At 33.7% G+C, this 72089-nt stretch overlaps 1 protein-coding gene across 1 annotated transcript; it reads right to left on the bottom strand.

The window, feature by feature from the left end:
- Nucleotides 1-19668: 19668 nt before the first annotated feature.
- LOC125111312 (uncharacterized) lies at nt 19669-55150 on the bottom strand. Its single transcript, XM_047753240.1, has 2 exons — nt 55099-55150; nt 19669-20826 (listed from the first exon to the last, which is right to left on the bottom strand). Exons 1-2 carry the CDS (start codon nt 55148-55150, stop codon nt 20402-20404), a joined length of 477 nt encoding a protein of 158 aa, XP_047609196.1. The 3' UTR covers nt 19669-20401.
- Between the last annotated feature and the right edge of the window lie 16939 nt (nt 55151-72089).

Below are 72089 nucleotides of genomic sequence, written 5' to 3'. Positions count from 1 at the left end.
AAGAATATAGGCAAAACAATCTCTTAAATAAATTGTACAAATGCTTTATCAGGTCAGTCTCCCAAGACAATAGAAATAAAAACAAACAACAAAACAAATGGGATTTAACCAAACTTAAAAGCTTTGCATGGTAAAGGAAACCATAAAAAAAAAAAAAAGAAAAGACAACCTACAGAACAGGAGAAGATATTTTTAAATAATGCAACCAGCAGTGACTTAATCTCCAAAATACAAAGAACTCAAATGGCAGAAGACCTAAACAGACATTCTCCAAGACATATAGATGACCTGGACATATGAAAATAGGGTCAACATCACTAATTCCTAGAGAATTACAAATCAAAACTACAGTGAGGTACCACTTCACATTAGTCAGAATAGTCATCATTAAAAAGCCTCCTGTTGTAGCTCAGCGGAAACATATCTGACTAGCATCCATGAGGACACAAATTCAATCCCTGTCCTTTCTCAGTGGGTTAAGGATCTTGCATTGCTGTGAGCTGTGGTGTGGCCTGGCAGCTACAGTTTTGATTCGACCCCTAGCCTGAGAACCTCCATATTGCTGTGGGTGTGACCCTAAGATAAAAAAGACAAAATAAATAAATAAATAAATAAATAAAAACAAATAAAAAACAAGCTAACAAAAAAGCCATACAAGCCAATCAAAACAATGGGCAGGACTAAATAGTCATTTCTCCAAAGATGACAGCCAAAATACATGCAATACATTATATGTATGTATGTACATGTAAATACAAAATAGGTGAAAGTACACTCAACATCACTAATTACTATAGAAATGCAAATCAAAACTTCACTGAGGTATCACCTCACATTAGTAATAATGGCCATCATCAAAAAGCCAACAAACAATAAAGGCTAGAGAGGGTGCTGAGAAAGGGGAACCCTCCTACCCTGTTGCTGGGAACGTAAATTGATTCAACAATCATGGAGGACAGTATGGAGGTTTCTTAAATAACTAAATACAGAACTACCATATGATCCTGAAATTCCACTCCTGAGCATATATCTGGAGAAAACCATAATTTGAAATGATGCACACACTCTCATGTTCATTGCTGTGCTATTTACAATAGCCAGGACATAGAAGTTATCTAAATGTTCATTGACAGAGGAATGGATAAAGAAAATGTGGTACATACATACAATGAAATATTACTCAGCCATAATAGCAATGAAATAAAGCCATTTGCAGCAACATAGATGGACCTAGAGATTATCATACTAAGTGAAGTAAATCCGACAAAGAAAAACAAATATCATATGAGATCAATAATATGTACAATCTAAAGAAAATGATACAAGTGAACTTATTCATGGATAGAAATGAACTTACAGCTTCAAAAACAAGCTTGTGGTTACTAAGAGGAAAGTGTGGGGCAAGGGATAAATTAGGAATTTGGGATTGACATATACACATTATTATATAAAATAGATAATCAACAAGGACCATTGTGTAGCACAGGGAACTCTTCTCAATATTCCATAATAACTAGAAAGGGGAAAAATATGAGAAAATGAATATATGTTAATGTATAATGGAATCACTTTGCTGTATACCTGAAACTAACACAACACTGTAAATCATTATACTAAAATATAAAATAAAATTTAAATTGAAAAATAAAATGGGATATATCCTTCTGAGAGTAGATGCTTATAAATAAAAATATATATATATTAAAAATATATATTTAATCTTAACTGGGGATTGTCCAGTTTTTCTTTTCTTATTGGTTTATGCTCTAATTCCATGGTGGCATAGAGCAAATATTGTATCATTCCTGTTGTTCTAAATTTGTTAAAATATATTTTGGACAAAAACATGGCCTGTTTTGTTGAATATTCCTAATGAGCTTCAAAATAATGTGTATTCTTCTGGGTGGATGAAGTAGTCTATAGATAATTATATCCATTTCATTGGTAGAGGTTTTGAATACAACTTTATAAATATATTCCTGTTAGTCTGAAATATATATTATGTAATTGACACATATATTTTCGTAACAAAATCCATATCCATTTAATGTGTGTGCTATATGCACATACCTATACATTTTTGTGTGTGAATCTATATATACACACATAGTTTTCTTGATTTATTACATTGGCTTGGACCTGAAGAACAATCTTGACTAGAAGCAACTCTGGCAGTCATCACTGTCTCATTCCTATTTTATAGCAAATATTATCAATATTTTAATGTTAAGTATGTTGTTAACCTGATACCCTCTGTATATATTATCACATTCAGAAGTTGCTTCTATCCAAAAGAGTTTTTATTCTTTTGTAAATACATTTTGTATATTATCACATTTTCGGAGTAACAGTTTTGTTTTATAGCTAAAGAATCATCTTTAATCTGTTGATCAAATAAAACTTCCCAAAAGTTAATTGATTAAGGACAAACTTACTTTGGTACATATGAATCTAAAGCCAGCCAATCAATGCCAGGCTCAAAATTTTGAAGGCAAACCATTCAGCAGTGGACCTGTTCGTATGAACAACCTTCTGAATCTAGTCAATCAATAACAGTCTTATAAAACAACAATTTTCCCTAGGCTAACATCAATTTCCTCCTGCCACTGTACCACCAGCATTAAAACAATTGTTCGACCAAAATATTCATCAAAAAATTAGGTCTGCTCTATTTTAAAAGATCATGCTTAACAATTACAGCTTTCCTTTACTTAAAATAATCATTTTATTGTTTCAAATGTGTGGTTAATCTCTATCTATAGCTATGTCCACTTAAATAATCAAAAGATTATTTTTCTTTATTGCTTTTCACATGCTAATTTTCTATTCCTTTGTAATCACTGTAACCAAATGTTATGCATTTTTTGATGTTTCTTTTACCCTTAGCCATTCCACAGTCTACTCTTTACTTTGAAACCAGAGTATCCTTTCTTTTCACATTGCCTTGCCTCACTGTATTTCTTTCCCTCTCTATCAATAAATAACATCAAAGGTAAACTCAGCCATTAGAATGTAATTCAGAGATGGAGTTCCATAATTACTCAAAGGCAGTAATAAATATATAACTTAATGCTTATGTACTGTATAACATAAATACAAATTTATGTTCACACATCTGAAACAATTGGGAAGAATTAACCTATTGTTTCAAAGAAATTACTCCAACAATTTCCCAAACTGAAACATTATAAAGTATTATATGAATCGATATTATATATATAGTGTAATTATATATATACATATATGTGTGTGTGTGTGTGTATATATATATATATATATGAAAGGTAGAAAATCATTACAAATTATAAAATCATCAGGAACCTGAGGGATTTTTTTTTTTTGCAAAATGTTTAGCAATGCTACATGCCATGTATATTATTTTCAGTGTTGGCACTAATTTTACATTTTTATGAGGACATTTTGAATATTAACTGCTGAGGTTATAAATAGTGCTTTACAAAGTATTTTTATCAAACACTCATTCTTGTTAGGCTGAAATATATCTTACTTCATTGACATGTACTTGGTTTTCTTCTGACAAAGATAATCAACATTGAATGTGTGTACTACTCTAAAACTTTACTTTTTATCATTTTTCATTATGCTTTATCAAATTTGGGGATAAAAGGTATCTGGTTTTGAAGAAATTTATATTACTATGCTCCTTTTGGAGGATATGAAAGTAAGCATGTAGAATGATTATATCAACTCAGCAAACACAATTACCTGGTAGACCATGGCATTATGTACAGAAAAACATCTAATATTTACCATGTGTACTAAAGTGAAGGTATAATTAACATGCCTGATAACTAGATATTAAAGGACAATGGAGCCAAAGAAAAATAAATAATATGGTTGCCAAGGACAATTGATAGTATCACTTCATTACAAATTATGAAAATGTGGTTTTTTTATGTACATGAGAAAAATTCTTACATTAGAATATGATCAAATAAATATGCGGTTAGTTTCATTTAAAAGGAAGGCAGAATAATTTCATACAATATGTCTGCTTAGAGTTGCACAGTTTTTCAAAAAGGTGTCTAGAAAAACTTGATTAAATTATACATGATATATTTTAATACTTCCTAGGTTTGTGTAAACCATTATCTGCATAAAATGTCTTTTATAAAAAAAATTTAAAAACCCTGTTATATAGTATGATCTGTTATTGAATCTCCATCTACCACTTCTCTCAACTTTGGGGCCATGTCAGTCACTCTCATGATTGACTGTCATGAGCATTTCTTCTCACAGGGTGGTTATAACTTATAGTGGGGATACTACTAAAAGCTCTAATTTACTAGTGCTGTTTGAGTGCCCATAGTTATTTACTTGATAAATATGGAAGAGTAGAGATAACCCCTCTCATCCAGAGTGGCAATAATGTAAAATTAATCTTTAAAATTAATTATCATGTGACTTGTGTCAGATCATTATAGCACATCTCCCTCAGCTTCGGACCATCAGAGAAGAGCTTCATCTTCATGGATCCTATATTTAAGGCTAAAACATTAGAAGTTAAAGTATAGTTCTAAAATTTGGGATCCCTACTAAAAATATGTTACATTTAAATCTTGTGTTTTTAAGTCTTTAATTTAGCATATATAAGATTTAACATGATTAGATTGGCATTAACCTTTTTCTATTGTCTCTAAGCATTACTTGGATACATTGCCTACAGCTCAAGATTTGGATTTCCAAGATTTATAAATAATGGATTTACAACAACATGATCTATACAATATGGGACATTCAGTAAAGAAATAGAAGTCACATACACATTCTATATTGGGTGAAATAGTGTTCCTCAAAGTAATGTGACATCTACATATTTCAAAGTAGAGATATGTTGCCATTGTGAATGCCAAGACACAGAAATCTCTTTCTTCCCAAAGAGAATTATTCAGGCACATTGTATATTGCTTTGAACATGAGCAAAGAATATGCACTACTTAGGATCAGAGCTATTTCCTTAGTCATACTAGTTAACAAACCATTTAATTCTTCCTAAATACTTACAAATTAACATCATAAATCATTTACTATATTACATGATTGGTTGCATTCAAAGGTATATTATAATCTCAATATTATATTTTATAGAATAGTAATCAAAAAAAGTAGGCCATAATCTTTTGCTTTATTATATAGTTCTAAGTATTATTTTCTAATAGAATCATAAATGAAGAAGATGTAGTGCATTTATACATTGCAATACTACTTGGATATAAAAAGAATGAAATAATGCCCTTTTCAGCAACACTGATGCAACTAGACATTCTTATGCTAAGTCAGAAAGAGAAAGACAAATGTCATATCACTTATAATATATAGAATCTAAAATGTGGCACAAATTAACATATCTACAAAACAGAAACAGACTCACAGACATGGAGAACAAACTTGTGCTTGCCAAGGGAGGGGTAGGAGGAAGTGGGATGGACTGGGAGTTTGGGGTTAGTAGATGCAAACTATTACATTTAGAATGGATAATCAATGAGGTCTTGCTATATAGCACAGGGAACTATATCCAATCTCTGGAAGGAACATAATATGAGAAAAAGAATGTATATATGTATAACTGGGTCATTTTGCTGTACAGCAGAAATTGACATAACATTGTAAATTAACTAAGATAAAAATTTTAAAATGAATGGATATATATGTATGACTGAGTCACTTTGCTGTACAGCAGAAATTGGCATAATGTAAATCAGCTATGTTTTAATTAAGCAAAAGGATCATAGATGGAGGTTAGAACTGTGTAAACCATTACCCAGTTCTCATGTCAAGATTCAGTCTCCTCAAATTAGGAAAAAGTAGATTTTAAAAAAAATAAAATCTTATATAACACTTAGTATATAGCATCTATTGTTCAAAACATAAGATAGGGAGTTCCCGTCATGGCGCAGTGGTTAACGAATCCGACTAGGAACCATGAGGTTGCGGGTTCGGTCCCTGCCCTTGCTCAGTGGGTTAACGATCCGGCATTGCCGTGAGCTGTGGTGTAGGTTGCAGACATGGCTCGGATCCCGCGTTGCTGTGGCTCTGGCGTAGGCCTGTGGCTACAGCTCCGATTCGACCCCTAGCCTGGGAACCTCCATATGCTGCGGGAGCGGCCCAAGAAATAGCAAAAAGACAAAAAAAAAAAAAACCGTAAGATAGATAATATTATTCCCTTAACCATTTTAGAGCGAATGATCCAAACATAATTCATAAAAGTTAATTGCCAAAGGTCACTGAGTTGATAATTAGCAGAACTAGGATATGAGTCTAAGCATTCTACCTCAGAATGTGTGATTATAATCATTAATCATTACATGAGGCAAATAGCATGGCATTTGAGTGAGGTATATTTTTAACTTGTGGGTATATATGGTCAAGGGTGAGGGGGTAGGTGAAGATTCTCTGAAAGGTAATGAGTATCCATAGGTATAAAAATTGAGCAATGAGAGTTCCTATTATGGCTCAGCAGATTAAGAACCCAACACAGTGTCTGGGTTTGATCCCTGGCCTCACTCAATGGATTAAAGATCTGGCATTGTCACAAGCTGCAGCATAGGTCACAGATGTGCCTTGGATTCAGCACAGCTGTGGCTATGGCATAGGCCCACAGCTGCAGCCCCAATTTGACCCCTACCCTGTGAACTTCATATGCCACAGACATGGTCATACAAGGAATAAAAAAAAGGAAAGGAATAATGTTCCTTTGGAGCCATGAGCTTATCTCTCATGAGGTGAAGCAAGCTATATACACTTGGGCAAGAGACATCAATGCATCTTAAGGGAAGATATACAAATCTAGAGCCTAGTTTATAACTTTTATACAAATCATATATAAACCTTGGCCCTATAACTGGAATTTAAGGCATTAAGCAAACTATAGAGAAATATATATAAGTAGCAAATAAGAAAATTAAGGCAATGGAATTATAGATGATACTCTAGCTACTTATAAGTGTGTTCCTCAGACAAGCAGCAACAGAATTAATTCTGGTTTGTTAGAAATGTAAATTCTAAAGCCTACTGCAAACCTGCTGAATCAGAATCTTAAGGGTGCAACCAAGAAATCTGTGGTTTCAGAAGCTTTCGAAGTGATTCTATGAAGTCTTATGCTAAGTTTTGCTTTGAAGCAGAATAAGATCTTCCTCAAATGGAAAGCACTTTATGCATTTCTCTGGGGAGAAAAACAGAAGTTGCCTTTCATGAGAGTTCTTGACAGATGTTCTAGGCAAAAATTTCTCCATTAACTTGTGAAATATCTAAACATATGCACATACACAGACACACACATACAAGTGAATGGCAATAATCTTGGATATGAAAGTTTCAAAGGGAATTGTTCATAACAACTATTAGACATTAAGAGAGTTCTTATGAAACCCCATATTGCCTTCAAAATACATTTCTAAAAAAACACTGTAGTTTGCTTATTTCAAGTTATTGCTCACTAAATAGGATATTCTTATGAAATCATGTACTTCATGTAAGCAGAATTTTAAAAACTGAAAAGCCGAATATGGATGCCTGGTTGCTTTTAAGTTTTTATGTTATATATGAATAATACTATGTAGAATTCAAGGATAAGCAGTGAAGATCAGATATTTCTCTAAAGTAAATTAATTCAGAAACTTAAAAGAAATTTTAATATGCTTTAAACTTTCAGTTTCTTTTACAATTATGTCTATGTTACTACATGTGCATATAGTATATTATTAGTAGGCATTAGTTTATGCACTTTAAAATACTGTTGAGAAAGCCAATAGAGGTTATAGCAAAAATTGTCATGGTTTCAGGTGAGATTAAGACCAAATAAGAACAATTGTTCAAAAATTTCAGCTGCCCAAATAAGAATAAGGGCATTTTCTAAAGTTAAAATATTAACACCCTCAACAATGTCTTTGTATTTCAGTAGATATACAAAGAATATGTAAAATATAATGAATATTGGCTAAGTATATAAATGAATCAAAATTGAAATAATTTACACTTACGTATAGTAAAACATTTTCAGATTTGGTTTTGCTTTTAATTTTTCACATTATATATAAAACATTATAAAGAGTTTGAGAAAAATATTTTGAAATTGCCAATACTGTATGCCTGCCTAAATATGAACCTCCCTAAAATTATTACATGATAGTTTTCTGAAAGATCACATATATTTTACTTTATTAAAAAGCAAAATTGCTTTAAAAATTACATTAGATCATAATTTTAATACTGTTAAAATATAAATTAGTTCTCCTTTTAATTTGCTTTATACAGTGTTTTCCATAATAGATATTTTTCCACCTTAAGCAAAATATTTTATGAAAAATCCTTTGGTAGTGTTTGGTAAGATAAGCTATGCTTATCATACCTTATCCATATTTTTTGCTCAGAAACAGTAGAAATGGGGAAAGCCTTTACTTGAAAGAATAGTTTTAAATTTTTTACAAAACACATGTATCCCACCTGGTCGTGGTATATGATCTTTTTTATATGCTGTTGGATTCAGTTGGCTAAAATTTTGTTGAAAATTTTTGTGTCTATATTCATAAAAGATATTGGCCTGTAGTTTTCTTTTTTGGTGGTATCTTTGTCTTGTTTTGGAATTAGGGTGATGGTGGCATCATAAAATGTCTTTGAGAGTGTTCCTTCTTCAACCTTTTGAAAAAATTTTAAGGAAGATAGTTCCTCTTAGTATGTTTGGTAGAATTCACCTGTGAAGCCATCTGGTCCTGGACTTTTATTTGTAGGGAGTGTTTTTATGACATATTCAATTTCATTTCTAGTGATCAGTCTGTTCAGTTGATCTGTTTCTTCTTGATTTAGTTTTGGAAGGCTGTAGGTATCTAGAAAGTTGTCCTTTTCTACCAGGTTGTCAAATTTGATGGCATACAATTGTTCATAATATTCTCTCATGGTTTTTTTGTATTTCTGTAGTATCTGTTGTGACTTCTCCTTTTTCATTTCTGATTTTGTTCATTTGGGTTTTTTCACTCCTCTTCTTGGTGAGTCTTAGCTAGAAGATTGTTAATTTTGTTTACCTTTTCAAAGAACCAGGTTTTGGTTTTATTAATTCTTCAATTTTTTTTTAATCTCTCTTTTATTGATTTCCTCTTTGATCTTTTCAGCAAGCATTGGTGGGAAACCTGGACAGCTGCATGTAAATCAATGAAACTCACCCTCACACCATGCAGGAAAATAAATTCAAAATGGCTTAAAGACTTAAAGATAAGGCAAGACACCATCAAACTCCTGGAAGAGAGCATAGGCAAAACATTCTCTGACATCAACCTTATTAATATTTTCTCAGGTCAGTCTTCCAAAGCAACAGAAATAAAAGAAAAAATAAACCAATGGGACCTAATCAAACTGACAAGCTTTTGCACAGCAAAAGAAACCAAAAGGAAACAAAAAGACAATTTACAGAATAGGAAAACATAGTTTCAAATGATGCAACTGACAAGGGCTTAATCTCTAAAATATACAAAGAACTTATACAACTCAATAGCAAAAAAACAAACAAACAAACAAACAAAAAACAACAACAACAAAAAACCCAACTGAAAAATGGGCAAAAGACCTGAATAGAACCTTCTCCAAGGAAGATGTATAGATGGCCAACACGCACATGAAAAATGCTCAACATCCCTGATTATTAGAGAAATGCAAATCAAAACTACCATGAGATATCACCTCACACCAGTCAGAATGGCCATCATTAATAAGTCCCCAAAGAACAAATACTGGAAGGGGTGTGGAGAAAAGGGAGCTGTCCTGCACTGTTAGTGGGAATGTAAGATGGTAAACCACTATGGAAATCAGTATGGAGATACCTTAGAAATCTATACCTGGAACTACCATATGACCCAGTAATCCCACTCTTGGTATATATCCAGACAAAAATTTCCTTAAAAAAGATACATGCACCCACATGTTCACTGCAGCACTATTCACAATAGTGAAGACATGGACACAACCCAAATGTCCATCGACAGATGATTGGATTAGTAAGATGTGGTATATATAAACAACGGAATACTACTCAGCCATAAAAAAGAACACAATAATGTCATTTGCAGCAACATGGATGGAACTAGAGACTCTCATACTGAGTAAAGTAGTCAGAAAGAGAATGACAAATACCATATGATATCACTTATATCTGCGATCTAATATATGGCACAAATGAACCTTTCCACCAAAAAGAAAATCATGGACTTAGAGAATAGACTCATGGTTGCCAAGGGGGAAGGGGAGGGTGCAGGATGTATTGAGAATCTTGGGTTCACAGATGCAGACTATTGCCTTTGGAATGGATTAGCAATGAGATCCTGCTGTGTGGCACTGGGAACTATGTCTAGTCACTTATGATGGAGCATTATAATATGTGAAAATAGAATGTGTACATTTATGTGAAACTGGGTCACCATGCTGTACAGTAGGAAAAAAAAGCTGTATTGGGGAAATAACTATCAAAAAATGATAAAAAACCCATGCCCGATGACTACTTAAATTTATTTCTTGAATATTATGTTAAATGTAATGAAAAATTGATTATTTTTCTGGAAAATTTACCTAATGATTATTTGTTATCTACTTTAAAAACTGTTTTAAAATAGCTTCTAATGATTTTGCATTAATTTCACTTACAGCTACAAGAAGGGCCTGAAAAAATACAAATGTGAGCACTACCCAGATTTGATGTACTTTCTGAAATTATAAATATGTATTTCTAAACAAGTCAGAGATATTCATGTGCAGTAGCCATGTATTATAGTATTCTCATTGTTTAGACTCTCTGATTTATTGTACACCTTTATATAAATTTCCTCAGAAGTAAAAGATGTCATTATCATCAAGATACCTATATTATTTGGTTGGAATTTGTTTGAAGGAATAGCTTCTTGGAACATTTTAATATTTTAGTTATGTCATGCTTTACTTTGATAGTCTAAATGCAATAGGCATTTTTAAAATATCAGATTTATAAAAATAATTCCAAATAATACATCTATCAACTGGCCAACAATAATTCCTTGACTGTATCTACATTCCAAAAGTATAGTGGCTATTCGTTTCTAATAATATATGTTTTGGATGTGAATAGGTGAACTGGTATGGACATTAGCAAGAAAGAAGAAATGCTATGGACTGTAACTTGTTGGGATCACCTTAGAGTATCAGCCATTCGGCTCACTGTAAGTGATCACTGAAGCACAACATCTGACAATATGGGATAGTCACCCACTGATGAGAATCAACAAAAGCAGCAATGTCAGAACTCACCAGTGTGGCTGGCAAATCTTTCAGATTGTCATACTCTCTTCCCCTTGGGGGAGAGCCCTTAGAGATAGTACATGTTGTCACTTGTAAAATTAGAATTTTCTTATAGAAGTTCATCCTGATGCCACATCTTTTAGTCAGTGTGGGAAAAAAAAGAAACCAGGAAAAAAAACTAATATAAGTACATATGGTTTTCCAGGAGAAGAGTCAGAAACAATTGTGACAGAGAAAAATTAAATAAATATAAGAATGTTGTATTGATCTGAGGACAGACCTGAGTATGCACTAAAAGTACTCACTAAGTTTCAAGATAGATTAATAAGGAAAGACATAGCTAGGAATTCCTGCTAAAAATTATGAATTCTAAGTATGATGAGTAAACCATTTGCTTCTAGACAGAAAGTAGAGATTTTCAGCAAAGTAAAACATTTCTTTTACCACTAGACCTCCACCTACAATATTGTGGGTTAATTGAGGGAAACTCCTGCTACATTTTAAGGTACAGAAACTAGTCCTAAAAATCATCAGCCTAGCTGAGGTATTGTTACTCTGCTAGGAAGAAATAAAGAGAACTGTCATGGACAAAAATTCAGATCCTCTGTCACCTAAGTACCTGACTTAGGCACACATTTTTGAAATAGCTATAAATGAGTTTGAAAGGAGACTTCAAACTTGGATGAAATGAAGAGAAGAACAAAGCATGGCGATAAATGCATCTTGATATACAGGCATTTGATCATCTCTATATCTATAGATATAAGATAGATATAGGTAAGTTTAAAGATTTGTCAGAATTATATAAATAGAAGAGACATAGAAAAAATAAAATTATCATAGCTACACAACTAACTTCGCAAAATTTATGAGTTGAGGAGGAAGGGTTATAGGAAACCTTCCAAGAACCTCCCTAAGGAAACAGTAAAGGAGAGAAATAGGTGAGGAAAGGTAAATGCCATCTAATCTTTTTATGTGTACATAGTAAATGGGAGCTTGAACAATACATTGTGTGAAGCAAGGCACCTGAAAGGAAGAAATAGTTCTATCCTATTTACAAGTAATATAGGAATTATCTGTATTGGCTTAGGAATATAAAGTTATTGTATTCACATGGAAACAAGGTAAAAGAATGGAGAAACAACACAAAAACACATGTAAGATTTCGCAGCTTTCATAGTTATTCCAAATATAAACATGTTACTCTGTTAAAGAAATAGGAAATGCCTAAGGGTACCGGTCATCAATTTAAAGGAAAGCTACTCATCAGGGCTACCCTTTCTCTAGTTACAGTCAGCTGCAGAGGTACAGGTATGGAATAGACAGAGTTCAGAATTTATCAAAGGATAAATTGTCAGGAAAAAAAAATAATAAAAGAGTTGAAGCTGTATGCATTGGAGAGATTATAATAGGTTAGCTATAAAACAAGATATATAAAAGGAGTACGAAATAATGAAAAAGTGATAGAATCATTGAATTTTAAGTCCTGGTAAAGTATTAATGGAGTTGAGGTACTTAAGTATGTGAGCTGGAAAAAATAGGAAGTGGTCCTTAGAGATATGAGTACCTGAGGCGGTTATTTTTGAGATTGCTGCTGTTGGTGTAAACACAGGATTGAGGACAACCGTAATAGATAAAGACTAAGGTAGGATGGAAAAGATGATCGAAAAAGAGTTTCAATAAAGTGAAAGTGGATGCTTGTAAGTTTTATCTTCTGGATGCTTAAGTAACCAGGACATACAAAAATAAACATGCATTTGTAACTAACAGCAGAAAATAAAATATACTAGAAGTTTTCAAAGATGAAATAAATGACTCAAAAACCTAGGTAGAAACTTATATACAACTATTTTAAACCAGATACAGCTAATACACAAGCATAACCAAGTGGAAGAATTGAATAATAATCACTGAATTTAATTTATATATATATATATATTAACATACTCACAGACTATATACACAATCTGTACATTAATGGATGACTACAAAAATTATTTTTAAAAGTGACTTAAATGCTTTTTTAAAAACTTTTTCAATATTGATGACTTTCAAAAAAACCATGTTTTGTTTAAATTTTTAAATTACTACATGTTAATATGTATACTATTTACACTTTTTTTCTTGCATATGTCTATTTTTCACCATTTCTAAAACAAAGGCAGGGAATTCCCATTGGGAAAGGCTCAGTGGGTTAGGAACCCGACTAGTATCTATGAGGATGTGGGTTCCATCCCTGGCCTCAGTGGGTTAAGGATCTGGCATTGCCTTGAGCTGCAGTGTAGGTCGCAGATGCAGGTTGAATCTGGCATTTCTGTTACTGTGTGGTAGGCTGGTAGCTATGGCTCCAATTTGACTCCTGCTCTGGGAACTTCCATATGGTGCAGGTGTGGCCCTAAAAAGAAAAAAGATAAAAATACAAATAAATAAATAAATAAATAAAAAGCCAAATAAGAGTTTTTGAAATGTTTACCCTTGCTTTATACCTGATTTAAAATGTGTATGATCTTATATTTTAAAATGTAGGAAAGTGTGGCAGTTTTGTAAAAATGTTTATTATACTTTTGTAGGAACATGCATATATAATTTTAATTAATCAAAATATTCTAATAAAATTATTAGTAAATATTAAATCTAACTTTTCCTAGTTTTGTGTCACATATGGTTGGTATTTTTTTCTTGGTGTGGTATTATGTAGAATTATGTTGCTATATTTCTCATTCTTGGTAGATAGGGAAGACATATTTATCTGTAACATTTTTATTATTTCTGATTCTTTGTTAGGAATTGTGTTCTATAATCATAAATAAGATTATTTCGTTAGAGTGTCCAGAAGTGACTACAGAGGGCAATTCATATGTGGAATCTAGAAATAAATTACATTTTAGAGTCGATAGTATAGGATGAAGAAAATGTATCAAGCTTATTTTATAGAAAAAAAAGGTAATTACAGCAGAATTTGAATAGTGTATGGTTTTAAAAAAAAACTGAAAAAACTAAACAAGTTTAGTAAGTTAAAAAAAATTTTGATGCTGAGAGTGAGGTGGCTTGTTTAAGAAGGGATAGATTTAATAAAAGCCCATGAGTAATATAGCTCCTAGTTGCCCTACCACCAAGACCTAATTATATTGATCTTTGAATGAGAAAAAACTTGAATACAGGAAGTAAGTAGTAACCAAAATTAAAAAGAAGCACATCTGAAACCCTGTGTTAAAGAAAGTTGGGGAGCTATGGATAGAGGAGTTTTTAATTGACTTATGCATAAAAGCATTGATTTTAGTCTCTGCTTTTGAAAGTTTCTGGTAATACTATGACTAACACAGTTTTCACTAACACCCCAAATCAAGTAAGCTGACCTCAAATTTATTTTATTTTTTTTATTTTTATTTTTTTAATAAATTTTTTATTTTCCCACTGTACAGCAAGGGGGTCAGGTTATCCTTACATGTATACATTACAATTACATTTTTCCCCCAGCCTTTCTTCTATTGCGACATGAGTATCTAGACAAAGTTCTCAATGCTATTCAGCAGGGTCTCCTTGTAAATCTATTCTAAGTTGTGTCTGATAAGCCCAAGCTCCCGATCCCTCCCACTCCCTCCCCCTCCCATCAGGCAGCCACAAGTCTCTTCTCCAAGTCCATGATTTTCTTTCCTGAGGAGATGTTCATTTGTGCTGGATATTAGATTCCAGTTATAAGTGATATCATATGGTATTTGTCTTTGTCTTTCTGGCTCATTTCACTCAGGATGAGAGTCTCTAGTTCCATCCATGTTGCTGCAAATGGCATTATGTCATTCTTTTTTATGGCTGAGTAGTATTCCCTTGTGTATATATACCAGTTCTTCCAAATCCAATCCTCTGTCGATGGACATTTGGGTTGTTTCCATGTCCTGGCTATTGTGACTAGTGCTGAAATGAACATGCGGGTGCATGTGTCTCTTTTAAGTAGAGTTTTGTCCAGATATATGCCCAAGAGTGGGATTGTGGGGTCATACGGAAGTTCTATGGATAGATTTCTAAGGTATCTCCAAACTGTTCTCCATAGTGGCTGTACCAGTTTACATTCCCACCAACAGTGCAGGAGGGTCCCCTTTTCTCCACAACCCCTCCACTTGTTATTTGAGGACTTATTAATGATGGCCATTCTGACTGGTGTGAGGTGGTATCTCATGGTAGTTTTGATTTGCATTTCTCTAATAATCAGGGATGTTGAGCATTTTTTTCATGTGTTTGTTGGCCATCTGTATATCTTCTTTGGAGAAATGTCTATTCAGGTCTTTTGCCCATTTTTCCATTGATTGATTGGCTTTTTTTGCTGTTGGGTTGTATAAGTTGTTTATATATTCTAGAGATTAAGCCCTTGTTGGTTGCATCATTTGAAACTGTTCTCTCCCATTCTGTAAGTTGTCTTTTTGTTGTCTTTTGGGTTTCCTTTGCTGTGCAAAAGCTTTTCAGTTTGATGAGGTCCCATGGGTTTATTTTTGCTCTGATTTCGATTGCTTTGGGAGACTGACCTGAGCAAATATTCATGATGTTGATGTCAGAGAGTGTTTTGCCTATGTTTTCTTCTAGGAGTTTGATGGTGTCCTGTCGTATATTTAAGTCTTTCAGCCATTTGGAGTTTACTTTTGTGCATGGTGTGAGGGTGTGTTCTAATTTCATTGCTTTGCATGCAGCTGTCCAGGTTTCCCAGAAATGCTTACTGAATAGACTTTCTTTTTCCCATTTTATGATCTTGCCTCCTTTGTCAAAGATTAATTGACCATAGGTGTCCGGGTTTATTTCTGGGTTCTCTATTCTGTTCCATTGGTCTGTCTGTCTGTTTTGATACCAGTACCACACTGTTTTGATGACTGTGGCTTTGTAGTATTTCTTGAAGTCTGGGAGAGTGATGCCTCCTGCTTGGTTTTTGTTTCTCAGGATTGCTTTGGCGATATGATATCACTTATAACTGGAATCTAATATCCAGCACAAATGAACATCTCCTCAGAAAAGAAAATCATGGACTTGGAGAAGAGACTTGTGGCTGCCTGATGGGAGGGGGGAGGGAGTGGGAAGGATCGGGAGCTTGGGCTTATCAGACACAACTTAGAATAGATTTACAAGGAGACCCTGCTGAATAGCATTGAGAACTATGTCTAGATACTCATGTTGCAACAGAACAAACGTGGAGGAAAAAAAATGTAATTGTAATGTATACATGTAAGGATTACTTGATCCCCTTGCTGTACAGTGGGAAAAAAAAAAAGAATAAGGTAAAGAGTATACAGAACCCTACTGTTTGATTAATATCATATATTGCATGGGAGTGTGATTTATTCCAGTGTATGTAGACACTGAGTAATTTAGTAATTTTAGTCTTTTGTAGTTCCATATAAATGTTTGGATTGTTTGTTCTAGTTCTGTGAAAAATGTCATGGGTAATTTGATAGGGATTGCATTGAATCTGTAGATTGCTTTGGGTAGTCTGGCCATTTTTACAATATTGATTTTCCCAATCCAGGAACATGGAATATCTTTCCCTTTTTTTTACATCTTCTTTGATTTCTTTGATTAAAGTTTTATAGTTCTCGGCATATAGGTCCTTTACCTCCTTGGTCAGGTGTATTCCGAGGTATTTGATTTTGTGAGGAGCAATTTTAAAAGGTATCGTATTTTTGTATTCCTTTTCTAATGTTTCATTGCTGGTATACAGAAATGAGACTGGCTTCTGAATGTTAATCTTATATCCTGCTACTTTGCTGAATTTATGAATCAGTTCAAGTAGTTTTGGGGTTGAATCCTTAGGGTTTTCTATGTATCGTATCATGTCACCTGCATACAGTGACAGTTTGATCTCTTCTCTTCCTATATGGATGCCTTTTATTTCTTTGGTTTGTCTAATTGCTGTGGCTAGGACTTCCAAAACGATGTTGGAGAGCAGTGGTGAGAGTGGGCATCCCTGTCTTGCTCCAGATTTGAGTGAGAAGGCTTTCAGTTTTTCCCCATTGAGGATTATATTTGCTGTGGGTTTATCATAAATGGCTTTGATTATATTCAGGAATGTTCCCTCTATACCCACTTTGGTGAAGGTCTTCATCATGAATGGATGTTGGACTTTTGTCACATGCTTTTTTCTGCGTCTAGTGAGATGATCATATGATTTTTGACATTTTTTTTTGTTAATGTGGTGTATGATGCTGATTGATTTCCGCACGTTGAACCATCCTTGTGAACCTGGGATGAACCCAACCTGGTCATGGTGTATAATTTTTTTGGTATGTTGTTGGATTCGGTTGGCTAAGATTTTGTTGAGAACTTTTGCATCTATATTCATCAGTGATATTGGGCGATAGTTTTCTTTTTTGGTGGTATCTCTGTCTGGTTTTGGAATGAGGGTGGTGGTGGCATCATAGAATGTCTTTGGGAGTATTCCTTCTTCTTCCACCTTTTGAAAGAGTTTCAGGAGGATGGGCACCAATTCCTCTTTATATGTTCGATAGAATTCACCTGTGAAGCCATCGGGTCCTGGACTTTTATTTGTAGGGAGTGATTTTATGACCTCTTCCATTTCATTTCTAGTGATCGGTCTGTTCAGTTGGTCTGTTTCTACTTGATTCAGTTTTGGCAGGCTGTAAGATTCTAGAAAATTGTCCATTTCTTCCAGATTGTCAAACTTGTTGCCGTATAGTTGTTCATAGTATTCTCTTACGGTTTTTTGTATTTCTGCAGTATCCGTTGTGATTTCTTCTTTTTCATTTATAATTTTGGTTATTTGGGTTCTTTCCTCTTCTTTAGTGAGTCTGGCCAGGGGTTTGCCAATTTTGTTCACCTTTTCAAAGAACCAGCTCTTGGTTTTATTAATTTTCTCTATTGTTTTTTGAGTCTCTATTTTATGGATTTCTTCTTTGATCTTTATAATTTCCTTCCTTCTGCTGACTTTAGGACTTTTTTGTCCTTCTTTTTCTAATTCGTTTAGGTGGAGGGTTAAGTTGTCAATTTGGGATCTTTCTTCTTTTTTGAGAAAGGCCTGTATTGCTATAAATTTCCCTCTGAGCACTGCTTTCGCAGCATCCCATAGATTTTGAGAGGTTGTGTCTTCATTATCATTTGTTTCAAGGTTTTCTTTAATTTCCTTCTTGATTTCCTCATTGACCCATTGGTTTTTTAGTAGCATGTTGTTTAGTCTCCATGCAGTAGGTTTTTTCTCTTTCCTTTTCCCATGGTTGGTTTCTAATTTCATGGCATTGTGGTCAGAGAAGATGCCTGAGATAATTTCTATGCTCCTAAATTTATTGAGATTAGCTTTGTGTCCCAATATGTGGTCGATTCTTGAGAATGTTCCATGAGCATTTGAGAAGAATGTGTATTCTGCTTTTTTCGGATGTAGTGTCCTGAAGATATCAATGAAGTCTAACTTTTCTATTGTTTCCTTTAGGATCTCTGTTGCTTTATTGGTTTTCTGTCTAGAGGATCTGTCCGTTGATGTGACGGGGGTATTAAGGTCTCCTACTATGATTGTCTTCTCATCAATCTCTCCCTTTGTGTCTGTTAATATTTGTTGTATGTATCTGGGTGCTCCTGTATTTGGGGCATATATGTTGACGATATTAACATCCTCTCCTTGGATGGATCCCTTAATCATTAAGTAGTGTCCTTCTTTGTCTTTCTTTATGTCTTTTGTTTTAAAGTCTATTTTGTCTGATATGAGCATTGCGACTCCTGCTTTTCTGTCATGTCTATTGGCGTGAAATATTTTTCCCCACCCTTTCACTTTCAATCTATATGTATCTTTTGTCCTAAGGTGAGTTTCTTGTAGGCAGCATATTGAAGGTTTTTGCCTTTGTATCCACTCAGCCACTCTGTGTCTTTTGATTGGGGCATTCAGTCCATTGACATTTAAGGTGATAACTGATAGATGATTATTTATTGCCATTTTGAACCTCGTGTTCTAGTTGATTCTATGGTTCTCCATTCTTCCTTTCTTTTTCTTTTTCTTTTTTTTTTTTTGGTTGGATGGTCTTCTGTTATTATCTGCTTGAGTGTTTTTTTTTCATTTTTTGCAATTGCAATATTTGCTTTTGGCTTGTGGTTGCCCTGTTTTTTAAGTATGCTAACCCCGTCCCATAATTGTGTGTTTTAGCCTGATGGTCCTGTAAGTTCAAACCCTTCATTACTATATTAAAATTAAGAAGAGAAACATACAAACAAACAAAAAGGGTTATTTATTTCCTAACATCCCTTGCCCACATTTTATGGTTTTGATGACTTTTTTATTTTTTTCTTTTTAATTTTATTTTGTTTGAAGCATGTTCATGATTAAATCTGTATGCTGGCTTATTTGAGTGACTGCTTTCTGATTGTGGTTTCCTCAGTCCTAGTTCTTCCTCTTCTTCTTTTTTTTTTCTTTTTTTTTTTCTTCCCTTTCCTTCCTTTCTTTTTGGTTTGGAGAAGCCCTTTCAATATTCCCTTTAACCTGGGTTTTGTGTTGCAGTATTCTTTTAGTTGTTGTTTGTTGGAAAAATTTTTATTTCCCCTTCTATTTTAAAGGATATTCTTGCTGGATAGAGTATTCTAGGTTGCATATTTTTTCCTTTTAGCACTTTAAATATCTCTTGCCATTCCCTCCTGGCCTGTAGTGTTTCTGTAGAGAAATCAGCTGATAATCTTATGGGGGTTCCCTTGTAGGTAACATTCTGCTTTTCTCTTGCTGCCTTTAGGATCCTCTCTTTATCACTAACTTTTGCCATTTTTATTATGATGTGTCTTGGTGTGGGTCTGTTTGGGTTCGGTTTGTTTGGGGCCCTCTGTGCTTCCTGTATTTTGAACCCAGTATCCTTTAGATTTGGGAAGTTTCCAGCGATAATTTTCTCAAATATATTTGCCATTCCCTTATCTTTTTGTACTCCTTCTGGAATTCCTATTATGCGTAGATTGGCCCACTTTATCTTATCCCATAGGTCTCTTATATTGCTTTCCAGTTTTTTGATTTGGTTTTCTGTCTGCTGACCTGATTGGGTGATTTCCATTATTCTATCTTCCATATCACTGATTCATTCTTCTGCATTATCCATTCTGGTTTTTACGGCCCTTAGTTCAGTTTGCATCTCTGCAAAGGAATGTTCTAGTTTTTCTTGGCTCCTCCTTATATTTCTAGTTCCTTTCTGAGGGTATCTGCATTACTGTTCATATCTTCTCTTAATTCCTTCAGTATTTTCACTGTTTCTCTTTTGAACTCCAGGTCTGTCAGACTGCCGAGATCTGTTTCATTGTTGACTGTTTTAGGTGAGTTCTCCTGTTGGTTTGACTGGGGGTGGTTTCTCAGCTTCTTCATCTTGCTTGTTGTTTTCTTTCTCCTGAGGGAGTTGTACTCTCCGTTATCGGGCAGTGTTTGCCTTGTCACTGCCGTGGAATATTTCCTGAGGGCTGGCGTTGTTGGTTGATCTTTTTTGAGGCAGTGTGGCTTTTCTGGCGTGTTGATGGGGCTAACAGGGTCTCTCTGAAGCAAAGGAGGACTTCCTGAGGGCAGACAGGACTGGGAGGTCCACACCACGATGGTAGCAGATTTCCCTTGGTCATGCAGAGCTTGCTCTGGTGTTTTTAGGCTGTGGGGTTCTTGCAGGGGGTTGGCGGTGTTGGGCAGCTGTTCCTCAGGAGTGCAGCACCCCCTGGGGGCTTGAGCAGCTATCTGGGTCACTGAGAACCTAAGAGGCTCTTCCCTAGGGCAGCCCAACTCAGAAGGACGGCCTGAGAATGTAGGCGGATCTTTTCACAGTCTAGCCAAGCTTGTTGTAGCTTTTCTGGGGTGTGGGGTGGTCCTGCTGTGAGCTGGCAGTCCTGTGCTGTTGCTCCACAGAAGTGCAGTTCCTCCTGCGACCTGGAGTGGCTAGCTGTGCCACTGCGAAGCCAGGAGGCTCCTCCCCAGGGCAGCCCAACTCATAAAGCCTGTCCGAGAATTAGGCAGATCTTTTCATGGCCTGGCTAGGCTTGTTGTAGCTTTTCTGCCCTGCAGGGTGTCCTGCCTGGAGCTGGCAGTCCTATGCAACTGATCCGCAAGAACTCAGCACCCCCTGAGGTCTTGGGCGACTAGCTGGGCCACTGCCGACCCAAGAGGCTCCTCCCCAGGTCAGCTCGACTCAGAAAGACTTTCTGAGAATTAGGCAGATCTTTTTATGGCCCGGCCAGGCTTGTTGTAGCTTTTCTGGGGTGTGGGGGTCCTGCCGGGAGCTGGCAGTCCTGTGCTGTTGCTCCACAGAAGTGCAGCTCCTCCCAAGACCTGGAGCAGCTAGTTGTGCCGCTCTTAACCCAAGAGGCTTTTCCCCAGGGCAGCCCGACTCAGAAAGACTGTCCGAGAATTAGGCAGATCTTTTCACGGCCTGGCTAGGCTTGTTGTAGCTTTTCTGGGGTGCAGGGTTCCTGCAGGGAGCTGGCAGTCCTGTGCAATTGCTCCGCAGAAGTGCAGCTCCTCCCAAGACCTGGAGCAGCTAGTTGTGCCACTACGAACCCAAGAGGCTTTTCCCCAGGGAAGGCTGACTCTGAAAGACTGAGAATTAGGCAGATCTTTTCATGGCCTGTTCTAGCTTTTCTGGGCTGCAGGCCTTTTCTCGGGGGCTTGTGGTGTTTGGTGCTGCTCCGTGGGGGTGTAGCCCCTCCAAAGGGCAAGCAGGCCTGTGCAGGGACATCCCCTGCAGTGGTAGGCTTCAGGCAATTGTTGAGGCCAGCCCTCCCAGATGGCAGGTAGACCCAGGTCTGGCGAGTGGGTAGGGGGTGGTGGGGGTGGGGGGAGGGATGCACTGGGAAGCACAGCTTTCAGCTAGCTAGTGGGCCTGTAAGCTTGCTGTGGCGTGGGGAATATTCTATGGGGACCCACCCCTTCTTCTCTCCCATCCCCAGCATGGGCGCAGACCAGGCTCTTCTCCCAGGTTCCCTCTGATGCGGCTGTCCACTTCCCCACCCCTAGAGTATTGCTCCCTTCCTCTGCGACAGCTTTGTTTTCTAGTCTCCCAGGCAGTCTCTGCCCCATCAAACTTGACAGACTGGTTTCTAGACCTCCCAAGCAGTCTCTGCTCCACCCCGCTCCCCCCCCAGCCCTTTCCTGGGGACTAACCTCTGGAGCCGAGATCTCGGTGCCCAGCCCCCACCCAGGCATCTCAATTTTTGGTGACTGTGCCCGTAGTTCAGATGGTCTGTTCGGTTCTTGATCTGCTTTTCAGAACTCCAACTTACTGCTACACTCTTCTCTGCATCTGGAGATTCCTCCGGTTCATTTGATCTTTCCCCTGAGTAGGTGACTTTCCAGGGTTCAGGATCCCTTTCTCCTCCGCAGTTCCCTTTCGGGAGTGCCCGTCCAGCTCAGATTCACCTTCTCTCACTCTCCTCTTTTCTCTTGTTTTACCTGGTAATGTCACGATCTTCTTGCCATTATTGGATTTTAGGTTCTTCTGCCAGCGATTGGTTGCTGTTCTGTGTGAGTCATTTATCCTGTAGATGTGTTTTTTTTGTTGTGTTTGTGGGAGAGGGCGAGCGTGTCCCTCATGATGGCACAGTGGAAACGAGGTTGCAGGTTTGATCCCTAGGCTTACTCAGTGGGTTAAGGATCTGGCATTGCCATGAGCTGTGGTATAGGTTGCAAACACAGCTCAGATCTCACATTGCTGTGGCTGTGTGTAGGCTGGCGGCTACAGCTCCCATTAGACCCCTAGACTGGGAACCTCCACACGCCATGGGTGTGCCCCTAAAAAAAAAAGAAGAAAAAGAAAAAAGAAAAGAAAATAGATCCACCATGGGAACTCTGGGATGATCTAACTTTACAACTAAAGCAAATAGAGAAAGAAGAATAAATTAAAGTCAAAGTTAGTAGAAGGAAAGAAATCATAAAAATGAGAGTAGAAATAAATGAGGCAAAAAATAGAAAAGATGAATGAAAATAAATGCTGGTTCTTTGAAAAGATAATCAAACCTGATAATGCTTTAGAAAGACTTAAGAAAAAAAGGGAGAGGGCTCAAATCAGTGAAATCAGAAATGATAAAAGAGAAATTACAACAGACACTGCAGAAATGCAAAGAATCATAAGAGACTACTATGAGTAATTATACAGCAATAAAATGGACAACCTAAAAGAAATGAATCAATTCATAGAAAGACCAAATCAGGAAAGAAAGACCAAATCAGGAAGAAATGGAAAATATGAACAGAATAATTACAAGTACTGAATCTGAATCTGTGGTTAAAATACAACCAACACAAGTCTAAGATCAGATGGCCTCACAGGTGAATTCTATCATTTAGATAAGAGTTAACACCTATCTTTCAGAAACTCTTCCAAAATTTTGCAGAGGAAAGGACACTTCCAAGCAAATTATCTGAGGTCACCATGGCCCTGATACCACAAAATCAGACAAAGATACCAGAAAAAAAAAAAAAAGAAAATCACAGGCCAATATTACTGACGTATATAGGTATGAAAACACTCAATAAAGTATTAGCAAGCAAAATACAAAAATACATTCAAAAGATTGTACACCATGATCAAGTGGGATTTATCTCAGCAGTGAAAGGATTCATCAATATGTGAGAATCAATCAATGAGATACACCACATTAAAAAAACTGAAGAATGAAAACCATATGATCATCTCAATACAGAAAAAATCTTTTGAGGAAATTCAACAACCATTTATGATTTAAAAAAAATGTCCAAAAAGTGGGCATAGAGGGAACCTAACTCAGCATAATAGTGGCCAAATATCACAGACATCATATAAACATACAGATAACATCATACTCAATGGTGAAATGTTAAAAGCATTTCCTCTGAAATCAGGAACAAGACAAGGATGCCCATTCTTGCTACTTTTTTTCAACATAGTTTGGAAGTCCTAGCCATAGCAATCAAAGAAGAAATTGAAATAAAAGAAATTCAAATTGGAGAAGTAAAACTGGCATTGTTTTCAGATGACCTAATATTATACAGTGAAAATTCTAAAGATACTTCCATAAAAGCACTGGAGCTCATCAATGAATTTAATAAAGTCTCAGAATAAAAATACATAGAAATCTGTCCTATTTCATATACCAACAGCAAAATATCTGAAAGGAAAATTAAGAAAAAAAATCCAATTTACCATCACATATAAAATAATAAAACACCTAGGAATAAAGGAATAAAGAAAGCAAAATAACTGTACTTAAAAAATATATAAAAAAACTGATAAAAGAAATCTAAGACCGTATCAACAGATTAAAAGACATACCCTATTCCTGAATTGGAAGAATCAACATTGTTAAAATAATCAAACTACCCAAGTCAATCTACAGATTCAGTGTAATCACTATCATTTTACCAATTGCATTTTCCACATAACTGAAACCAAAAATTTTAAAATCTGTATGGAAACACAAAATACCCAAAAAGAGCCAAAATAATCTTGAATAAGAAGAATGAAACTGGAGGAATCATGCTTCATGACTTCATACTATACTGTGAATCAAGAGTAATTGAAACAGTGTCATATGGCACAAATACAGACATATAGATAAATGCAACATGATAAAAAGTCCAGAAATAAAATCCACATACTAATGTTCAATTAACCTGTGATGACATAGTTAAGAATATAGAATGGAGAAGAGATAGTCACTTCAATAAGTCGTGATAAAAAAAAAAAAAACTGAACAGCTACATGTAAAGGAATTAAATTGAACATGATAGAGGATAATGTAAGAAAGAGAATATATATATATATATATATAGCACCATACATATGACTGGGTCAATTTGCTGTACAGTAGAAATTGACAGAATGCTGTAAATCAACTATAATGGAAAAAATAAAAAATCGTAAAATAAAAAGAGAATATTTTCTAATACCGTGCACAAAAATAAACTCAAAGACCTAAACCTAAGACTGGATATTATAAAACTCTTAAAGTAAGACATAGGCCGAACCCTCTTTGACATAGATCAAAAAAAAATCTTGCTATGATTTATCTCCCAGAGTAATGGAAACAAAAGAAAAATAATTGTGACTTAAATATTATACCTAAAGTTTTATACAACAAAGGAAACAATAAACAACACAAAACACAACCTTCATACTGTAAGAAAATACTTGCAAATGCTCCTACCAACATGGGATTACTTTCCAAAATACACAAACAGCTTATATAGCTCAATATAAACAAAAAATAAACAACCCAACTATAACCCTGCCAGACCAAAGAAATCTTAAGGAAAAATAGTAAAACATGAGGCATAACCCTCCCAGACGTCAGACAATATTATGAAGCTACAGTAATCAAAATAATGTGGTAGAGATGCAAAAACAGACATAGGGAACAATGGAGCAGAATAGAGAGCTCAGAAATAAGCAGACTCACTTATTGTCAATTCATGTTTGACAGAGGAGGCAAGAATATGCAGTGAAGGAAATACAATCTATTCAGCTGGTGTTGTTGACAAAGCTTATATAATCCAATGAAGTTAGAACACTTCACACCATACACATTAACAAAATAGCTTAAAGAATTATAAGACTCCTAGAAGAGAAAATAAAACTCTTAGAAGAGAACATACACAAACCATCCTCTGACATAAACTGTACAAATATATAAAATTATTAGGTCAGTCAGCAAAGGCAAGAGAAATAAAAACAGAAATAAACAAATGGTACCTAAGAAAACTTACAAGCCTCTGTACAGCTAAAGGAACCATAAAGAAAATGAAAGGAAAAACAGGTCTGGGAGAAAATATTTGCAAATTATGCAACAAATAAGGGCTTACTTTCCAAAATATATAAAAAGCTCATGTAACTCAATAACAAATAAACAAAACAATTAAAAAATAGGCAGAAGAACTAAATAGACACTTCTCCAAAAAAAAAGACATCCTGATGGGCAACTGGCACATGAAAATATGTCCATTATCACTAATTATTAGAAAAATGCAAATTAAACTACCATGAGGTACCACATCACACCAGTCAGAACAGCCATCATCTAAAGCCTACAAAGAATAAATGCTGGAGATGGTATGGAGAAAATGAAATCCTCTTACACTGTTGGTAGGAATGTAAGTTGATGCAGCCACTCTAGAGAACATTGTGGAGATTCCTAAGAAAACTAAAAATAGAATTGCCATATAATCCAGCAATCCCACTCCTGGCCATATATATGGAGAAAACTAATGTTTGAAATGATACATGGACACCATGTTCACTGCATCACTGTTTACAATAGCCAAGACATGGAAGCAACCTAAATGTCCATTGATAGAGGAATAGAAAAAGAAGATATGGTGTTGTTATACAATGTAATTCTACTCAGTCATTAAAAAAGAATGAAATGATGTCATTTACAACAACATGGATGAACACAGAAATTATTATACTAAGTGAGATAAGCCATAAAGAGAATGCCAATACCATATGGAGTCACTTACATTTATGAAATCTAAAATTTAAATAAAATTATCTTTGAAACAGAAATAGACTCACAAACATAGAGAACCTACTTGTGGTCACCAAGGTGGTGGTGGGAGAGGGAAGGATTGGGAGTCTGAGATTAGCAGATGCAAACTATTATACTTAGAGTGGATAAATGACAAATTCCAAGTGTATAGTACAGGGTCTTGTTTTGATATCCTGTAATAAATCATAATAGACTGAATCACTTTTCAGCATAAATTAACACAATATTGTAAATCAAATATCTTTCAATAAGTTAAAATTTGGAAAAGGGCATAAAAATAATAATAAATAATAAATAAATTTATTTTCTTTGGAGAAAATAAACATTGCTCCAAACTATATACATATGGCTAACAGGCACATGAAAAGATGTTCTATATTTATAATTATTACAGAAATGGAAATCAAAACTACCATGAGGTTCCACCTCACACCAGTCAGAATAGCCATTATCAAAAATCCCGGAAATAAATGATGTAGAAGGTATGGATAAAAGGGAATCCTTGTACACTGTTGTTGAAAATGTAAATTGGTATAGCTACTGTGGAGAACAGTAAAGCTTAAAAAAATTAAAGATTGAGTTACCATGATACCCAGGAATCCCACTCATGGGCCTATAGCCAGAAAAGATTAAAATTCTAACTTGAAAAGATATTGCACCCCAATGTTCATAGCATCACTACTTAAAATAGCCAAGTAATGGAAGCAACCTAAATGTCCATCAACAGATGAATAGAAAAGATGTATATATATGTGTATATATACACACACACACACATACACAGAACATATACATGCAATGGACTATTACTCAGCCAGAGAAATGAACAAAATAATGTCATTTATACCAACCAGGATGGACCCACATATTATCATATTAGGTGAGGTAATTCAGAAAAAGAAAGGCAATATCAAATATATAATATTCATATATATGGAATCTAAAAAATGATACAAATGAACTTATTTACAAATCAGAAATAGATTCAGAGACATAAGAAACAAACTTATGGTTAAAAGAGGAAAGAGGGGGATAGATAAATTGGGAATTTGAGATTAACACATACTGCATATATAAAATAAGTAAGAGGGACCTACACATAGTTCAGGGAACTATTTTCAAATGCTGTATTTCAAAATGTTGTTATAACATATAATGAAAAAGAAACTGAAAAATAATATATTTTATATATTTATAACTGAACCACTTTGCCATACACATGAAACATTGTAAGTCAACTATAATTTTTTAAAAATAGAAAAAAATCAGAAAAATATAGATTTCTATTTCCAGTCATGATAAAATAACTGACCCATGAATGGTAAACAATTAAAAGATAAGAAAAAATATTTGAGGAAAAGAATTTTTTTTAACAATAAACCAATATGAACAGTCTTCCTGGGTTGAGGAGTCAAAGAAAAGATTGAGAAAGGCAAAGAAGGGGCCAGGAATTCTGGTCAGAGTACTAGAAAGAATGGAAATTTAGGAGTTGCCGTCGTGGCGCAGTGGTTAACGAATCCGACTAGGAACCATGAGGTTGAGGGTTCGGTCCCTGCCCTTGCTCAGTGGGTTAAGGATACGGCGTTGCCATGAGCTGTGGTGTATGAGCTGTGGTGTAGGTTGCAGACGCGGCTCGGATCCCGCGCATTGCCATGAGCTGTGGTGTAGGTTGCAGACACGGCTCGGATCCCGCGTTGCTGTGGCTCTGGCGTAGGCCGGTGGCTACAGCTCCGATTAGACTCCTGGCCTGGGAACCTCCATATGCCGCGGGAGCGGCCCAAGAAATAGCAACAACAACAACAACAGCAACAACCAAAAAGACAAAAGACAAAAAAAAAAAAAGAATGGAAATTTAAAATAAAAATCAAACAGGCATTAGGATATGAATCTTTTTGATTGTTGTGCAGGCCTCACGTAAACCTTTAAGTACCTGGTAAATAATAATTGTGTTTATGTAAATTAAAACAAACAAATGAAAAAAAAAATTAAGCTCCAACCAGCAGATGTTTGAATGAATACCGAGCACCCAAGGTGTTCAGTGAAGATAGCATAAGAATTGAAACTAAGATTCACATCTAAATTAGTCCTAAAGAATACTATTAACTACTCTAATAAATTATAAACTAAATCTCAAAATCAGAAACTGATGTGTAAGAAACTATAAATGCTTGCTTGAAGAAAAAAAAGTAAAAATGGTCAAATATATTATCACAGTGTCCATTACCAAATCAAAAATTAGACATTTAAAGAAATAGGAAAATAATTAAACTATAATCAGAAGAAAATCAACCAATAGAAACAGAATCAGAAATGACAGAGATGATGGAGTTAGCAGGCAACAAATTCTAAAGAACAATTATAAATAATCTCAGCTGGAAAACAATATATATAAAGCAGAAAAAAATCCAAATATAACATATTGAGATGAGAGTGACAATAACCAAAAGTTTCACTGTACTGTTGATATCAGATCAAATATTTCTGGATAAAACACCAATAACTTAAAGATACAACAAACTATCAGAACTGAGGCACAGAGAATAGAGACACTAAATAAGACAAGCAGTACTCAACAATATGAGATAGTGTGTTATATTTCTCAGGGCTCTCCAAAGAAACAAAACTGTAGAATATTATATATATTCAAAGATATATAAGTATATATTTTCATGAGACTTTCAATAAGTGGCTCATTTGATTGTGGAGGCTGTGAAGACTCATTAATTGTCATCGGCATGCTAGAGACCCAGGAAAACTGGTAGCATAATTAAGTTCTAGTCTGAGAGTCTTAAAGCAGGGAGCCAGTGGTGTAAATCCTAGTCCGAATGTCAAAAAAGATGAATGAGATGTCCTAGCTCAATTAGTAAGATGGGGAAAGGAGACCAAATGTCTCCTTTATCTGCTTTTTTTCCCCTACAGGCATACCTCACAGATAAGTTGAGCTTGGTTTCAAATTACACCAATAAAGATCTCAATAAAGCAAGTCTCATGATTTGTTTTTTTATTTTGGTTTTCCAGTATATATAAAAGTTATGCTTACAATGCATTTCAGTCTTTTAAGTGTGGAATAGCATTCTGACTAAAAAATGTACATACTTTAATTTCAAAATACTTTACTGCAAAACATGCTATTATCTGAGCCTTCAGAGGTCTTAGTATTTTTATTAATGGGGGTCTTGCCTTGATGTTGCTGGTTGCTGAAAATTGAGGTATCTGTGGCAATTTCTTAAAATAAAACAATGGGGAATTCCTGTCATGGTGCATTGGAAAATAATCTGACTAGGAACCATGAGATTGTGGGTTCAATCCCTGGCCTTCCTCAGTGGGTTAAGGATCCAGCATTGCTGAGAGTTGTGGTGTAGGTCGCAGACACAGCTCAGATCCCATATTGCTGTGGCTGTGGTGTAGGCCTGCAGCTGCAGCTACGATTAGACCCCTATCATGGGAACCTTCATATGCCGTGGGTGTGACCCTAAAAAGACAAAAAATAAAATAAAATAATAAAAGAACGAAGTTTGCCATATCGATTCAATCATCCTCTCACTACTTCTCCTTAGCACCCAATTCTATATGATAGCATTTATGCACAGTAGAACTCTTAAAAATTGGAGTGAATCCTTTCAAATCTGTTATGGCTTTATCAACTAAGTTTACATAATATTCTACATACTTTGTTGTCATTTTAACAATCTTACAACATCTATACTAGGAGTAGATCCTAACTCAAGAAAATACCCTCTTTGTGCATTCATAAAAAGCAATTCCTCATCCATTAAATTTTTTCATGAGATTGCAGCAATTATGTCACATTGTCAGGCTCCACTTTAAATCTGGTTCTGTTGCTATTTTCATCACATTTGCAGTTATTTTTCCACTGTGGTTATTTTCTCCTTTGCAGTTTTGAAACCCTGAAAAGCATCAATGAAGGCTGAAATCAACGTCTTTCAAACTCTTGTTAATGTTATGGAAATGTTTTCTTACATTAAACCTCATAAGCCAACCCCTGCTAACTTCAAATTTTTCTTCTGCAGCTTCTTTACCTTTTTCAGCCTTCATAAGATTGAAGAGAGTTGGGCTTTGCTCTGAATTAGGCTTTTGTGTAAGAAAAGATTATGGCTGGTTTTCTCCTATCCAGATCACTAAAACTTTCTCCATAGCAGCAATATGGCTGTTTCACTCTTTTATCATCCATGTGTTCACTGGAACAGCACTTTTAATTTTCTGCAGTAACTTTTTATTTGCATTTATATCTTGGCTGTCTGTTTTATATGAGGCCTACCTTTGAGCCTACCTTGGATTTTGAGTTGCTGCCACACTAAACATAATCATTTCTAGCTTTTGATTAATAGTGAGAGATGTTTGACTCTTCCTTTCACTTGAATACTTAGAGGCAAATGTAGAGCTTTAATTGGCCTAATTTCAATATTGTAGTATCTCAGCAAATAGAAAGGCCTGAGAAGAAGGAGTGAGGCTATGGAACAGCCAGTTGGTGGGGCATTCAGAACACATACAATATTTATCAGTTCTATCCATGCAGTTCGTGGCATCCAAAAATAATTACAATAGTAACATTACTAAAATTACCGATCACAGTTCATCTTAACAAATGTAATAATGATTAAAAAGTTTGAAATATTGTGAGAATTACCAAAATATGACACAGAGACAGAAAGTGAGCAAGTGCTGTTGGAAAAATGGCGTGGATTTGCTAAACAGGATTGCCACAAACCTTGAATTCATAAAAAATGTAATATTTGCCAAGCACAATAAAATCAAGTATGCCTGTATTCAGGCACTTGGTGAATTGGCTTATGCACACCTACATTAGGGGAGGTAATTTACTTTTTTGAGTCAACTGATTCAAATGTTAATCTTATTCAGAGACACTCTCACAGAAACATCCAGGAATAATGTTTAATCTGGGCACTCCATGACCAGTCAAGTTAATATATAAACTTAACCATCACATTTGTAGTACATATGTATATGATCTGAATTCCAGGAAAGAGAATAACAAATATTTGAGAAAAAATTGCAAAAAAAGTACAAAATTGATGAAAATTGTAACCATATAAATCCAGGGAATTCAATGAATTCCAAGTAGAGTATAATACATACACAAAGACATACACACACTCAAAAAGGCATTTCAAGATTAAACAATCAAAAGATAATGGCCAAAGAGTTCTTGAGTAAATATGCAACCCCAAAAGATGGAAGAATAATATGTTTGAAGTTTAAAATTAAAAAAAAAAAACTTCTGTAAAACTAGTTTATATATACTAGAGCTGTAGCAGTTTCTATAATTTATTGAATAAATTTTGTCTTACTCTTAAGAAAATTGTATAAATTATGATGTGTATTATAATTAGTAAAACAGCCAAGACAATATAACTCAATAATGATTTAAAAAATAAAGCAGAAGAATTGAGTCGGTACACCACAAAATATCTACTTAACATAAAAGTAGACAGGAGAGGAAAAAAAAAAAGAGCTTTCAATCATATAGAAAGCAAATAGGAAAATGACATAGATTATATAATATTAATAATTTGAGTTATAAATGTATTAACAGTCTAAGGAAAGGCCCAAGATTGTCAGACAGGCTGAGTAATAATTAAAAAAAAAATCTCCCAAGATCCAAATTTATGTTGTCTAAAACTGACATATATTGGATTCAAAGCTAAAAATAGTTTGAAAGAAAGGAGGTAGAAAAAAATAATTCATTCAAAAGAGTAGAAACGAGGACTCAAATGGCTTTACTAATATGAGATAAAATTAACTTTAAGACAAAATATGTTATTAGACAAATTTTATAATGATAAAATTACCAATACATCAAATATAAATAATCATTATAACCATGTATGTACATAACAAAATGCCTCCAGGTTTTATATGAAATACACAATAAAAGAACCAAAAGGAAAATAGATAATTCAAAAATAGTATGGAGTTCTCAATTCTTCACTCTCAATAATAGATAGAATCTTGTCAGAAAAGAAGCAAGGATACAGAATACTTGCACAGGACAATTTACCAACCTGACCTCAATGATGTCAATGGAATACTCCTCCAATAAGAGAATGCATATCCTTTTCAAGGGCACATGGAACATTCTCCAGAATAAAACATGCTCTACCATAAAGTAAGTCTTGGTAAATTACAAAAGATGGAATTCAAACAAAATATGTTTTTTGATCAAAACAGAAGTCAGAAATTAACAGCATTATAGAATTAGGAAAATGCACACACACATTCAAGGGAAAAATAAGTAACCATTCTAAGTAAACCATGGTTCAAAAAAGCAATCACAAAGAAGGAACATAGAAAAAATTTAAAGGAAAATGAAAACACAATGTATTAAGATTCATGAAATACAGCCAACATAGTACTTACAGGGAAACTTTAATTTTCAGCACTTTTTAAAATATAGGAAAGATCTAAATTCACTAACCAAAAATTCCACCCTAGGAAACTATCCAAAGGATACACAAGAAAGGAAATAATAAAGATTGTAATTATCATAGTAAGTGAAGTAAGCCAGAGAAAGACAAATATCTTATAATATCACTTATATGTAGAATCTAAAAAAAATGATACAAATGTCCTTATTTACAACAGAGAAATAGACTCACAGACTTAGAAAACAAACTTACAGTTACCAAAGGGGAAAGGAGGGGCAAAGAGAGACAAATTAGGAATTTGAATTTGATATTAAAAGATAAATACAACTATATATAAAATAGATAAACAAGGACCTACTGTATAGAACAGGGAACTATATTCAATATCTTTTAGTAACCTATAATGGAAAATAACCTGAAAATTATATATATATATATATATATATATATATATATATATATATATATATATAACTGAATTGCCTTGTTATGCACCTGAAATACTCTAACACAATTAAAATTTTGAAACATTATAATAGAAATCAAATAAATGGGAAAAATCAATAAAACCAAAAGTTGTTTTTTGAAAAATATCACATATAATTAAACTTAAAAAGAAAAAGAGAAAAGATTGAAATGTACACATTAAGGAAATAAATGACATTATAATCATTCTATAGAAATTACAATGATTATAATGATATACATTAACAACTATTTGCTAATAAATTAGAAAAATTAAAGGAGATGGAAAAGTTTATAGAAACAAATAACTAAAAGTGAATCAACAAGAAATAGAAAATATAAACAGAACCATTACAAATTAAAAATGCACTAGTAATTAGAGAATTTCCACAAAGAGATGTCAAGCCCAAATGTATTCACATATGAATTATATCTGATATTTAAAGTAGAAATAATGGGCAATACAGAAAGAAAATAAGAGGAAAATAAATAATTTATAAACACTTTTAGGAAACAATTATTACTCTGATGTCAAAGTCAGATAAAGAAACACAGGGAAAAAAAGAAAATAATAACAAAATCACAAATTCATGTTTCTCCTGATTATAGAGGTAAATATCCTGAACAAAGGAATATTAAATTATTTCAACAACCTGTAAAATTCATTATACAGCATGGAAAAATATAATTTTTCATAAGAATGAAGGGTTGGTATACTTCTAAAAATCAATGAAGAAAATCATAATAGTATACAATATAAAAATAATCCCCTCCCACTATCCCTCCAAAAACTGTCAGAATGGCCAAAATCCATAATGCTACCAAGATGTAGAGCACAAAAACTATCATTCATTGCTAGTGAGAATGCAAAATTGTACACAGCTACTGTGGAAGATAATTTGGCGGTTTCTTACAAAATTAAAATATTCTTACTATGCAACCCAGGAATCTTGTTCCTTGGTATTTTTTTTTTTTTTTTACATCTACATGAAAACCTGCACACAGATGACTATAGTAGCTTTAAGGAAGATTTCTAAAACTTGGAGTGTTTTAGAACCACGATGTCCTTTATTAGGTAAATGGATAAATAAATGGTGGTGCAACTGAACAGTGGAGTATTATTGACCACTAAAATAAAAAAAAAGAAGAAAAAGAAAAAAAAAAAACAACTATCAAGCCCTGAAAAGATGGGGGAATCTTAAATGCATATTATTAAATGAAAGAAGCCATTCTGAAAAAGGCTACAGACATATGATACCAGCCAGATGACATTCTAAAAAAGGCAAAACTATGGAAACAGTAAAATCCAGGGATTAAGTTTTAAGGAGGGCTAAATAGGTAGAACCGGAGGATTTTTAGTGCAGTGAAGCTATTCTGTGTGACACTATAATAGTGGGTGCATGCATTATACATTTGCTCAAATTCATAGAGGGTACAATACCAAGAGTGAACCATAGTGTAAGCAAAGAATTCTAGGTGATAATGATGAGTCAATGTAGGCTGATCTCTTGTAGCAATTATACGACTCTATTGGAGAATGTTGATATTGAGGGAGATTATGCATGTGTATAGGGGGGTAATGGGAAATCTCTGTACTTGTCCAACAGTTTAGCTGTGTACCTAAAACTACTCTTAAGAAAAATTCTCAACAAGAAAAGAATTCAAAGGACAATTTTAGAATTGTCAAACTTAGAGTGGACATTTATGAAGGTTTTACAGGTAACATTATACTAGAGGTAAAGATGGAATGCTTGTCACCTAAGATGAGGTATTCAAGGATGACTGTGCTTATAACTTCTCTTCAACATTATATAGGAGGCTATAGCCAATGGGATTGATGAGAGGAATGGAGGGAGAAGTAAAAAGGAAAAGAAAGAATTAAAAGGCATCTGTATTGGGAAGCCAGAAGTAAAAATGCCATTATACAGACAACTTAATCAAATGAAGCAAACTTTAAGATATACCATAGCAGAACTACTAGAAAGATTCAGTGATGTTACTTCATACAAGATGAATATGTAAAAATTCTATTTTCATGTACTGTCAATAAAAAAATATCCAAAAATTAACTTAAGAAATGAATTCTAGTCATAACAGCATCAAAAAGAATAAAATACTGAGGAATAAATTTAAGAAAAGATGTATAAGACTAGTATCCTAAAAATTATAAAATATCACTAAGATAACTTAAAGTTCTAAATAAATGGAGAGATATTCCATGTTCATGAACTAGAAAACTAAATAATACTAAGATGAAATTCTCCCCCTTTTGATACATATGTTCAATGAAATCCTTATCAAAATATCAGAAGGATAATTTTTTCACACACAATTGGTAGACTTCCTGATTTCAAAACTCACTATAAAGTATAAAACTACATAATCAATACTATTTTGTACTGATATAAAGATAGACATGCAGATATATGGATCACAATTAAAAGTCCAGAAATATATTCTCAGAATATAATCAACTGATTTTGGACAAATGTAAAAAGAACATGAAAGGAAAAACAAATGGTAGTCTTGTAAAGAAATACATTTAATCATTATATAGCCACATACAAAAATATTTTATACATCTCATACCATACATAAAATTCATGTAAAATGTATTATAAACCTATGTGTAAAAGCTAGAACTATAACTTTTGGAAGAAAATACAGAATAAAACCTTCTTAAACTTGAATTAAACAAAAGGTCATTAGACATTATGCCAAAAGCACAATACAATTAGAAAAAATAAAATCTTCCTCATCCCAATAAAGTTATTAAATATGCCTAGTTTACATAGCATATTTTTAAGAAATGGCTTGAATGTTCCCTCTAAGATAGTGCTGCCATATATTTCCACTCGCTTCACTTCTATTCAAAATTTTGTGGAATTCAGTAGTTCCCATCGTGGATCAGTGGTTAACGAATCTGAGTAGGAACCATGAGGTTGCAGGTTCAATCCCTGGTCATGCTCAGTGGGCTAAGGATCCAGCGTTGCCATGAGCTGTGGTGTAGGTTGCAGACACGGCTTAGATCTGGCATTGCTGTGGCTCTGGCGTAGGCTGGCGGCTACAGCTCCGATTAGATCCCTAGCCTGAGAACCTCCATGTGCTGCAGGTTCAGCCCTAGAAAGACAAAAAAAAAAAATTGTGGTTTCCTTTCCATTGCAATAAGACAAAAATGAGAAATAAAGTACTTATGGAGTGGAAAAAATAAAACATGTTTTATCACAAGTCATATAATTTTGGGTGTAGAAAAAAAATCCAAAAATCCTTCAATAAAATGCTATGAACTATGTTTTAAATTTGCATGATCACAGGATACAAGGACAATTTAATAAAATTAATTAAAATATAAATAAATAATAGAAGTTTGGAACGTTAAGTTCTTTTTTTTCTCTCTTTTTTTTTTTTTTTTCCTTCAGGGTCATACCTATGGCTTATGGAAGTTCCCAGGCTAGAAGTTGAGTCAGAGCTGCAGCTGCAAGCCTACATCACAGCCACAGCCATGCAGGATCTTAGCCACATCTGTGACCTACACCACAGCTCACAGCAACATCGGATCCTTAGTCCACTGAATGAGGCCAGGGATCCAGTCTGCATCCCCATGGACACTAGTTGTGTTCGTTACCACTGAGCCACAATGGGAACTCCCATGAAGTTCTAAAATTAATAATGTTTAATAATGTCCAAAATATGTTGAAGAAAATACTAAATCTACAAAATTCAAAATAAAATTATGTGTATGTGTATAACTGAATCACCGTTGTACAGAAGAAATAATCACAACATTGTAAATCAACTATACTTCAAAAACTTGAAAAATTAACCAAAAGAAGTAAATATGACTCATATTTAGAGAGAATTATCTTAAAATTCAGACAAAATATTGTCATAATGATTATTTAGAATTTTCTAAATTTCTAGTGTTCTCTGACTTTTGAAGAATTTGTAAAAGAAAGAAAACATAATAAATCACAGTTGTGTCTGATTAATTTCATACAAAAATTAAAATAAAATTAAGAGGTTCAAAATTAATAGAAATACAATATTTTTAAAGGAGAGAAGACAAAATATGATTAAGATATCAATTTTTTGCAGTTGATTTGTTGATTCAACATATTTCCAATCATATTCTATCAGGGGCAGATAGAAATTGATACTGACTCAAAAACGTTTATGAAAATGTAAGTAACTTATAATAGTTGAAACAACACTGATGAAGAAAAAGATGTAAAATGTCATTATTTGATTTCAAGGCTTGTTTTATTTATTTATTTATTTTTGCATTTTTATCTTTTTATGGCTACTTCCGTGGCATATGGAGGTTCCCAGCCTTGGGGTCCAATTTGAGCTGTAGCTGCCAGCATACGCCACAGCCACAGCAACAAGGGATCTGAGCTGCATCTGGGAACTACACCATAGCTCATAGCAAAGCCGGATCCTTAACCCACTGAGCGAGGTCAGGGTTTGAATACATGTGCTCATGGATGCCAGTTGGGTTCCTTAACCACTGAGCCACAATAGTAACTCCTGATTTCAAGGCTTATTTTAATAGTAGATATATAGCTTAATGAAATAATAGACTTCAAAATTAGATCCATGCATATGTGGTAATTTGACTTTGACAAATTTGCTGATATAATTCAGTGAGAGAATAAAAATCTTTTCAACAAATGGTGCTGAAACAACTAGAGTTATTACAGACAGAAATATATCTTGACAATAGAAGCTATTTACAGAAATTAATTAAATCTTGATGAGGCATTGACATGTAAAGGCTAAAGTAAAATGCCTAGGAGAAAACCTTGGTAAATTTGATGTAATACTAAGTTCCTTTGATGTAATACTTAAAGTATGAACAACAGAAAAGAAATATTTAACCCATCAGACGTCTATTTTTGAAAGAAATCATAAATAAGATGAAAATGCAAGTCCTGGAGAACAATATAACAACAACAGGATATAACTATATTTTGTGTTTTGTTTAAACATTTCTGTAATTTGAAAGGATAGCTTAATTGGATGTGTTCTTCAGTATTATTATGTGCCATTTGTCATTATTTTAAAATATTTTATATATTTTCTTCCATTCAAGGTTTGATTTGATTAATTTTTTTCTTTTTCTAAAATAAAAAAACAATAGAAAATAGCAGATTGCATATGTTCACACTAAAATGGAGAATATTGATATTTTTATGAAAGTTGCCATTTGCCATTTCATCATAACAAGTAAAATTATAATAAACATTGCCTGCATTTTCTGCAATAGTACCAGTAGCATAATACAGATTATTTTCTTACATTTAATTTTTTATAGATTTATTTGTATATCTATTGTTAATAGAGGGAGTAGAACTGTGTGCTCCAAACACTGGAATTTTATTGGTGAGAGTCAAGAAAGACAAAGGATTTTAAAATTAATACCATGGAAACAAAAACAGAAAAGTTTTTGCTTATTTGTCTTTCTTATAAAGGAACATGGGATACATACTTCTTTGTCTTAAAATTACCTTGTATCTCTAACAACATACTGTCTTAATATGAATGTATTATTTCCTTTCTTAACTAAAGTCTAAATTATGTATTGGGTAATTTTGTTCAATATAATCATCACCTCCTATAAGATGAAATCATATGTTTTCATAAACAATGCCAGTTTATCATTCCCTATATTTCTGTACTACTTCACCCAGAAATAAAGTGGCATTATGCAAAAACTGATTTCTTAATGCTGCTATGTTCACAAACACTGATCACCAACAACACAGTTCCATCATTGACAAAGCACATTAATTCCAGGTATATCATTGTATAAAGGAAGGAAACGCAATTTCCCACTGGGGTCAAATAGGAAAATGTCAATTATGAAAGGTTAGACAAACACAATACCCAGAATATTTTAAAAAACTATCACATGCTATGACCTTTCACCTAAGACGATAATGTGTGGTATATTAAAGCAGACCCAAGCTTTGGAATTTTTAAAGTCTTTTCAAATACTGAATAATAAATAAAGTCAAAGTAGTATATTGAATAATACCTGTGAATATATACAGAAAGGAGCAGAGAAAATAATTATTTGCAGGTCCATCATTTTCTAAGGCACCAGGCTTACACAGACCTCAGTAGTGAATATTTTTTATCTTATGTGTGATGTTAATGACTGGGTCTGAAAAATTTGTTGGGATAGTATAGAATTAAGGACTATTGTAATGCTCGTTTGCTGACATACTTTGTTGATTATTGTGCAAATTCTACCCTTTTCATTATTGTAGAGAAAGGAATAGTACTCTTGCTCAACTTCTATTACAACTTGTATTCTGCTATAAAAACTGTCTAGTCAATTCCTAGTAGAAAAGAATTATAAGATTTGTAGTCACTTGATCCTATTTAAAGGCTGCGAAGGCTGAAAAAATCAAAATGTTTAGACAGCAATATGTCCATAGTTGAGGAAGACAGTTTACAAAGTTTTCAAAAATAGAAAAGTTAAGTCAAAGAAGACCTTATTGACAAACAGGAATTTTCAATATTGCATAATTAGAAACATGTCACTAAAAGTTTCAAAATGAAACTTGGAGACACCCTGAGGCATCAGGAAAAATTTCATTGTTCACATGTCCAAGTAGTCTTAGGACATTAGGAGCTTCCAGCTGGATATCATTACAGGTAGGGGATCAAGTGGGAAATTGGCTGATAGCATATATTCTTAAGAGAAAAGCAGATCTCAACAACACATTCCTCCAAAGTAAAGGATAGCTCTATGGAACTCTCAACTTGCAGTTGTTGTTAGAAGTCTTGGGCAGACATGGAAGTCTTGGAGAAAAGAAAACTTAGAGTTTAGGTAACCCAGGATAGGTGGAAGAAATATTTATTTGATAGTTCTATATATGACTTTGTATTCTAAGCAGTCATGTCAGTCAAATAACTGATTTGCACTTCCTAATCAGCTTGTGCTATTTGAAATGAACGCTGTCACTTTCATCAACCTGTGTAATAGTCAATGTTATGTATCAACTTGGCTAAGTTTAATCTCCAGTTATTCAATGAAAAACACATCGGTATTTCTCTGTGTTGATTTAAACTTCCTCCTCAGTTGACTTTAAGAAAGATTATCCTAGGTAATTTGGACGGGTCTGATTCAGTTAGCTCAAATGCCTTAAAAGCAGAATTAAGACTTCCATGAAGAAGAATTTCTCTCTGTGGATATTAACTCCAGCTTCTGTCAGAGTCCTACCTGTGATTCCTGATGTGGACTTATCTTGCTTATTCTCACATGGAAATATCAGTTCCTTGCAATGACTCTCTTAACATGTATCTCCTGTGATTGTTTCTCTCATTGATCCCTGACTGATTCAACTTGTAAAACAATAATTTTATTTTAAGCAAAAATGCTATATGTATTATTTGAAATTATCCTCTTTCTATATCTAATAGCAAAATATCATTTCAATAAAACATTCACTTACATGTTTAACAAAGTTGGTTGAGTTATAAACATGTTTTTGGTAATTATGCTTTCTAGGTACTCAGTGCATTGTAAAGATAAATAAGACAAAATATCCTGATCTCAAGAAATTTGTGTGAAAATATGTTTATGAATAACTAAAACAGAAGGTGGTAAGTGGGAAGCACCATAGAAACTAAGCAGATAAATAACTGTGAGAGCACTGATGAAGAAGATATTATTACTTCCAGCTAGAGGAATTTGATTTTCCCTCAAAGTTATGTAATCGAATTTCATCTCTATTCAGACTCAACATCTGACCTCAGTGTTGAAACGAGCCATGACTATTGTATAGTCAGTTATGTGGGGACACTTAACAGAGACTACCCATTCGCTTCCCATGAACCGAGGTTATTCCATGATGATTTTGCGTCACAATTGATGTGAACCACATTGAAAAAAGTCTGAAAGGTAATGGGATCATAGCAAAGTCCATGAATCTTGTAAAAGACTTACTTTTATGGCATAGGATTTTTTAGTATGACTAACAAATAACTTAGAAATGAGGGACAGCCTAGGAGTTCAAATGTCACTAATGACTTTCATTTTCTGCATCTTAAGAGAGAAGAGAAAGCAGATTTAATCTTGTCTACACTTGGGATTTGAGTTTTCCTGCATAAGATTCATTATTATAATAAATGGGTTGCTAGAAGATATGTTAGAAAATTATTAAGATATTCCTTACCTGACATTGCACTGCAATTTTTAACATGATGGATTTGAGATATTTTATACTTAAATAAATGAAATGCAAAATTGTCTTCTCTACTCTGGAAAGTATAGGGATAATAACAACAATTTTAAAATCTTTTAAAATTTAGAAACTCAATATGATAAATAGTGCCCTAGGGCTAAAAACAAAAGTAAAACAAAACATATGAAGATCACCTATTTACTTTCCATGAAGGTACATAACTTATGTGGACCCATACTTATTTTTCAGTCTGAATAATGATATCTAAATTGACAGGGTATTAATTAATCATAGGAGATATTTTTAAATACCAGTTTTTCTTGATTATTCCATATTTGCATAGATCTGGAAATTACACTTTTCTTTCTATAGCAAAAAGTTTATTACTAATGACTCATGGTGTTTTAATTGGGAGAAATACACTAGGAGAGAAAAATAGGTTCTCCTTATGAGGGCTTTGTCATTAAAGCTGTCAATCCCAAACAAGATCTGGGCTCAATTTTCTTAACTTGTTTGGACTAGATGAAGTAGTAGTATTGTTTTATAGTTCAGTCTATTACATTTATTTTATGCTTCTTTATTTATAGAACAGTGAAAAATAAGTCCATTGAGAAACAGAATTTAAGATTTTTTTTTTTGTCTTTTTGCCATTTCTTGGGCAGCTCCCAAGGCATATGGAGGTTCCCAGGCTAGAGGTCTAATCGGAGCTGTAGCTGCCAGCCTATGCCAGAGCCACAGCAACGCGGGATCCGAGCCACGTCTGCAACCTACACCACAGCTCACTGGCAACGCCGGATCTTTAACCCACTGAGCAAGGGCAGGGATCGAACCCGCAACCTCATGGTTCCTAGTCAGATTCGTTAACCACTATGCCATGACGGGAACTCCAAGATGGCCTTTTCTTATAATACATATTAATAAAAAAATACAAAGTTTATGACTTATAAACTATACCCTTCCTGTGCCTCAAGATTCTTAATTCAGTCCATTCTTCACAGCAAAATTAATATACCATTTAAATATATTGCTCCCATGTTAAAAATGCCTTACATGGTCTCCTATTATCCATGAAATGAGGTCTAGGACAAAATGCTAGTAAAGTTTGTCAAATCAGTCTAAGCATAGACTGATTTAGAGTCCTAGTTTCAGAACCATTTCTACCAGGGCTCTAGATTATTATATATATATATGTCTCTCAATTTTATCATTTGTATAATAATGAAAGTAACACTGTGTATTCCATAAAATGTGAGGGAAAATAAGAAATGATTATTTGAAAATTGTTTGGACCTATGTATATTACTTGTAAGCATTCAAAACATATTATCTATTATTAGTAGAATTATTATTTCAAGTGCTTTTTTGTTTCCATACATATGTTACTGATTTATATCTCAATATTTTCTTGTACTATCACTCTAATAATACCAACTCATTGTCAATTCCTCCAACAATAATTCTAGTTATTCAATAAATATTTATCAATGATGTATGTTTCATCTCATAAATAAATGAAAGCAACTTATAATCTTATAGTTAACCTTACTAGTAAGAAAAATTTCAATAAATCAATTAGATATTCATAAAATTCAGAGGGACATAATATAAAGAGAACATAAGCCTGTATTTGGGGATCACGATTTATGTTGAATTTTGATGAGTAAATGAATAGAATATATCTGAGTTATTAGAGCTTTCCTAGTGGAGAGACTCACATGATCATTCCAGAAATAAGGAATGGCTTATGAATAGGACAAAATGGGATGATTAGGTGAATAAAAATCCAGCTAAACATAATTTATTTAAACTCAGTTTTCTTCTAATACTTACTAGCTAGGTGAACCTAACCATTAATTGTTATTCTTTCCACCTTTAAATGAAGATAATAATAGTACAAATATCATAAAGATTTTCTGAGAATTAAATGAGTTCATATAAAAAAAAGTGGTTACATCTCTATCAAATACATGCCAGAAAATTATTATGTTATATGAAAAAATATCTAATTGTCATCATTTTGGCAAGCAACTGGAGAGGTGGTGAAGTAGGAACTTGGGTAGCCATTGAAGGAGCAGGAAATGGGACTCTTTATAAAGGGTCCTGATCAAGAATGGCCTTTTATATCTTACAAAATAATTTGGATTTAATCATTGAAACTTGAAAAGTCATGGAATTCTTTGGGACAAGAGAATTGGAGGATCATATTTATAAGAGGATCATATTTATAAGTAAGAATGATAAGTTCATAAAAGATAGCCACCAGGATGATGGTACTATACTATTTCCTAGTTTTCGTGTTCTTATTTTATCTCCTTTCTCCATTATATCAGAGTTGGTTTCTATGCATAACATATTATGGCATAGATGACGTTATGTGATGTCTAAGGCTAAATCCTAAAAGACATTGCTGTCTCTTAGAGCACTCATCCAGAGTGATGTCAGCTGCCATGTCAAAAGGAAAATGAAGCAGTCCTAAGAAGAGTTCACTTCATGAGGAAATGAAAATTCCTGCTAATTACTATGAAAAACTGAGGCAGGCAGCCAACAACCAAGTGATTAAGCCATCTCAGGAAGAGCTGCTTCTTCAGTTTTATTCAGATTGTCAGATAACTACAGCCCTGGTTGATACCTTAACTGAAATCTAGGAGAGATCCTGAGCCAGAACAATCAATCCAAGCTGTTCTTGAGGTCTTAATGTAAAGAAACTCTGAAGCAGTAAACTTTTGATGTTTTATGATGCTAAGTTTGTGGATACTTTGTAACAGAGAATTACTTTAGTAATAAAAAGTTCAAGAAACTTTCATTGCTGTATGTTGTTTCACTCATTTACCAGAGCAGCGCGCATTGCACATTGTGTTTGAATATAATTTAACTTCCCTGGTTATAAGTCAGTAACTGCTAATAAATGTGCTTATTTGGATGCTTTGTACATAATGAGTACTTGATGAGTAAGTGAATGAGTACATTTGTACCATCACATGAGAATTACAATGGTAATATTTCAATAAATAGAGGAAAATCTAATTATGAAAGTAATATAGTCAAAATACCAGTCAATTTTGCTAAACTTACAAAAATATTTGAACATTTGATAGTAGTCTCCAACACAATATTTTAAATATTGTATTAGTATATTAAAACGAAATTTTAATTTGTCTCTATGTTTTATTGGCTGGGGAAAAAATCATAGTTTTTTCTTTTAATTTCCTTGAGAAAAAACTTTTCATTGGTTTCTTGCTTTGAATATAAAGGAAAGATATTTTGTGTTACAACAAAACTGCAGTTAGATATTGCAGAGTAAATTGCCCTACTTAAATGTCATCAAATTGTAGAAGCCATATGGATGTTATCATGAGATGATTGTGGTAATAAGCAATGGCTGCAAAATAGTGAGGAGGGCCTAGATGAGACTGAGATGAAGAATATGGCATACAACCAATATGAGATAAACAAGATTGAGTATGTCTTACATAGTAACTGTTTGACTAACATTGTTATGTATATAAAACTCATCTCCATGAGAATGAGAACATTTCAAAATAATGGGATCCTGACTGAGAAAACTATACATTGAAAGTTATTTTAAAAAGACATGAAGTTTTGTATTTCTAAAATTAATCCTCCTCAACTACAGTGGCATGATTATGGTTTATAATGTGATCGTCTGTTTCTCTCCTATGTGTGTTCTATGTTACAGCTAACTGCATTATAAATAGTCCTCCGGTATAGTCTAATTGTCTGTTATAGAACACTAAAATGACTGAATAATAGAAACTGTTTTCAAATGCAAATGGGAAATACAACCAGATAGATTCTATATAGTGTTAGGGAACCAATTTCAACAAATTTTGAAAGATTGAAATCATAACAGAGTATACAAGCTATGAAAGAAAAATAAAACTAGAAAACAATTAAAAAAACAAAAATACTAAAATAATTAGAAATTAAATCACCTACCCTGAAATAGACAAACTCTCAAAAAGACAAATATATTTACATATACATACATATGTATATTATATATATAATTATTGCTGCACTCATGGCATATGGAAGTTCCCAGGCCAGTGAGTGAAACTATGTTGAAGCTGGAGCATTGCCAGATCCTTTAACTCACTGCATCGGATATGGAACCTACACCTCTGCAAAGATCTGAGTTTCTGCAGTCAGATCCTTAGCCCACCAAGCTACAGTGGGGACTTGCTAAAATATTTTGAAGTGAATGTTTTTAAAAATAAAACAGCAAAGCTTATACTCTCTAGTTAAATTGATACTTATGAGGAATTTTTTTTTTACATCTACATATGAAAAACACTGCATATTTATGTCACTTTCTCTTTCTCCGTTTTGGAGACTATAAAGGCTAAGAAAAGTAGATATAGTCATATTTTACTAAAAATAAAAAGAGCTGATAAATTCCAAGCAAAATTGATCCATGCAATATTATAGCTCTTATAGATCTATAGAAAGAAGTCAAAACAATTTAAAACTGGCAAAGGGGAGTTCCTGTCGTGGCGCAGTGGTTGACGAATCCGACTAGGAACCATGAGGTTGTGGGTTCGGTCCCTGCCCTTGCTCAGTGGGTTAACGATCCGGCATTGCCAGTGAGCTGTGGTGTAGGTTGCAGACGCAGCTCGCATCCTGCGTTGCTGTGGCTCTGGCATAGGCTGGTGGCTACAGCTCCCATTAGACCCCTAGCCTGGGAACCTCCATATGCCATGGGAGCGGCCCAAGAAATAGCAAAAAAACAAAAAAAAAATAAAAGATACCAAAAGATAATTAAAAAAATAAATAAATAAATAAAACTGGCAAAGTATTTGAACAGGCACTTCAAAGAACAGATAATTAAGTCACCAATAAACATAAGAAAAGTTGTTCTGCATTATTACTCAGTTCAAATTAGAATCACAATGAGATATACATATACATTGACTAAAATGCCTACAACTAAGGAAATACATGTTATTGAGAATATTCAGTGACTAGATTTTCATTTATAATAGTGTAATTGTAAAATTGTGCATTTAAGTTGGAAATTATTTGGTAATATTCATTATAGATAACTATATACTTTCACTACAATGCAGTGATTCTATATTTTTATATGAGAAATGTGTATCATGCCTATAAAAATGACTTGTTCAAGAATGTTCAGTAAATATTTATACCGAATAACCCACAGAGGAAACAATTCAAGTGTCCTCCAAGAAGAGAATGAATAAACTTTGTAGTATATACACAAAAGAACACTTTAAAGCAATAAAAAATATCCAATTATTCATATGTGTAGCAAAACCTTTTTTGGCATGTCTGCAGTATTTGGAATTCCTGGGCCAGGGATCAAACCTGTGCCACAGCAGTGACCTAGATTGCTTCAGTGAAAATGCCAGATCCTTAACCTGTTATGCCACAAGGCAACTCTGCTATCCTCAAAGCTATTCTTGTGGGAGAAAGAAGAAAGTCATGAATGAAAGGTATATTCTGGATGCCATTTATATGAAACTCAATAACAGGCAAGGCCTATTTATACTAACAGATGTCAGAGTTACACTTAGTTCTCCAGGTTATTTGCTGGAAAAAACGGTAGAAATATTCTATAACATTACTTTTAATGTGATTAAAATTTTATGTATTTAAAAATTCCTTTAGTTCTATGCTTAAGACTTTTGCATTTCATTGTATGTAGATGATATCTCAAAAAAGAGGGAGAAATTAGTCTTAGCCTAAAATATAAAATTTTGGAAAATACTTTCAAAATCTTTGATCCAAAACCTTGAATTTCAGATAATGCCATTGGTTTTTGTAAGAGGTCATCAAACTTATGTTTCCTTTATCTTAATGTTCACTGTAGTTATTTATATTATTCATACCACAGCCTTATTTGATAATTTAAATTATTTTTCTACATATTATTTGCCATTGCTGAAGGAGAGTGTAACTTTTACTGCTACTTTGACAAGATGTTATCAGGGTAATTTGTGAAATTGCAAATCAACATAAAATTTTTATTAAGTAAAATCTTTTAAGGTGTTCTCATTTCTCTAATTTTGTATTCTGCCTCAGCTTTATTTATTTATTTATTTATTTATTTATTTATTTATTTATGTTACCACAAGGAACTCTCCTCTGCATCCTAGCCATATCAGTATCCACTGGGTTTTTTCTGCACATTACATTGCCTTCTGTCATGTTTTTCTACTGATAATGTGCTTCATTTTTGAAGATATATTACACTAGAAATTTTCATTTCTATGATTATTCAGTGTTGATTTTGTACTGTTAAATTGCAGCTTTCATAAGTAGAAGAATTATTGTTTAAATTTGTAGGTTTTTCATTTGGTTGTCTGCTTGGTTAATTACTGGATTGGTTTATCTTGTTGTTTCTTGCTGTTTTTCTAACATTTTATCTCAAGCTTCTAGTAGGTATAACATACCATAGGAACTTAGTATCCAGTGATAAATTAGTGCTAATACGCATTTGTTTTAATCAGTTCAGATACTATAAAAACTATATACCTGGCTTAAACAACAGAAATTATCACAATTCTAGAGTTTTGAAAGTTTGAGATCAGGGTATTGACCATGGCTATGTTCTGGTGAGAACTCTCTTTCTGGTTTGCAGTTGGTCATCTTCCTTCCCATGACTGCACAAGACAGAGAGCAGAGAGAGGAAGCAAGCTCTCTGATATTTTTCCTTGACTATCTTATTTTATTGTGCTTCATTTTATTGAGCTTCACAGATACTGAATTTTTTATAAATTGAAAGTTTGTGGAAATTCTGTGTCCAGCAATTCTATTGGTGCCATTTTTTCCAACATCATTTGCTCACTTCATGTCTCTGTGCCATAGTTTATTAATTTTCATAATATTTCAAATTTTATTATTATTATATTTGTTATGGTACTCCGTGATCAGTGATCTTTGATTTTACAATTGAAACAATATTATTATTCTCTGAAGGCTCAGAAAATGGTTAATATTTTTTAGGAATAAAGTATTTTTTGAGGCATGTAAGATATAATGCTACTGCACATCTAGCAGACTACAATATAGTATAAACATAATATTTATGTGTACTGGATAACCAGAAAATTTATGTGACTCACTTTATTGTGATATCTGCTTTGTTGCAGTGGTCTGGTGTCAAACATGCAATATCTCCGAGGTATACCAGTAATTCTAATTCCATTATTAAGTACTCATGATCTAATTATTTTCCAAAGGTCTCATCTCCAAATATGACATTGAGGATTAGGTTTCAATATACAAATTCCGGTGGGACACATTAGTCCAAGCAACCCTGTAAGTATAATTAGTCTTGAGTTTTACAGACCCTTACTATAGCCCCTGTTTCTCTATTTCAACAACCTTCAACACTTCAAGCTTTGCTCAGCCTTCAAAAATTAAAGTATCCAGATTTCTGTTTCAAGATGATGATGTAGGAAATCCTGTACATACCTCCTCCCATGGACAAACTGCATTTTCAGCTACATATAGAACTATTTACTCTAAAAAAATTTCCTACAAACAGGCAAAGTGACTTCTACACATCAGGCAAATGAGAAAAAAATCCCACATCAAAGCAGGTAGGAGAGGCTGAGATACAATCTTGCCATAAACCCTATTCTTGGCAAGGTGACAAACAACTGGAAAAGAGCTCTAAATCTGTATCTTCTCCCTGATGAGTCACGAGTTTGAATCCTAGTTCTGGCACCTCGACTTTTAAGACCTCTACTTAAGAGATGAGTCCCCAAAAGAATTACCTTTGATAGCCAATGGAGAACCGCAATCACTAGAACCATAAGGCCATAGTAAACTGAGTAACAACTCTCAAAAGGCATATATGCCAAGACTCACCTGGCCCTGGGACCTTGGCAACAAATTCATAGGCATGCAGACTTTAGGTAAAGGAGCTTATTTTTTTATTATTTTTTTTATATTAAGGTGTCAACCTTATGGGTAGGCATCAAATTTAATACACATCTAGGGGACAATTAGTGTACTTTCTAATGGTAGAGAAAGCTGGGCACCATCTTTGTGCTCTTCTGCTGCCTTGTTTCAACTGCGGAGTGTTATCTTTGTGGTGTTCTCTGCCATACTCCAGCTCACTTGTATCTCTCAGAAAGTTTTACCCTCCCCCCAGCACAAAGATTTTTGTGGCTGCCACCCCACAGACACTTCTAGATTGCCTGGTTCTGGTGGTCACCAGGGCAAACACTCAAGGGTCACACAGGGCTACAACCAAGACAGAAATATTCTTAAATAGTTATACCCTTGGGACAGAGCAAGAGGCAATCAATCAAGGACCCAAGTCTTTCTGTGAAAGAGGCCAATTATTTTATCTTCATAGATGTAACCTGAGAGGTAGGCTTCTAATTAAACACACATCTAAGGGATGACGGTAATCTTTCCAGAGACTATGGATGATGGGCCCTATTTTCATGCCCTCCCACTGTGGCACACAAGAAGTCCAATATCTCCTAGAGAGGAGATTTTACATGTGTCTGGTGTCCCATATTTTATATCTAGGGTTGTGGTTTTGCAGCTGCCATGCAAGGAATGTCCCTTGATTGCATGGCTCTGGTGACCAAGAGGGCTTGTGATCTTAGATCCCATAGGGTTAACTATTTGAGACAAAGTTCTCAGCAGGCTACCACCCTAGGGCATTTTATAGACAGCAGGCTTACACACTCTCAGTTTTTTGTGAAAGAAGCTATTTACTTGACAAAAAGATTCAACCTGAGGGTCTGAAGCTTATATTAGACAAAATAGATGTAGAAGTAGATTTATATTTAATATAAGACAAAATAGACTATAGAGAGAAGACTGTAATAGAGATAAAAAATAGCATTACATAGTGATCAGCAATTCAATAGGAGGCTATAACATTTGTAAATATTTATGAACTCAACATAGGAGCACCTAAATATATAGAGCAAATACTGACAGACCTAAAGTGGTATAATAATTATATATGCAGCAATATAATAATTATAGGAGACTTTAATATTCCACTTTCATCAAGGTATAGATTATCCAGGCATAAAATCAGTAAGTAAACATCAGGCTTAATAGATGCAGAGAGAGGACTTGCCAAAATTCAAGATGAATTTCTAATAAAACCTCCCAAAAATGTGGGTACAGAGGTTAGGTACTTCAGCATAGCAAAGGTCATATACTCACCCTTGCTAATTACAAATTTATTATAAACCTAATAGTAATTAAAACACCTTGACATCAATACGTCCAAATGATTTTTTTGGATGTGTCATCAAAATCAGAGGAAACAAAAGGAAAAATCGGTAAGTGGAATGACATTAAAACAAGCTTCTGCACAGCAAAGGAAACCATCAACAAAATGAAAAAGTGATCTAATGAATGGGAGAAAATATTTGCAAATCATATGACCAATAAAGTGTTAATATCCAAAATATGTAAAGAGTTCTCACAACTCAAGAACAGAAAGAAAAATAATTTGATTAAAAATTGACAGAAGATCTGAATAGACATTTTCCAAAGAAGACATGTAGATGATCAACAGGTACATGAAAAGGTGTTCAATATCATTAATCATGGGGAAAATGCAAATCAAAACCACAAGGAGACAATGAGATATCACCTCACATCTGTTAAATAAGTATTACAAAAAAGATAAGAAATTACAATTGCCAGTGAGAATAGGGAGAGAATGGAACACTTGTTCACTCTTGGTACGTATGCAAATTGGTACAGCCACTATGGAAAACAGTATGGGGGTTCTTCAAAAAATTACAAATAGAACTATTATATGACCCAGAAATTCCACTTCTGGATATTAACCTGAAGAAAATTATCTTAAAAAAAATATGCACCTCCATGTTTATTGAAAAATTATTTACAATGGCCAAGATAGAGAAATAACCCTATCTTGTGTCCACTGATGGAAGAGTTGATAAAGAAAATGTCCTACATAACACACAATGGAATATTATTCAGCTTTGAAAAATAAGGAAATCTTGCTATTTCTGACAAGACGAATGAATTAATACCATGTAAAATAAGTCAGAAAGAAAAAAAAGGGAAAGACCATATGATTTCACATATATGTAATATAAAACAACATAAAAAACAAGCTCATAGATAAAACAGATTAGCGGTTGCCAACAGCAGATGATGAGGGGTGGGTAAAACGGGTGAATGAGATAATAGGTACATGCTTCCAGTAATAGAATAAATATAATGGGGATGTAATATACAGCATGGTAACTATAGTTAATAACAGTGTACTGCGTATTTGAAAGTTGCTGAAAGGTATAATGGGGATGTAATATACAGCATGGTAACTATAGTTAATAACAGTGTACTGCATATTTGAAAGTTGCTGAAAGGGTGCATATTAATGTTCTCATCCCAAGGGAAAAAAACGGGACTAAGTATAATGATGTATATTAACCAGATTATTGAAGTGATCATTTTGCAATACATACAGTTGTCAACTCACTGTGTGGTACACTTGAAACTAATGTAATGTTATTTGTCAATTTTATCTCAATTTCTTTAATAGTTATTTCCCCAACACAATTTTTTTTTCTACTGTACAGCATGGTGACCCAGTAACACATACATGTACACATTCTGTTTGCACACATTATCATGCTCCATCATAAGTGACTAGACATAGTTCCCAGTGCTACACAGCATGATCTCATTTCTAATCAGTTCCAAAGGCAATTTTTTATATCTATTAACACCAAGCTCCTCTCAATTTTTTAAAGGCATGAGAAATGATAGAATTGTTGTTATAAGCAGTCAAAAAGAGACTACAAATTTGAGGAAATGGGGTCGTCAAATGGCTGGAAGACTCAATAGTTGATTACATTCCTCAGGAAATCCCAAAGAAGACAGCATTCACAGAGGCAAGCAGGTATCAGGTCTGTGCTATTGAGAGTGGGGACATCACTCAATAGTCAAGTGGTGACTGTCCTCTGTAGATGAGATGATGACAGAATGGACTGATGTAAAACAGGTTTGCTGATAGAAATGGAAATGATAGCTTCCCTAGGAAAACAGAGTCCAAGTTATGGTGTTTAACTATAGCAAGCTATATTAATACAATTATTCTAATAACTGATAATGTTAGAATGGCAGCATAAGGGTGGGTGTGTTGGAAACCAATACAGAATTATGGAGAAGGTTATGAGAATACAGCATCTCTAGGGGAAAACATATGGGTCTTCTGCAAAGGTAAATGTCAGTTTATTTCAGCAGAATATCATAATGGATGATAAGGAGGCTGAGTGCTAAGGACATAGCTGATGCACATTTTAAGAGATATTTTGTAAAGATTAGGGGGAAACCAAAAGAAGGGGACGCGAGAGTTAAGAATACATACAGTCACAATGTTTTGGAATCCCTCAAACTCAGTACTGCAATGACTTTATTCTTGGACTAATTAGATCTGAACCCTAGAGGTTATAACTTACTAACAGTGTTGTTCCATAAATGAAATCAAATTTAGTACTAGAAACTTCATCTAGTACTAAAATGTACTAGACACTTTTTAGTGTCTAGGTGTCTAGGATTGTTCATCCTGTCAGTATGATTTTTGTTCATTTAATGAGTATATCAATTTTATGTATTTTCTCTAGTAATTGCCTATTACCGATAAAGCCATGATAAACATTTCTGCCACATGTGTTTGTAGCCTTATTACTATTGGGTGTGGAATTTCTGAGTTATAGAAAAGGCTTATGTACAGTTTTACCAGATTGACAAAGTATTTTACAAAGTATTTGTATTAATTTTTACTTTGAATGGAAAAATGGATATTCTAGTTGCTCCACAATTAAACATTTAATATAATCAGGTTTTTTTTGTTTATTTGTTTTTTCACTTGTTTGTTTGTTTTTACATTGGGGGAAAGCTGGGGTATGTTTAGAAGTTTCATATCTTACTTTAATTTCCATGCCCCCATGATTTATGAAATTTAGTACTTTTTTACATGCTGAATAGACATGTAGATATCCTCTTCATGATACTTCTATTCAAGAATTTATCAGATTCTTCTATTGGGTTGTCTTTTTAAATTATTTGCTGATATTATATGTTCTATATACTAGCCTTTGTTACTTACGTGTATTAAAATATAATCTACGGGGGTGGGGGGGGAGCTACTGTTGTGCTTTAGTGGGAATGAACCTGACTAGTATCCAGGAGGACATAGGCTTGATCCCTGGCCTTGTTCAGTAGGTTAAGGATTTGATGTTGCCCTGAGCTGTGGTATAGGCTGGCGGCTGTAGGTCCATTTCAACCCATAGCCTGGGAACTTCCATATGCTGTGGGTATAGCCCTAAAAAGACAAAACCAAACTCTCTCTCTATATATATATGTATATCTATATATCTATATATCTATAGATATATAGATATATTATATATAAATAGATTTATATTTATATTTATGCAGTTTTCCTTTTTATTCTCCAAATGATGTCCTTTGAAGAAAAAAAAGATTTTATATAGTCTAATTATTAATAATTTCTTACTGTGCCCTGATTAAGATATATTTGACCATTCAATATCATGAATGTGATTTCATTGAATGCACATGTAAAGCCAGGAAAATATTATTCTAGAAGCTCTTTTATACTGCCGTCAACAATTGTATTAAAAATGCACCTGGATAAAATTTATATTTTTGTATAGTATAATATAGGTATAGGAATAATTTTCCTATCTGAATTTTACATTTACCTCTACTATTTTTTAAAATTACATTTTCCTCTCACCTTTGTTTTAAATACAATGACCAACATGTTTGGATTTATTTCTAGACTTTAGACATTCCACAACTGATTTACTCTTATTCGAGAGGAGTTTATTCTTCAGGAAGATAAATGATAATGACTCCTTAATCTACAAATTGGTGCCTAAATCATTAATATTAGATTAGTTTTGAAATTTTTATTAGTTGGAAAATTTAATAATTGAACTAAGATCGTTTAAATAATGGCAACCTAAAATTTGCATTACCTAAGAGTGACTTTGAGTAATGGTCCCTCTTGAGATTTCACCCAAAGAGGTTGACTTGGCCAGTCTATGCTGCCTAATTGTTTGATCAAACACTAATGTAAAAGTTGCCATGAAGGTATTTTGTAAATATGATTAAAATTTATAATCAATTGACTTTAAATAAAGGAGATGGCCCTCAAAGATATGTGTGGGCTCATTCAATCAGTTAAAGGGCTTTAAGAACAAAATATGAGTCATCACACAGAATGGAGAATTCAACCTCAAGACTGTAACACAGAAATCTTGTCAAACTTTTACCTACTGATTTTTTCCCGAAGACTGCAACTCCAGCTGTTGTCTGAGATTCCATGGTGTCAGTATACCCTTCAGATTTCAAACTTATCACCCTTCCTCAATGAACTAATTTCCTAATCTCTCACTCTCAATTCTGTGTGTATATGAGACATGCTTTGAAACTACTCTCTATCTTACTGATTATCTAAATTTGAAGTTCAATGATGAGTACAATCATCATCTGAATGTTAGAATATACCATGCATATTAGTTTGCTAAGGTATCAAAACTGTATTACAAATTGGATGGCATAAAAAACAACAAATTTATATTTTGCAGTTCTGGACTCTAGAATTATGAAATCAAGATGTTGTCAGGGTTTGTTTATTATGAGGACTGTGTGGGAAGGATCTGTTCCAAACATCTATCCTTGATTTATAAATGGTTGTTTTCACATTCACATGGTGTTCTTTCTATAAGCTTCACTGTGTCCAATTTCCCCTTTTTATGCGGACACCAGTCATACTGGATTTGGGCCCACAGTAATGACCTCAACTTAACTAATTTCATCTGCCATAACCTTATTCTGAATAATCACCTGGATGGTGACTGCAGGCAAGGGTAAGCAGAATAAGAATAAAGTTACATTTTTACGTATCTAGTGTTAGGACTTCAACATATGAATTTTGAGGGACTACAACTCAACCCATAAAACCATGTGAAATGTGACAGTACCACTAGATTTGATCTTTTTAGAATATTAAGAAACAAGGTAACATTTGTTTTTCTCTAAGGTGCTATAAATATGTCATTTAAAATTTTACATTTCTCCAGAATATAATCTGATAGGCTTCACTTCTTTATTATTAGCTTTTCAGTTCTTTTCCTCATTTCACAAGTGTTCCCTGGTTAGTAACAATTTGGTGGGTTTTGTTTGTCTTTTGGAAATTAAATATCTCTAAGCTATAAATCTGCTAACAGATTAATGTTATTTATATTTAAAAATTAAGATTAAGAAAATTTTATTTTTATCTTTATTTTTTATCAGAGTTAATTTAAAATTTTCTGTCAAAATCTGCTGTGCAGCACAGTTTCTCAGTCATGCACATGTCCACACATTCTTTTTGTCACATTATCCTCCATCATGTTCCATCACAAGTGACTAGATGTAGTTCCCTGGGCTATACAGCAGGATCCCATTGCTTATCCACTCCAAATGCAATAGTTTGCATCTACTAACCCCAAACTCCCAGTCCACCCCACCTTTCACCTTTTCTATATCATATGGCATCATTACTAACATATCATTCATTGAAAGACATGATTTTCTTTTCAAAAATATGTTGATGAGTCTACTTTGTATTTTTAAGATTGAAAAGAATACTTAATCTATTGTTATCTTTGCTGTTGTACCATAGATGGTTGTATCTTAGATTGCCAGTGGAAAAAATTCTAATCCATCTCCACTCTGTTTATTCAGGAATAAATGAATGTTTCAGCTCTTGCATGCTGGGGCAAATGTTTCCCTCGCTGAATCCATCCAGGAAATTTCAAGGGCACATATAGGCTTTGGATAATGCTATTCATTCATAAAAGAACAGAGAAGTATACTTTAAAGCCTACTTCCTATATGTCTTTGTATTGCTTCAGTGAAGTTACATGCTGATTACCAGCACTTTCTTTATTCCTGTATAACCTTAACTATTCAGTTGTTGAGGACATAAATATATTCTAAACTGTATGCTACAGGATGTATTGCCATTCAAAGAGAAGGAGTGAACATAATTACTTACTTAGATTAAGTGAGTCTTCCCAGTGTTGACATTTATTGTACACATTTACATATTGTAAAAAGACTTAAACTACATGGGTTAGAAAAAAAAGAATAATGTGTTCTCAAAATCACTGGTGGTTGTAGTACATTTTTTAAGTATATGTTTATGAGTCTTTTTCTTGTAACATAGATATCCTATATTTGATTTTATATTAATAATTATGCTCACTAATTTAGATGGGTTTAAGAATCAATGTTTGCTCGTGAAAATACATACCTGCTTATTTTCACTTGCTGTTAAAACCCCGACTCATAAAATAGTCAACAATAATATGAAAACTCCCAATATATTATTTATGAAAAAAAAAACACAAGGAACCAACATATATTTTAGCTTTGGATGATAAACAATAGAATGGCAGAATTTTGTATTTTCTCTCTTACAGCATGAGAAGTTAGTGCTATAAATCTTCATGCATATCACTGCTTGTTAAATAGCACAAAATAAAATCAATACTCAATGAAATTGTATTTCCAGACTTCAAAGTGCTATAAATAATATAAAACCATTAAAAATATTTTGGAAGGAATATAATTGATAGCTTCTTTTCTGGTGGTGATAGTGGTGGTATGATTTGAGTATCAATGAAGATATTATTATAATGATAGCTATAATATGCCACTTCAGTTACTTAAAATGATTGTGACTTATACATATATTTCCTGTCAATTGCTTAAGCATAGTCTGTCTCACTGCTGGAGAAACTGTAGAGCAGGAGACCTGGAGCCAGTAGTGACCACTGCAAAGAAATGTGATCTTGAATGCAGTCATCTTTTCTTTAGAAGGAGGCAAGCTAGATGTGGCAGTTACATATGCCAGCTCAGACTAAGAAACATTAAATTGATTTAATGCTCAGTCCAGGGTTAAGAGAAAGTCCCTTAAATGCATTTTACTTAGGGTCAATACGTCTCTTGAAAAAATCATTAGATTAGAGATGCTAAAAACCAGGCCTGAAAAAAGAAACGTCTCCAAAAATTCATTTTTGTAAAAAAAGAATGACCAATTTACTAATAATCTAAAAAAATATTACTAAGAATGTCATATAATATTTTCCCCAATTTTCTTGTTGCCACCTGAATTTCTGAAATAAAATGAAGATTTTTGTACATGTGGAAACTGCCAAAACACAGTAATAAAAGGAAAAGTAATAAAAAAGAAGATAAAAAAATGAAACTTAAGATTGTACTAGAATACAGAAAATTGTTGATTCATACAGACTTCAGGTAATACATGAAAAAATGTAAAATAAATGCAGAATATGATTGTGTGAATAGCTTTTGGGGTCATACCTGAAAAGGACCTGAAGACAGCAGCAGTTGTCCAAAACTCAGTTGGGGAATACTGCCTCCAATCTGAGTCTGTGATAAAATTATCACCTATTTTTAAATAGCCTGAATGATTCTTGCAGGCAAGTAAAAGTGAAGGATGAGTACAATAACAGAAGTGATATCAGCAAGATGCCATTAATATTCCAGACTTCATTCTCAAATAAAAATCTCAATTCAACTATATACCTTTGACTACAGTTCTGTGAGAACCTGGGGTTCTGTTAGGGATAGCATCATCTCAGAGGAGTGCAGATATTAAATCTGAACATAAATGTGTTGGAAATCTTCTAAGCACTGACCTTCTCCATCCTGGATTTGGAGCCACAGCACCCCTGCAGCCCTTATGAGACTAAATGTGCCTGAGCTCATGAACCATGACCACTACCAAGAGTACAACCATCAACCAGTCACAGCATCTGCCAGTGTCACTGTTTACTCTCATGACTAGAGACAAGTTCCTGCCACAAAGCATACTTAAGAAGTCAGGTGCTTGCCAAAAATAGACTCAACTCATGTATGCTCCCCTAAAATGGCACACCCTGGGACACATGTCCTAAGTTCATTACTATGGACTTGGCTCAGAGCTACAGCATACCTCATCCAGATGATATCTTTCTGCCAACCTATTTGGAGAATTATTTTTCTACTATGACCAGTTTGTAATATTTTAAAGAGGTGCCTGATTCTTCAAATGAAAAGACGAACATGAAATGAAAAGGAACATGAAAAATCAGGGAACATTATACTTCCAAAGAAATATAAAAATGTTCCAGTAACCAATCCTAACGAAGTGGAAATATATGAAGTGCTAGACAAATAATACAAAATAATTTTTTTAAAGAAGCTTAATTGATGCTATTAGAGAGCAAAGCTGAATCTCGACAAAAATCAAGATAAATGATACCTGACCAAATTTGAAGTTCTACAAAGATAGAAATTATTTAAAAAGAACCAAAGAGCAACACTAGAGCTGAAAAAATATCTGAAATGAAAAATAATTAGAGAGCATCATCAACAGGCTTCATCAAACAGAACAAAGAATCAGTGAATTCAAAGACAAATCATTTTAAATTATCCAGTGAGAGGAGAAAAAGAAGTTGAAACCAAATAGGCCCAGACCAAGACATATTATAATAAAAATGGCAAAAGTTAAAGAGAGGATTCTTAAGGCAGCCAGAGAAAAACAAAGTTAATTATAAAGGAACCCCCATAAGGCTCAAATAATTTTGCTATGGAAACACCACAGGCCAGAAGAGAATGGTAAGATATACTCAAAGCTCTGAAAGCCAAAAAAAAAAAAAAAAAGTGCAGCCTAGAATACTCTACTCATCAAGGATATCATTTAATATAGGAGAAATAAAGAATTTCTCCAACAAACAAAACTAAAAGATTATAGCAATATTAAACCCATTATAAAAAGAAATACTGAAAGAGCCCCTCTAAATAAAAAAAGAAGTAAGAAGAAATAGGATGGAGGAGATCACAATAGACTTGTGGTTGCCAAGGGGGAGGTGGAGGAATGGGACGGGTTGGGAGCTTGGGTTTAATAGATGCAGACTATTGCTTTTGGAATGGATTAGCAATGAGATCCTGCTATGTAGCACTAGGAACTACGTCTAGTCACTTATGATGGAGCATGATAATGTGAGAAAAAAGAATATATACATGTATGTGTAACTGCGTCACCATGTTGTACAGTAGAAAAAAAATTATATTGGTGAAAAAACAACAACAACAACAAAAAATAAAAAAAGAAATCGCTTAAATAAGCCAGTACACAAAACCAACAGGAAAAAAAAAATGTATTGTAAAAGCAAGAAACAGCAAAAGGACAAACTGTTAAAAAAGGACTTCAAAATCATAAAATGTGTGGAAGGGAAGTCAGAAAATCTAGATTATTTTATTTAGAATGTGTTTTAGCCTATCAGGCTAAACCAAGAAGGTATAGGAAGGGATTAACATACTTGAAAAACAGGACAATCACTAATCAAAACTCAACATTATATTCACAAAAACTAAAAATAATAGGGCATAATCATAAAATAAAAGGAAAAAAATCCAACCAAAAAAAAGAAAGGAACAAAGGAGAAAGACTACAGTAGTCGTTTTCCCTAAACTCACAGAAAAGAAAAAGATAAGCAAAATGAAGCAGCTCAGGAACTATTCCCAGTTAAAAGAACAGGAGAATTCACCTGAAGCAGCAAACAATGAAATAGACCTCTGCAGTATACCAGACACTGAGTTTAAAAATGAGATAGTGGGATTTCCCACCGTGGCACAGCGGAAACAAATCAGAGATTGAGGGTTTGATCCCTAGCCTTGCTCAGTGGGTTAAGGATCTGGCGTTGCTGTGGCTCTGGCATAAGCTGGCAGCTGTAGCTCTGATTAGACCCCTAGCCTGGGAACCTCCATATGCTGCAGGCACGGCCCTAAAAAGACAAAAAATAAAAATAAAATAAAAGTAAAAATAAATGAGATAGTGAAAATACATTAAGAGAAAATATAAACAGTTATGCAGATTACTTTAGAAAGGAACTAGAAAATATAAGGAGGAGATAAGAAAAATTCGAATGTTAATCAAGGAATCAAGAAAATGCAGGCAATGGATTTTCAGTTATAAGACACAAACACTTTTCTAGAGTCCCCATTTTCCATTTACCTTTTGGATTATGTAGGTAGGAAATGTATAAAGCCTGACTTCTGACAAAAAAATAAATGGTAAAATTACTCAAAAGATCTAATCAATGGAATAATAATTACTTTTTCATTCATATTGGACTCACACAAGCAATAGGTTTCCCTGAATATTCTTTTCCTTGGCAAGGTTTATTATTTATATTTTTTCAATGTGAACTTACATATTCTAACTTGAATTGGTAATAACAATACCAAAAATTTTTAAATCATCTGATATTACATAAAGGAATTAAGAGAATTTAATATACATATGCTAATTAATAATCTGAATTAAAATACATGATTTTCAGACATAATTGGTAGTAGGCAAGGAAGCAGCCATTCAAAAATAAGTCAAAGTATTAATACTTGGATGCTTTCAACCTAAAATTTTAAGTAATATATAGTAATTGTGAATAGTTCAATTTAGCATTATTATATGTAAAAAGAAGCCAGATGCCATTCTACTTTCTTTAAATGACATTTTACCCTGTGGTAGCTGCCTAATAAAGATTATTGGAAAGCATTTGAATTACTAATACATCCACGAAGAAAAAGAAATAAATTTATGCTATGAAATGTTTCCTTGTTCTGAAATAACTTAAAGAAATATGTCTGTTGCTATTTTGTTCTTAAAAATAAGATATAGTCTTCCAGACCCTAGTGGTGGATATTATTTCTCACACTCACTGAAAAATGTGTTTTGCATTATGGTAATCCAAAGTGGTAAAAAAATATTGTTCTTAAAAAATCTGAGACTTTTAGAAAATCAAAATCAACTGAAATTTTAAACAAGAAAAATTCATATACTTGCCCTTCTTAAAGACAGCACATATCTGAAACATCAAATAAAAAAAAAAGTTGCATTCTCTGTTGGATATCTCTTCAAATGAATAGTTCATGACACTACTTTTTAAAATATCTCTTTTTCTTTTGGCTTCTTTTTGCTTGCTTAGATAGGAGTTCACTTGACTATAGAGAAAAAACTATTTCTTCTTTGATAAAATCAAAGGAACTTATAGGAAGTTATCCGGTGATCTGAATTACTGTGAACAAACAATTCATGTAGGTGAACAATAAACTTGAAAGTAGTTAAATTAATTTTATTTTCCTTAATTCTTGGACTATTTGTCTGTATTCTTTACAAAGATATTGATTTGGTTTTAGTTTTGAAGAATTCTCTTTAGTTTATTTTTGCAAAACATTTCCCCATCTTGTCCTTTAAATTTTTAATAATAACAAATTATTTATGTCTTAATAAATTTTAAAGTAATTATGCTCAATTGAGAATAAGCTAACATAGAGATTTTGTGAAACTAAAACCTGCATAATAGGAAATCATCTTTTCAATATTTGCAAACTCAGAACATTTGAACAGTCTTAAATATTTTCACTGGGAACATATGTGCATTAAAACATTTAGCTTTATTTTCTTTTCTGTCCATATGTAAAGATTAGAAACTAGTATTTTTTAATCTGGCTGTTTTTATATTTCAAATTTTGTTAAAAATGTTAAAATGTATTAATAGAATTAAAATAAAAAATAGAGTACACCTATTTTAATTTTAACCTGAGGCTTGAATTGTCTATTAAAAATTCCCACTGTGGCACAGTGGGTTAAGAATTCAACTGCAGTGACTTGGGCCACAGCAGAGCCACAGGTTCATTCTCCAGCCTGGTGCAGTGAGTTCAAGATCCAACATTGCCACAGCTGTGGTATGGGTCACAGCTAAAGCTTGGTTCAATCCCTGGCCTGGGAATTTCCATATGTTGTGGATGCAGCCTTGAAAAAAATTTTTTTAAAGAAATTTTTTTTAAATTTAGTAAAAAAATCAAGATAACTCTATTAAACCAAAGAAAGGGCTACAACATAAACCACAGATTTGTATTTATTGAAAGACATACAGAATAAATACAGAATATATTTGGGGGGGAGTGATCTTAGAGTTGGTGCTCACCCTTTTAGACAAAACACATAATTTGAATTCCTCTATTAAAAGCAACGAATGTCTAAAAAAATAACTATCTCTATGGCAATGAAATAGACTGTTTAAAGATGGTAGCTTTGTTTCAAAAACACCAGAAATTATTGCCATACATAATAGCTTAAATGCTTAGATGCATAAGGCAAGACAAGGGTGAGCCAAGATCAGTGAAGGATCTTAATGAATGTGTGAGGAGATATGAAATAAAGTATCCCTCAAAACTTTAACAATAATAAGATAAAAACGTGATGACTAATGATTATATTAAGTAAAAACCAGTTATAAAACATATAAATATAGGAATTAAATCAAAATAAGAAATTATTATATTATAAAAATTCTCATTAAGAAAATGCCCATAAATAAAATCAGCATACCTCAGAGATATTGTGGGTTTGCTTCCAGACCACTGCAACAAAGCAAATATCACAATGAAAGGAATCACATGAATAGATTGGTTTCCTAGTGCATATAAAATTTGTGTTTACAATATACTGTAGTCTAATCATTGTGCAATAGCATTATGTCTAAAAAAAATCCCACTGTATATATCTCAATTAAAAAAAAACACTTTATTGCTAAAAAATGATAATCATCATCTTCAGTGAGTCATAATCCTTTTGCTGCTGAAGGGTTCTGCCTCAGTGTTGATGTTGACAGATCAGGGCGGTGTTGGTAGAAGATCAAGGTCTGTGGTAATTGCTTAAAATAAAACAACAATGAAATTTACCAGGGCAGTTGAATCTTCCTTTCATGGACAATTTCTCTGTACAATGTAATGTTGCTTGATAGCATTTTCCCCACAGTAAAACCTCTTTCAGAATTGGAGCCAATCCTCTCAATCTCTTCTTCTACTTCATCAAATAGGTTTGCATACTATTTAAAATCCATTGTTGTTATTTCAACAGTCTCCATAGCATCTTCATGTGGATTAGATTCTACCTCAATAAGCCATTTTCTTTGCTATTCCATAAGAAACAACTCCTCATTCATTTAAGTTTTATCATGAGATTTCAGCAATCCAGTCACAACTTTTGAACTCTGCCCATTAAACTAGTTCTGTAGCTATTTCCACCACAAGAGTAATTATTTCTTACACTGAAATCTTGAACCCCTGAAAAGCATCAATGAAGGTTAGAATCAACTTTTTCCAATCTCATTTCAATGTTGATATTTCATCATCTTTCTATGAGACACAAATGGTTTTAGTGGCCTCTAGAATGGTGAATCCTTTCCAGCAGGTTTTCCATTTTTATTTTTGGATTTTATTTATTTATTTATTTATTTATTTATTTATTTATTTAGGCTGTGGAAGTACCTGAGCCAGGGATTGAACCCATGTTACAGAGTAACCAGAGCCAGCAATGATAATGCTGGATCCTTAACCAGCTGAGTCACCAGGGAACTCCAAGAAGGTTTTCAATTTACTTTGCCCAAATCTATCAGAGGAATCACTATTTACGATAGCTATAGCTTTAACAAATTTATTTCTTCAGTAATAAGACTCGAAAGTCAAATTACTCCTTGATCTATGGGCTACAAAATAGATGTTTTGATAGCAGTTATGAAAACAATATTCATCTCAAATTACATCCCGATCAGAGCTCTTGGGCAACCATGTGCATTGTCAATGAGTACTCGGATTTAGAGAGAAATCTTTTTTTTTTTTTTTTTTTCCTGAGCAATAGGTCTCCACAGTAGGCTTAAAATATTCAGTGAACCATGTTGTAAACAGATGTGCTGTTATCTGGGCTTTGTTTTTCCATTTATTGTACAGGCAGTCAATTTAACATAATTCTTAAGGGCCCTAGGATTTTCAGAATGGTAAAGGAGAATTGGCTTCAATTTAAAGTTACCAGTTGCATTTAGCCCCTAACAAGACTGTCAGGCTTTCCTTTGAGACTTTAAAGCCAGGTACTTTAGACATCTTATGTAAGTGGAATAAGTCAAATTCATAGAAACAGAAAGTAGTATTGTGTTTGCAAGGGGCTGAGGGAGGGGTAATGGGAAGTCGTTTAATGGGTATAGAGTCTAAGTTTTGCAAGAAGAACAAGTTATACAGATTTGTTACACAAAAATGTGAATATACTTAATAAGAAATGATACAATAAAGTGGTTAAGATGGTAAATAAAATAAAGTAAAATAAAATAAAAAGCCAGGTACTGACTTTTCCTCTCTGGCTATGAAAGTGCTAGAAAGCATCTTTTTCCAAACTAAGCCTGTTCTGTTAACATTGAAAATCCATTTTTTATTATACCCACCTTCATTAATTATCTTTTGTAGATTTTCTGGATAACTTGTTGAAGCTTCTACATTAGCGCTTGTTGCTTTACCTTGCACTTTTATGTTATGGAGATGGTTTGTTTCCTGAAAACCTTTGAAAAACTTCAAACATTTTTTTTTCTGCATTTTACCCACCTCTCTCAGGTTTTACAAAACTGAAGAGAATTACAGCCTTTCTCTGTATTAAGTTTTGGCTTAAGGGAAAGTTCTGTCTGCACTGATCTTATATCCAGACCACTAAAATTTTTCCATATCTGCTAGAAGCTAGTGTCACTTTCTTGTCATTCACTTTTTATCAATGTTATTATTTCTCACTGAGGTACTGGTTTTAATTTTCTTCAAGAACACTTTCTTTGCATTCGCAACTTGGATAACTGGCTCAAGAGGCCTAGCTTTTTGCTGGTCTCAGCTTACAATATGCCTTCCTTACTAAGAATAATCATTTTGAGCTTTTGATTTAAAGTGAGAGAAATAGGATTCTTCCTTTCACTTGAACACTTAGAATATAGTTTAGGGTTATTATTTGGCCTAATTTCAATATTGTTGTGGCTCGGGGAATAGAGAAGGCTCAGGACAGGTTAAAAAAAATGTGGTACTGGGGAATGCTGGGTTAGTGGAGCAGTGAGAACACACACAACATTTATCAGTTGTTAGTCATTTCATAAGGGTACAATTTGTAGCAAACAATTAGTACAGTCATATTAAAAATTGCTGAGCACAGATCACCATAGCACATACAATAATTGTGAAAAAAATTGATATACTGTGAGAATTACCAAGATGTGATACAAAGACAAGGAGAGATTGAGCAACTGCTATTGGAAAAATGGTGACAATAGATTTGCTTGATGCAGGGTTGCTACAAACTTTCAATTTGTGAAGAATGTAATATTTGTAAAGCAAAGTGTAGCAAAGTACAGTAAAACAAGGTATTCCTATAGCTTGCAAATTTTATGACTGTTCCTTGTATAAAATTAATGATGTACAGAAAATATACAAAAGTGGATGGTATAAATTATGTGTGAAAGTGGAAATACAATTTGTTTATTGAGAATCAATGGACTTTGCCTATAAAGAATAAATGGATTAGCCATTAACCAAAATAATAAAATTAAATCCTATAAGATCTGAAAACAGACATACAGATTCTAAATATATTCACCTGCTCAATACCAAAATAGCCACAGATCATATAATGAAGGGAATTAAAGGAAGCCTTAGGAGATATGACAAATAGAAGACGATGTAATCAAGAACAAGTACATATCGTTTTACAATAAATATATCTATTCGTGAAAAATAACTGTTTCACTATTCAGATCATAGAAAAAAAGCTCTTTAACATGAAACAAAATCTGATGACATGATATTAAGAGTTGAAGACAAAGCAAATGCATTGAAAAAGATAAAGAATGATATCTTTTAATTGTTAAATTACAATGAAATTTTAATTCAAAATGTATACTTTATAGAATATCCAAACAATATTGAAGGAGAAAAGCAAAGCTGGAGGACTGGCACTACTCAACTTAAACACTTACTTTTAGACACAGTAATCAAGGCAGTGTACTGTTGCAAAAGAATAGACAAACCAATGGAACAAAACAGAGATCCTGAAAATTGACCCCAGCAAATACATACTTTTGGTAAAGTCCTTTCAACAAATTGTACTGGCATTACTGGAGATCCACGTGCAAAATAATAAACCTCCACACATGTTTACTCTACACAAAAATAACTCAAAATGGATCATAAATCTACATGCAAAATGTAAAACTATGAAACTCCTAGAAGATAAAATAATAGAAAAACTAGATGATCTTTTAGATACAACACCAAGGCACAATCCACAAAAGGAGTAAATGATAGCTGAATTTCATTAAAATTAAAACTTTTGGAGTTCCCATTGTGGCATAGCAGAAACAAATCCAACTAGGACCATGAGGTTGTAGGTTTGATCCCTGGCTTCATTCAGTGGGTTGAGGATCCGGCATTGCTGTGAGCTATGGTGTAGGTCACAGACGTGGCTCGGATCTGGCGTTGCTGTGGCTGTGGTGTAGGCTGGCGGCTACAGCTCTGATTCGACCTCTAGGCTGGGAACCTCCATATGCCACGGGTGCGGCCCTAAAAAGACAAAAAGACAAAACAAAACAAAACAAAACAAAAACTTCTGCTCTGTAAAAGACAGTTTTATCAAGAGAAACATAAGGCAAGACAGTGACTTGGTGAATATGTTTCTAATAGACATATCTGATAAAGATTAGATAAATATACAAATAACTTTTAAAACAATAAGAGGACAAATAACTCCATTACAAAATGGGCCAATATCTTGACACCTCACCAAAGAATATACAGATAGCAAAGAGCATATTAAAAAAGTCGATCCAGGAGTTCCCATCGTGGCTCAGTGGTTAATGAATTTGACTATGAACCATGAGGTTGAGGGTTCAATCCCTGGCCTTGCTCAGTGGGTTAAGGATCTGGCATTGCCGTGAGCTGTGGTTTAGGTTGCAGATGCGGCTCGGATCCCACATTGCTGTGGCTATGGCGTAGGCCAGAGGCTACAGCTCTGATTAGACCCTTGGCCTGGGAACCTCCATATGCTTTGGGAATGGCCCTAAAAATGGCAAAAAAGACAAAAATAAATAATTAAATAAATAAAAATAAAAAAGTTGCTCCAAATCATTTGTTAATGCAGAAATGCACATAAAAACAAAATGACATACTATTATACACCTATTAGAATGGTCAAAACTCAGGAACATTAACAACACTAAATGCTGCTGTGAACATGGGCTATCAGAAATTTCCATACACTGGTGGTGGGAGTGCCAAATAGAGTAGCCACATTGGAATAAAGTTTGGTAGTTTCTTAAAAAAAAAAAAAAAAAACACAAAAACTTAACATGCTCTTACTATACAATCCAGTAATTGTGCTCCTTTGTATTTACTCAAAGGAGTTGAAAACTTTTGTCCACACCAAAACCTGCACATAATGTTTATAACAACTTTGTTCTTAATTGTCAAAGCTTGAAAACAACCAAGACATTCTTTAGTAAGTGATGGATAAATAAACAATGGTACATCCAGATAATGGGTTATCAGTGCTAAAAAGAAATCAACTATCACATCATGACTAGACATAGAAAAATCTGAAATACATATTACTAAGTAAAGGAGGGTAATCAGGAAAGGCTAGTGTATAATTTCAACTATATGAAATTCCAGAAAAGGCAAAAGGAGAAAATAAAAAAATCAGTGTGTGCCAGGGTTTGAGAAGTGGAGAAACTAACAGGCAGAGCACTGAGGACTTTCAGGGCAGTAAAAACACTCCACATGATATTATAATGATGGGGTTATTTTAGTATACATTTGTCCAAACCCTAGAAAATGTGCACAATACCAAGAGTAAACCCTAAGGTAAATGTACTTTGGGTAATTATCATGTGTTGATGTAGATATCCATCCTTGATAACAAATCTACCACTCTGTTGAGTGATGAAGATAAGGATGAAGGTGATGCATGTGTGGGAGTAAAGGATATAGAGGAAATTTTTTACCTTCTCCTCAATTTTACTGTAAAACTAAAAATTCTCTTAAAATAGTAGTCTTTAAAAATAAAATAAACAAAAATAAAATACTTTTATTACAAGGAAAATAACTAGAATCAATGGCCAGAATTGATTCCTGCTTCTCTCTCAGATTTATACAGATAATGAAGCAAATAATCACAACTAGTAAAAAAAAAAAATGTAGTAACAAAAACAAAATTAAGCTAAATAAGTTATGTTTTTCTGTCTTTCTTTGTGTATTCATATGCATACAAAACAGAATTAATATAATTTCTAAGTGGTGTACCTATTGAAAGCATATGGAATTACATAAACAAAAAATCATATTGCATGAGACTATTCACCTTCTTACCTCTCTTCTTGTCTACATACCATCATTGTAATCATGGAGAAAAAGTCAGAAATGGATATAGTATCTTTTAGTGACAAACTGTATTTTGAATGCAATTTGCTTGTGGGAAATGGCTCTCATACTTTAGCATAATAGTGCCCATTATATTTTGAAGGGATACTATGGCCCTCATTGAGCAACAATACAAAAATATAAAGGAAGCTAACTAAAATTAAGTCACCTTATTTTCCTTCCTTCTAGGGAGAAAATAATTGTATTATTTCAGAAAAACGTGGGTAGAGAAATAGTAAACCTGTTTGTCTTCTTGTTTTCAAAAAGAAATATAGAGAAAAGATACCCTCTGGCTATAGAAAGTATCATACACTACATATAGCTAAACAAATACTCAGAAAAAATTTGACTTAATTCTTTGCTAAAGAAGGAATGAAAATACAATATGAGTAGTTTCCTCAAGAAGAAAGAAAATCTACCAAAGAAAAAATCCCAGTGATAAATGGAAAAATGTCATATGAAAAAAAACCCACAAATTAAAAAACTGAATGACTTAAAAATTATAGGCCTTTTCTTTATAGAAAAAATTAAAAATATAAAATTAAAAACTAGAAAATAAAAAATAGACAATAAATTTTACTTGTAAATAAATATTATTGAACAAGAAATCACTTTTACACAAAATAATATATCTCACATTTTGAATTTAATGGACTCAGGATATACTTTATCAATAATAAAACCTACTCAAGATCACAGAACAACTATCATACAATAACTTAAAATTAATGGATATACTCTAATAACAACAACATAATATAAGGACCAGGAAGCTTCACAGTATCTCCCTAAGACCTGCTATGAAGTCGTGAAGGAAAAGATGATGATGATACCACTTTCAATTTATGGAGCGTGTAGAAAACATAAGTGTTTGAAAATGGTTTTTAGAATTTCATTAAACATATGTTTCATTAAACTTAGCATTAAGGATGCTCAATCCACTAATTATCAGGGAAATGCAAATCAAAACCACAGTGAGATATCCTCAGACCTGATAGAATGTTGATGACTTTAACCCATATTGATACTGAGAACATGTATTTTATAAAACACTGAGATGAACATTTAACAAAAAGGAGAGAAATTATGTGCACTACATATTTCTGAAGAAAGATGGATTACACTTTTTTTTTTTTTTTAGGGCCACACCCAGGGAACACGGAAGTTCCCAGGCTAGAGGTCAAATAAGAGCTTTATCTGCTAGCCTATGCCTCAGCTACAGCAACACCAGATATGAGTCAAATCTGTGACATACACCACAGCTCATGGCAATGCCAGATCCTTAACCCACTGAGTGAGGCCAGGGATCAAACACACATCCTCATGGATACTAGTAGGGTTTGTTACCACAGAGCCAAAATGGGAACTCCTATACTTCTTAACAAAAATAAAATAAGTCAAGATTGTGATATAGGTCATTCCCAACTTCAATCCCCCTCACAGGAAGACCAGTGAGCAGCTATCCATAGACAAGACACCATTGTGAAAATCCTAGAATCTGATGGATTGGGCTGAAGAACTCCCATGGACCACAGGCTTATCAAAAAGGATGACATTAGAAGGGAAAGAGAAGTGGTTTTGTTCTGTTTCATCCCTCCTTTAGGTGGGCTCAATGCTATACTGAGAGGTCTTCCCTGTGCCCACGGTTGCTCTTATGGGTAAAAGAGACCAGAAGGTGAATATCCAGAATCCCCAGTGTTGCAGAACGCTTCCTAGAATCCCACTCAGACCTTGGCTCACAGGGATTACTAGGGGAACATAGAGGGCTTAACAACAGAGGATCAAATAGAGACTGAGGAGGCAGGTAACAATGTTTTTATGAATAGGATACCAAAAGCTCCAACAACAAAACAAAAATAAACAAGTGGTACTACATCAAACTTAAAAGCTTCTGCACAGCAAAAGACATAAACTGAAAAGGCAATATGGAAAATGAGAGAAAATATTTGCAAACCACAAACACGATGAGGTTAATATCCAAAATATGTCAGAAACTAATACAACTCAGTAGCCAAAAAAAAAGAAAGTGGTTAAAATTAGCAAAATATCTGAATAGACATTTTTCCAAAGAATATATTCAAATGGGCAAGAGGTACATGAAAACATGCTCAACATCTCTAATCATCAGGGAAATGCAAATCAAAACCACAAGAAATTGCCACACGCTTGTCAGAATGGCTATTATCAAAAAGACGTGATAACAAGTGATGGAGAGAAAGTGGAGGAAAGGAAATAGGAAATCCATGTGCACTCTTGATATAAGGTAGATTGGTGTAGTCACCATAGAAAACAGTAAGACATTCTTAAAAAAATTAAACCTAGAACTATTATGTGATCCAGTAATTCCACTTCTAGCTACATATCTGAAGGAAATTAAGTTATCTCAAAGAGATACTTGCATTCCCAAGTCCACTGCAGCATTTGCAATGGCCAAGATATGGAAAAAAACCTGTGTTTATCAAAGCATGTATAGAAAACAAAATGTGAGATAGAAAACAAAATGTGAGATATACATACAATGGAATATATTCAGCCATTAAAAGGAGGAAATCTTTCATTTGCAAAAAAAAAAAAAAAAGGTTGAAGCCTGAGAGCATTGCACTAAGTAAAATAATTCTGAGAAAGATAAATACTGTTTGATTTTGCTTTACTGTGGAATCTAAAAACAAACTCTTAGTAACTGAGTATATTGGTGGTTGCCAGAGATGGAGAGTGGGGACTTAAGGGAAATAGGTGAAGGTAGCCAGAGGGCATGAACTATCAGTTATAAGTTAAATAATTTCTGTGGGTGTGATATACAGCATGGTGACTATAGTTTACAACATTGTATTGCATATTTGAAACTTGCTAAGAGAAGAGATCTTTAAAGTTCTCATCACACACAAAAATTGTGAAATTACGTGAGGTGATTGGATGTGTCACCTATCCT

Source organism: Phacochoerus africanus, chromosome 1, assembly GCF_016906955.1.
Source record: "Phacochoerus africanus isolate WHEZ1 chromosome 1, ROS_Pafr_v1, whole genome shotgun sequence".
NCBI lineage: Eukaryota > Metazoa > Chordata > Mammalia > Artiodactyla > Suidae > Phacochoerus > Phacochoerus africanus.
Note: the sequence above shows the minus strand (reverse complement) of the source record. Positions and strands in the feature narration are given on the sequence as shown.

Coding starts and splice junctions, on each gene's coding strand:
- LOC125111312 (XM_047753240.1), bottom strand. CDS start 55,150: ATGGAATCTCAGACAACAGCTGGAGTTGCAGTCTTCGGGAAAAAATCA. Junction 20,827..55,098: donor CTTCGGGAAAAAATCAGTAG/GTAAAAGTTTGA, acceptor TGCATGACCAAG/GGAAATCTGCTACCATCGTG.